General features: G+C 31.7%; 4 protein-coding genes and 1 pseudogene across 6 annotated transcripts; 2 read left to right on the forward strand and 3 right to left on the reverse strand.

Annotated features, from left to right (window-relative positions):
• The first annotated feature begins 7,063 nt into the window (after positions 1-7,063).
• On the forward strand, positions 7,064-8,067 carry LOC125422412 (uncharacterized). 2 transcript variants are annotated; one of them, XM_048473974.2, is made up of 3 exons: positions 7,064-7,290; positions 7,376-7,443; positions 7,537-8,067. In XM_048473974.2, exons 1-3 carry the CDS (start codon positions 7,203-7,205, stop codon positions 7,669-7,671), a joined length of 291 nt encoding a protein of 96 aa, XP_048329931.2. In that variant the 5' UTR covers positions 7,064-7,202; the 3' UTR covers positions 7,672-8,067. The 2 variants fall into 2 exon arrangements, with proteins under 2 accessions (XP_048329931.2, XP_048329930.2); XM_048473973.2 differs by having other exon boundaries at positions 7,065-7,290; positions 7,376-7,440; positions 7,534-8,067.
• Positions 8,068-10,684: 2,617 nt separating this feature from the next.
• LOC107409735 (GDSL esterase/lipase At1g74460) lies at positions 10,685-13,195 on the reverse strand. The gene is made up of 5 exons (XM_048474155.2): positions 12,800-13,195; positions 12,450-12,580; positions 11,621-11,860; positions 11,229-11,478; positions 10,685-11,089 (listed from the first exon to the last, which is right to left on the reverse strand). The coding sequence occupies exons 1-5, from the start codon at positions 13,035-13,037 to the stop codon at positions 10,845-10,847; spliced, it is 1,104 nt and encodes a 367-aa protein (XP_048330112.2). The 5' UTR covers positions 13,038-13,195; the 3' UTR covers positions 10,685-10,844.
• Positions 13,196-29,926: 16,731 nt separating this feature from the next.
• On the forward strand, positions 29,927-34,705 carry LOC107405781 (ABC transporter B family member 26, chloroplastic). 2 transcript variants are annotated; one of them, XM_016012867.4, is made up of 18 exons: positions 29,927-30,570; positions 30,697-30,824; positions 31,095-31,137; positions 31,445-31,489; positions 31,622-31,744; positions 31,828-31,931; positions 32,046-32,100; positions 32,194-32,264; positions 32,374-32,476; positions 32,616-32,826; positions 32,913-32,986; positions 33,126-33,182; positions 33,255-33,329; positions 33,533-33,613; positions 33,688-33,969; positions 34,112-34,176; positions 34,260-34,320; positions 34,455-34,705. In XM_016012867.4, the coding sequence occupies exons 1-18, from the start codon at positions 30,136-30,138 to the stop codon at positions 34,533-34,535; spliced, it is 2,094 nt and encodes a 697-aa protein (XP_015868353.3). In that variant the 5' UTR covers positions 29,927-30,135; the 3' UTR covers positions 34,536-34,705. The 2 variants fall into 2 exon arrangements, with proteins under 2 accessions (XP_015868353.3, XP_015868352.4); XM_016012866.4 differs by having other exon boundaries at positions 33,539-33,613.
• A 1,431-nt stretch (positions 34,706-36,136) lies between these two features.
• On the reverse strand, positions 36,137-37,054 carry LOC107405780 (uncharacterized; annotated as a pseudogene).
• A 28,411-nt stretch (positions 37,055-65,465) lies between these two features.
• On the reverse strand, positions 65,466-66,392 carry LOC125422670 (uncharacterized). Its single transcript, XM_048474764.1, has 2 exons — positions 66,157-66,392; positions 65,466-65,988 (listed from the first exon to the last, which is right to left on the reverse strand). Exons 1-2 carry the CDS (start codon positions 66,390-66,392, stop codon positions 65,466-65,468), a joined length of 759 nt encoding a protein of 252 aa, XP_048330721.1.
• Positions 66,393-72,089: the final 5,697 nt, after the last annotated feature.

Here is a 72,089-nt window from a genome sequence, read left to right on the forward strand (position 1 = left end):
CTCCATCAGAGAGTGACACCTGTCCCATCCCATTCAAATATTAATATCTGAAAATATTATTTATTGGTACACGTAGGGATAAAAAAGGTCCCTAAACATATCTTTTTATCTTTCGGTGTGAAAAGTCACACCAAGTTTTGTTTTAATTTAATCGCATAATTAGGTTGCTAATCAAAAAATTTATTTTTAATTGACAAAATCAATTCTATATGTACCCCTTTATTATTATTTTATTGTTTTTTATCAAAGCTAAATTTGTTTATACAAAAAGGTCGGTTGGACGGCTAAAGATTTCGGATAGATGGTTATAAAATTAAGCTCGTGCCAAATTATGATTTTGACAGGTTAATTTAATTGGATTAGTAAGAGATTGGTATTGGCAAAAAAAAAAAAAGGTCATAATTGTTGTGGAAATTTTTGAAGAACTTTTTCTAAGAGAAAATTATGTTGGAGCTAAGAGTTTGTGTGGTAAAAATACATGCCAATCGTAAAGTATATAAGGGACATGGTTTGGTTTTTCTTGGTGTAAATGTATTTTCTATTTTTTAATCTTAAAAATCATTTTTCTTGGTTAACCATAGTTGTAGGATTGCTTGAATCCTAAATTTTCTTTCTCCTCCACAGAAAAAAAGCATGAGTACGTGGTATACTATTTGAAAATAATATATCAATATTTATACTTGGTTTGTAAATTTTCTTTTTGTTTCATATTACAAATTTTTAATCAAATCCTATCTCACCCAAATGTTTGGCATAGTGGAAAAGCCACGGATAAAAAAGAAACTAGTCCTAGCATATTTTTTACAATTTTTTTTTTTTTTTGCCTTTACTTGATAAATTGGGTATGGATTTTATTATCAAACTTCACTAATTTCAAAATTTAAGAGTTCTTATTAATAATCATTTGTCATCTAAACTATTTTAAAAAGATTAACTTTGCTTTTTTTTTTCTTTTTTTTTTGTGGCTAAATGAAGAATATAAAATGTTATGTTACGCATTCAGTCATATGAAATTATTAAAAATGATTTGATTAAAAGTTAGAGTTTGAAAGTTTGGTACATTTTAAAAACTTTGGTTTTGCATGATTAACAAGGTTAATGAATATTAAATTGAAGGAATATTTTGTACGCATGAAAGATATCTTTGTTTTATCAAAAATAAAAAATAAAAATGAAAGATATCTTTGCTAGAGAGACTTATTTTTGAATTAAGAAAAATGCTTCACTTCATAAGGCTTTTTCTTGAGGTCATCTTCATGCATAGAAAAGATTGAAACTTTAAAACGACAACCCGATGCCATTCACATGGCCTGTGAGCTTTCTCTACTTTTCCATCTCTGTCCATTACCATTGAGATTAAACGGGCTTATTCAAGTCCAAGCCCATTTATGCACTTGATTATTGCCATGGGCTTTTTTAGCCCGTTTGTTGAATGGGATAGATTTTTGATTTAACCATTTTAATCCATTCTAATTTAGTTAAGCCAGATTTAATTAATTGGATTTTCAGTTTTAAATCATCAATTGAAATGTCATCAATACCATATACCACATTAACATGATTTTTTTTTTTTTGAAAATATAGTAAAATTGAACAAGGTCAAGAAAAATGGCTTTTTAAATAGGTTAGTTTTTTCATCACAAAATATTCTTTTGAACAAAGAATGAGGTAGATGAGGAAGGCAAAACTGACCAACTTGCTATATGTTAATGAGATTGCTAATGTCAATAAAAAAGGAAAGAACAAAACAAATAAAATAAATAAACTTAAAAGAGGCCGAAGCTCCTACCACCACTATATTTAGAATCCGCATTAAGAAATTGGAGAAGAAAAACTTATAAACAAATATTATAATATGAGTGATATGATATGACAAATCACTCAAAATCAGATACACGACTATTATTTTTTAGGATCAGTAATGTTTTATTTAAAGTTGTATGTGATAATAAATGGTTTAGATTTATATTGCACCCGATAATTATCTATTATACAAAACATGTGTAAGATTTTTCCGATATTGCAGAGAGCATCCATTTATTTGCATATTGGCTCTACAAAGGAAAAAAACCTCCACTACAATAGCAATAGCCGCCATACCCCATATAAACCGAGATAAACAAACAGTGGAATATTTAATCAAAATCATAGTGGATAAGCATGTAACAAAGTCTCCTTGGTTTTTTCATTAAAGAAAATAAAAAAAGAAAGAAAGAAAGAAAGAAAGTCTGCTTGGTGTTTGTTTGTTTGTTTGTTTGTTTGTCTTTTCATTTTGCATATATAATTAGTGTTTTTTGTGACCTTTTCTTCACATCCTTTCCAACGCATGCAAAGTGTAAATTGGAGGAAAATTCAAAGAAAAAGTCTGGTAGCTACTTGCTAATGTGTCTCCACAGGGTCAATTACACTAATAAATAAAGTTGCTTCAAAAGCTATATATCTATATATCTATATATCTATCTATATATATATATATATATATATATGTGATGATGAAGCGCAAAAGAGAATCAATTATATATGTTGGAGTCTCCTTTTTAACATTTTACGGCATATTAGGCTTTTACTTTTCTCTGTATCTACGACATTTAAGGCTAGCTTTTACGTCTTTTAGTTGCAACTCAACGACAACCTTTTAGCAATGCGTGATGAGAAGCCACATTAAATAAATATAAAACCACAGTCATGGTTTGTTGAGAATATATTATTCAAAGTGGGAACATGCTAACACCTTATCTATATATATATATATACTATAGCATTCAATATAAGATGAAAGCAGCATTCTCAATAGATGAAAATCATATAAAGCAAAACAAAATATATATAGACACCCATCAATTTCTTATTTTGTTAAAAAAAAAAATCTCTTATTAGGTCAATGATAATGTTATACTAAAGTCCTATCAAATTAATTATTCAGATTTAATTTTAAAAAATAGTTTATCTCATTATACAAACTTAAGCAAATCATTTGGTTGTGATTAGAGCTTTTAACATAATATTAAAGTTAATTGCACTTTTGTACCTTTAATTTTCAGAGTTTTACAATTGAGGTTTTCAACTTTTTGATTCAGTAATTTAGATTTTCAATTTTTTAATTTATTAACAGTTTGAATCTTGCTGAGTTTTTACTATAAGGTTTAATTGTTGCTTTATATAATTGATATTAAAATGTATCAATTTTCCAAACTAGAGTATATTAAATGTGAAATATTAAAACTATTTTTAAAATTTTCATTTTGGTATTCTTTATTTTTTTTAAAAAGTTTGATGCTAGTCACTTGATTAATGTTAAGCTCTATTAAATTTTAAACTAAAAAAAAATCAAAATGCAAATTTTCTAATTAGTTTTATAATTTTGTATTTTAATATATTATAGTTTGAAATTTTTTATCATGTTAGATAGTTGATAAACTCTATCATTTAAAAATTAAAAGGATCTAAATTACAATGAATTATTAAAAGCGATGGCTTAAACTGTCGTATTGAAAAATTAAGTTTAAATTATAAAATTTTAAAGTTAAAAATATTAAAATATAATTAATCTATACTGTTATAATGTGGACTTGATAATGATTTGTTTTATATAATATATATATATATATATATATATATTAATGTGTTTTTAATATTGATAAAGTGCTTTTATTCGTGCGAAAACAAATTGGCCACCAAATATATTTTTTTACTCTTTTGACTTCCAGAATGTACTATTGCCCTGAAATTTTAGTCACCAATATAGTTGAGTTGAAAGCAAATCACCTAAGAAAAATCGTGTTGTGATTATCGTGTAAAATCTTTTTCTCCTTATGTTTGAGAGCTAATAGAGCTAAATGTTGACTAAACTCTTATTGCTTTTCCAGATTTCAAAGTTTAATTAAAGAAAATCAGTGTTAATTAAGAAATTATTCTAATCAATTCACTTGGCAGGCGCAGCTAAATAAGAGGGAGAACCTCGGGATTTTTAACAAGCTATAAATGTTTTAGAATTTAGACACTTTCATCTGTCATTTAATATACATGTCCATTTTTTGTAGCGTGACTTTTGAGGAAGATGGTATCTTTCTATTGCTAATTAGTCTAATTACTAAACAAGACAAGTTGCAATGGAAAAATGGGGAAAAGTTGCTAATTTTCTCCAAGTCAAAGGATTAATTAATAAGTAATTAAAATGTGAAACAAGCACTGAGTAATATGTACAGAAATTTCTGGTTGAATAGGCAATACCCATAAAGCAAAATGTGTGGTGCATTTTGAAAAACATATGGTTTTACCAAAGTCACCAAGAAAAATCTTGGATTTATGCCTTATTGGGTGGAATGTGTAGGCTACACTGTAGACCCCACCTTCACATACATTGACAATACATACATGTTCACTTTTGGCTCATGAATTGAAATGCAAGATCTGGTGGACTTTCCTCTAACTAATGCCTTTTTATCTCTGTAAGCTCCATGATTTGCACAGGTGTTAGTAGATTGGTTGGTAAGGGATTTGGATTTTAATTAAGAGGATAGAGACATCATTGTCTAAGTCAAAAGTAGGATTGCCAATTTATCTGATCTGCCTTGTTCCCATGATGATGGTGTGGGGAAAGTAGGGTGGGGGTGGAGTAGGGTCAGAGGATATAGATCCCGACCCCTTTACATATATATAAAAATTTTTAAAAATAAAATTAAATAATAATTTAAACATGGAAACAGAGCGAGGAATTGGAATTTAGGAATTTCTGTTCTGATTTGGAAAATCCCTAACCCTTTTCATGTGGAGAAGGGTTGAGGACGGGAATGGAAATTCCCATTGAGTAGGGATTGGGAGAGGCCAATGGAACTGTGAATGGTTGTACAAATTATTACTCTTAAACTTGGAACTATATAGAGATGGTAATGCTAAGAAACAAGTATGAATAAGATGTTTATTCCAAAAAAAAAAAAAAAAAGTATGAATTAGATGTTGGCATGTTGCATATGCAAGGGAAAGAAAATAATAGTGAATTTATATTATAAAATGAACATAAAATCTAATGGCTAGGGTTTTGGGTTAAATTGGACTTTTGATAAAGCCAAAAAAAATTTAAAAAAGAAGAAGATATCGTCTATAATATTCAGAGTGATGAATTTGCACTACAAAAAAGCCCTTTATGTCCTAGATATTTTTCATTATTTTATGTCCTAGATATGTTTCATTATTTTATGTCCTAGATATGTTTCATTATATTATATTTTCATACTTAACAAAAATTAAGGAACCAAATAACATAGCATAATACAAATTAAAGAACATATCATAAAATAGAATAATGCTCGATGTACCAAATAAGTCTATCAAGATACATATACAATGTCCCATGTCAATATTTAAATGATTTATATTCAGTTGTACATATTCTTTTATTTATAATTAAGTTATATTAATATTTTAATCAATAAAATATTAATATATGATATTTAGTATATAACTATATATCTCCCTAAGAGAAGTTAACATATGGCATTTAGTATATGATTTTAGGTATAAAGAAGCTTCTGGTTGGATTGGCAATACCCAAAAAGCAAATGCGTAGTGCATTTTGCAAAAACATATGGTTTTATAGTCACCAATAAAAATATCAGATTTATGACCTTAATGGATGGAATGTTAGCTACTCTGTAGGCCCCACCTTCACATACATAGACAATACAGGTTCATTTTAGGGTCATGCATGACAGCGCAAGATCTGGTGGAGGACTTTCCTCTTGTTAATGGCTTTTATCTCTGTAATAGCCTGGCTATGATGTAATCAAGTGGTAATAGATTAGTTGGTAAGGTCTGGATTTTAAAAGTCAGAAGATTCAAGTGTCTTCATTGTTGGGATCAAAGACTCAATTATAATTGTGGAACTTTAAACCAGCAGTATGCATAATTACTTTTAAACTAGGGGCTATATTGAGATGATAACGCTAAGAAACCAGTATAGATTGTATGTCGCATATGGTAGAGAAAGAAAATAATCGTGAATTTATATCATAAAATGGAAATAAAAATGTAATGGCTTAGGGTTTTGGATCAAGTTGGACTTCTAACAAACCAGAAGCAAAAAAGAAAATATATTGTCTATAACATTCAGAGTGATGAATTTGCAGAGCGAGAAAGCCTTTTATGTCCTAGATAAGTTTCATTATATTTCCATATATAACAAGGAATTAAGAAGCCAAATAATACACCATGATAAAAATTAAAGACCGCATCATAATAATGTAATGTGCAAATATTTGATTAATTTACTTATATTTATTTTTTCAAAAATTAACTTAACCGTAATTAAATTATTTTAATATTTTAATAAAAAAATATTAATATATGATATTTAATATATATCTTGATAAATTGATTTGTTACATATGGCATTACTCCATAAAATATAATTTTGTATACAATTTTTATTCAATCGTTGAAAACACATTCATATCTAATGGGAAAATTGGTACCACATTTGGTGGACATACTTTGTTTCTGCTCCCAACTTTCCTTTGTCTATATTTACCACTAAAAAGTTTAAGTCACGCAAGAAATAAGTGCCTTCTCTCTGCTTTTAACAAGAATGTGAGCCTTTCATGACTATAAGTTAAAATTCAATTAATTTGAATATATATACATATATTTTAAGCTGCAATGATGATTCCCACTAGCGTTTCACCTTATTAGTGCATGAAGCTCAAAAATTTGCCACAAAATCATCTATTGTGTCATCACCCACTTGCACAGGATGTGTCCCATATTGACTTTAAATATCATTTTCCATGATATTCCTCCACTTAGCATTTTCCTCTCCTCTCCATTTGGACCTCTAAAAGTTTTTATTTTTATTTTTGATATTATATTCTTACTTTTTTTTTTTTTTTCCTAAAATTTTTTTGGGGTTTCTCAAGATCTATGGTTCACACCAAATGAGAGCAAAACAAGGAAGATTGCAAACGCGTTTAAAGCTCCCACTGAATGTGGTGTACGTTCCAATCAACTTTTGACTTTAAACAAATAGGATTGCTTTTTTTCCATATAAACATTCACAAACTTCAAGGGGAAAAAAAAAAAAAAAAAGAAAGAAAAAAAAAAAAATCTTTCATGTAAATGTATAAATTGAGGAGTGGCTAATTCTGTGAAAAAGCACAAAACATTCTTACACTATTTGTCTCCTAAGAAAGAAGATTTTTGCTACATCAATGGCTGCTTCAGACACTCTTCTTCGTCTACTTGTTATTCTCTTGGGCTTCTCTCATCTAATAAGCTTGAATGCTATCCCAGCTACAAGTATATTTTCTAAAACCCTTTTTCAATTTCTTCTTCTTCTTTCTTGCTCTGATTCAGATCATGATGATATTTTGTGTTTGTGCAGGGATTGGAAGCCTAATGCATGGACCTTCAGTTCATGATCAAGTTACAGAGAAGACTAATCAAATGGTACGTACAGACTCATCCAAAATCTACTAATTGCTTTTCTTATTTTTATGCCTACATAATTTATATACATTTTTCATGTGCCATCAAATACAGGCCGCTAAAGAGAGTTTCTGGGATGAACAAGCTACTATCAATGGAAGAATGGATGTGGAGCTCCATGATTACCCGGGTTCAGGGGCAAATAACCGCCACACTCCGAAGCCGCAAAATGCAAAATGTGCTGATTGTTAGGTTTGTGTAGGTAGAGAGGGGTTGGGGGTGATATGATAGTGTTCTATGTGTAGTGTATATTATAATGTTTTTATGGTAATTTGGGATAAGATTTTTGTTAATTTCCTCGTCAATAAATTAAGTTGATTAGGAAGTGGGAGGTTTTAGAGTATCTTGACTTAGAAGGTATATGATATTTGTATGTAAAAGAGAGAAGCGAAAAACTTATGGGAGATCTGAACTATGAGAGCTAAGTTGTTGATTCTATAAGTTAGCTATTTTGTATCAACTTTGATTGTCAATTAAGTATGAATATGTTAATATACTATGTATTATTATCAATCACAGCATGCCATTGTTGTGTTGTGATGTGATGGAAATTTAAAATCTTTGTGCTCTTTGTTTATCCTATTATAATTCATGGCCTCAATTAGAGCCAATAAGGTTTAATCCTTGTGATTTAACAGGCAGTTTACCTATATATGATTTAGTTCTTCTTCTATTTTAGATTGTCTTTGTAATCTGAGTAAAACTGATGCAAATTTTCAAAGCGGCATGATCATTTATCCAAGAAAGAAGGAAAAGATAGCCTGATCAATTAAACGTTACAAGGAAGGCAGAGGATAATAATGATGTCCTGTTCTTGAGTTTGCTTCCTCTTGAATTTTCCTTTTTTTTTTTTTTTTTTGGTGCTTGGAAAGCTTCTATATATATATATATATATACACTGTTATAGTGTATTTGTGCTAATTTGACATATCACTTATTTATTTCCTATCAAAGGAGATGCATTACTTCTTATCAAATTAAGTTCAATTAATTTTATTTTTGGTCCTTAAACTTCTTGTTGGACAAAATCAAATGTTAACTTTCAGTTTTAATCATGAAGTGACAGGATTTCAAACTCAGAACTTTTGGTTAAGTAAGGTATTAAATGTTGGCCTTGTAATTTATATATGAATGTAAACACTTAGAGGCTTTTGTTAACAAAATTTTAACATGTATTTCCCAAGTATAACATGTAATTGAATTTTAAAAATAAAGATAGCATTAAGTTTTTCAAAAGAACATATTTTACATATAACTTATTACATTCAAATAAAAGCTTAAAAATGAAATCATATACAATTATAAATAACTTCACAATATATTTTCATCCCAATTATATTATTTAGATAACTTATATTATTAATAATTGGAATTTCTATGGTGCGGACGCTTATTTTTTTTTTTATCATGCCGATATTTTCAAATGATAATAATTTTTGAAGAAATCATTATCTTTATATAATGGTATTAATGACAGATTTTTAAAAAAACTATCATTTTTTTTAGAATATACATATGATAAAGAAATGTGGATGTTCGTACTATAGAATTATCTATTAATAATAATTATATTTCAAATTATATTTTGTTAAATTTACCAAAATTTGAAAACACTTTAACAAAGTTTTAACACTAACATATTGTGCAAGAAAATAGTCATGACCACATTAAAATTTACACCAAAGTTTAAGTTTTATAATTAACCGTATTTAAATATTCATCCATATATATGAATATTATAACTAATGACGACACGTGATAAAGATGTAGATAGCCTTGAAGGGGTCCTTCCCTTACCGTTTTGAAGGGCTACCCACAAATTTTTTTTCTTTCTTTCTTTTTTTTTAACATAGGAAATAAATAATAAATATATATATATATATATATATATATATATATATATATATATATATATATATATATATATATATATATGTTTTGAAACAAATTAATGAAGACATACAATGCTAGCCTAGTTGCTTACATGAAATAGGCAAACAAGTGGCACTGTATACCACCATTACTACCCCTAAAAGCCCTTTATTTTGGCAACAAAAGGATGAGGATGCAAATTAAAAAATTTAAAGATCAACATGGCTTGGTGTGGGACAACCAAAGAAACTCAAGGAAAAGTCAATATTAATTAAGAAATGTTTTAATTAGCTTAAATAAGCATGTTAGGTAAACAACGTGAAAGGTCCTTGTAAATATCCAAAACCAATTAATATTTCTATATGTCTATGTAATGCACTTTGTATTGAGTGGAGAGACAGTGGGGTTGTTTTTTGGGTAGACATCCACTTTTCCATTTTCCCTCAAGACTTGGGAACCTTTTGGTGGCTTCACTTAGAAAATGGGGCATCAACAAATTATTCATCATGACATTTGCAAAGTACAATCTAAGCACAAAAAAAAAAAAAAAAAAAAAAAAAAATAATAATGAAGAAGAAGACATTTGCAAAGTTACAAAAGTACTACTCTCATTGGGCTACATTATTGTATATTTGTATGTATGTATAGTTTAAAATTCATTGGGGCACGTAATCTTATTAGTATATCCAAGGGTATCTATTTGTAAATCAAAAAGATTTATATAGCATTCTAGATTATGCTTCCAAATATATCATTATGCAGAGAAATCTATATCCATATCATAAAACTTATCTCATGGTTGGGACAATTCAGATAATTATTATGTCGTCTTGTTTTTATTTATGACTATGTTTGTTCTATTTCTGTATGGGGAACATATACTCCTTTAAATTAACGACAAACTATGTAATAGATTAATGCTTTTTTTGTTTTTATTTTTTTAAGGGATTGAAATGTCTGATTTATTATTCAACCAATCCTTTATTTTTGTAGTTTTTGCTCTCTTAGATACTAAGTTTATTAGCCACTTCATCTAATTGTTGAAGAGAATGTATATTTCCATGGTTGATTGCAAGAGAGAATATTAAATTGAAATAGAGGCTTTTTTTTTTCCTCCTAAAATTTAGGATACATATGAAATAGAAAGAAAAAAAAAATGTTACTTTCCAACATGTTCAGATGGAATTTAGTTCTAAAACATATATATTAAATTGAGATGTTATTTCCCAACATAAACTTTTTTTTTTTTTTTTTAAGATAAAAAAAAATGTTTTTTTTGCCACTAGGAAAATGACTCTTTGGCCACTAGGAAAATGACTCTTTGGCAAGAAAATTGCAACAAAGTTGAATCCCCATTAGTACTCATCAAACATATTCCATCAAGAAAATTTCTTTTCTTGCACAATGTATATATAAAACAACTTATTCATAATCCATTAGACATTTAAAAATGTAAATATATAGTTGGGTCGAAAAATCAAGATGTAGTATCATTAATCCTCAAAAGATGGGGCAATGGCAGGTGATGGAGATGGTGCATCTGTTTGATCAACTCTTTCAAATCCAAGTTTCTTGATGATCTCATTAGCAATGATCTCATTAGCACTGTCTGATGGATGATACTCATCCCAAAACACATACTTGCTTCTGTCCGTACACAGAGATGAGGCAGGCACACATGTCAGCGCCGGTCGAATTCTCCCAAATGAGCAGCACGGCGAGTCTGCGTTACTGAATCCTACACGCATTAACATATATACAAACGCTACGCGGTCAATTTCTTCAAACTCTTAACAAAAAAGAAACCAACATGGTGACCAAATTTGAAAAATTATGTAATTGTTTGAAACCAAACAAAAAAATAAATAAGGACTTACCGTAATTGGAAGGATTGGAAATCACATCATTAACCACATCATAAGCATCTCCAAACTGGAAGCTTGCATTAGGAAGACTGTTAGACAAATCGTTTAACACTTTGCTTGCTGCTTTATTGAAACTCAGAGCAAGTTTATTTGCTCTATCTTGGCACTCCCCAGAAGTACTTAGCACCCTTTGGAGTGGTATACAACCCATTGGTCCTAGCCCAAATACCATCAATTTCCTTGCTCCTAATTTATGCAAAAGCTACATACACACAAATATCATACATTATTAATTACCAATCCGAAAAATATTAAACCTTTAATATATAATCAAAGAAAAATTTAATAAAAGATTATTAAATAATTATAATGATAATCCACTTTGAAACTTTTTTATGATTAACCTTGAGTTGTGATCTTAGAGTTTCGGTTAAGTAGTCCACAAAAGTTTGGTCATTGTAACTCCATGAGTCTCTGTAGACTGGCATCAAGTAATTGTTAATGAAGTCATTGCTTCCTAAAGCTGCTACATATCTAGCTCCTTGGAAGAACTTATCTGCTGCTTCTTTCCCAATTTTGCTTCTTATCATTTCTTGTACCCCTTGAAACAGCTCAATTTGCTTATACAATGAAAGCCTTTGAATCTGCCCAAAAAAAAAACAACAGAATTTAGAATACCACACAGAGTTATATGTTACTAATCATAAATATCGTGGGGAGGGGCTCTATATATGTAGTATTTATACTTATGTTGATAATTATATTTTGTACCCCATGCATTGTTCCTGAAACTATAATCCTATAATCCTGATGGCATCTATGAACCCGAATTGGAATCTTCGTATCTCCAATATCTAAATCTATATAGATATTTGCTTCAGCCGTGGTGGACATGGGTGTCCTACCATAATATAGAGCAAATTTTCCTACTCCCGAAAGTTGTAATTCTTTCACAAATTGGTAGGATCCACACACACAGATCCTACATAGGTTCTTTTTGTTTATGAGAGAAAATAACACAATTTCAGGAATAGAATAGCCTTTTTATATTATATGGTCGACAACTAATTTTGTTCATCTCATTAATATTGGCGGGATATAAAGAAGAAATTAATAATATATGTTAGTTCTAACAAAGTTAATGAGATGTGTGTCCATAGCATAACATGGGCAATGTCATCTGCCATAGAAAATATATATATATAATAGTTATGGTTGAAAAATTAGACTTACAAAGTAGCCTCCAGTTTCATTCAAGATCCCACCACCTCCAGATGCAAAATTCACCCCATTTTCCAGTATAATGTCCTCTGTTAAGGATGGGTCCAGAAAAGCAGGTGGCCTTGGGAGACCCAATCTATCACCTGAATAATAATTAAAAAAAAAAAAAAAAAGGTATAGTAAACGTTAAAACTAATGAGATTACAACATAAATTAAATTGTCAATTTGTCATTATAATTTCCAACTAGACTTTTCTCATTATATATTGCATACTAGAATGTTAAATATGGATTGTCAATTTTCATGTACTTGATCCTGAAAACCATTTTCCATTCAAAAACACACACACAATATTTGTTACCTATTATGTCTGAGACGGTTCGGCCATTGCAGAACCTTCCATTAGGGAGTCCATTGCCAAAGTCAATACCATACCAAGGCAGGTTGGCCTGAGCAAGGCTTCTACTAAGGTGCATGTTGTTTCCAACATCGGAGAGTGAGTCTCCGAATATGAACTGAACCACCTTGCAATTGTATCCATCAATGGCAATTCCAAAGAAAGTCACCACCAAAATTGTTATTGCCACAATGAACTTCATGATGTTGAAATTTCAAGCACTCCAAGTTATTCTAATTCTCCTAAATACTGAAGTATGAATATGCAACAAAGTTTGGGGTGGAATTGGATTTTAAACGCATAGGAAAGTTTGTGTGCCCCATTGAAGAATTGGAAAGATGGTGGGTGAAAATATGAGCAGCAAAAATTGGCAACCGAGGAAGACATTTCTGGTAAAGCGAGAGAGATAGAGGGTAGTTTGTTTGATAAACCAACTGTGTTAGTGTGTTTTATTAGATTCTCACCTACTGCATCTACCTAGACTTTGTTCCAAGAATATATTTGTCCAAAAATTAACACATTTCCTAATTAAAAATATATAATATGGTTTTCAGTTCGAAAATTTTGATGAATTTCCAAGCTGCAAAGAACTCTTAAAGGGTTTTTATTTAATTTTTAATTTGGATGGTAAGCGTGTGGGGGTTATATACATATATATATATATAATAATAATAAATTATATATATATATGTGTACTGTTGTGAAATGTGGAGGAATGGTGAGGTTGCCTACTTTTTGGGTTAGTTACTTAAATTACATGCATCAAAATGGGGGAATCTTCTTTTCAAGATTCAATAAATTGTCTGCTTTGTAGGTTTGAATTTGAAATGAAAATCTAAGTTTACAGTTGGACAACGTTCTATTTTCTTGAGGGAACAAAAATTTGAACCTAATTTGAATATCGTATACAAATGACAATTGACCAAGTCAAGGTTTGCAACTTGGAAATTAGATGTTTACCCAAAAAAATAATTAATAAATGAAAGAAAGTTTTTTTTTTTTTTTTTTTTTGTTTTTTTGATAAATGAAAGAAAGATTGTGAAAAAGATTTACGGAACTCTATTCAAATTGATTGATTTAAGAGGATCTTAGATCAGTAAGTCATGATAACCCCACCGAACGTTGTACTACAGCAATATTTACAACAAAAGGGCATATATATATATATATATATATATGTACAAGTATATTATATATAATGAATAAATTAGTAAAATACAATTTGCCACGAAGGTGACCCAAGCGCAAAATTTTTTGGGCCTGAACTGATTGAAAAGTAGACAGATAGATGTTGGTCGGGCCAAACTGGACATGGACTTGTAGTCCGGCACAAAAGGCATCGGATTTGGACTACAGACTAGACTTTTGAACCTAAACTTCATGTTTTAATTGGGCCACTACTAAGTTTGTTTTTAAAAAAATTAAAAATAAATATTAATGAAATTTTGTAAAGTATATTATAGGAAAACTATGAAAGATGGTTTTATTTTTACTTTCAGTAGCAAACTATGTAAATACTTTTTGTCCCCAAAAAAGAAAAAAAAAAAAAAAAAACTACGCAAATAATTTGTACCCTTTATGCCTCGTAGTATACAATAAACTAAGAGATCATAATTCTTCTTTTCTTTCTATCTATCTATATCTATTTTATATTCTATAAACTCTGAAAAAAGAATAAACTTCTATATATCTTTCTATATTCAAATGCTTTACATAGAAGTCCTCTTATAGAGGGGACTATCAAACAAATAGAAAAAAAAAAAAAATTCCTATAATAGCTTATTGATTATTAACTTTCATATTTTACATTATTAATCAAATCACTCTATTTATATCTAATCAAATCTCCTAACATTCTATGTATTACAACTAAATATTTTATTTTCTAGCACTCCCCTTTAAGTTAGTTTGAAGATATCTTCCATAGTTAGCTTGTCAATTAAGTTATCAAACTACTTCTTTGGTAATCCCTTAGTAAGCACATCAGCTGTTTGTTTAGCTGTAGGAATTTATGGCATACAAACCAGTCCAGCTTCTAGCTTTTCTTTGATAAAGTGCTTATCCACTTCCACATATTTAGTTCTATTGTGAAAGACAGGATCATAGGCAATGGAGATAACTGCTTTGTTATCACAAAAAATCTTTAGAGGCATAGGATTGGAGATTTTCAAATCTCTTAATAATCTCTTAATCCATAAAACTTCACAAATTCTACGTACACCTGCTTTAAATTCTGCTTCAACACTGCTCTTAGCAACAATACTTCGTTTCTTACTTCTCCAAGTAACAAGGTTGCCTCCAACAAATGTACAATATCCTAAAGTTGATCGTTTGTCAATAACACTCCCTATCCAATCTACACCAGTGAATGCTTCAACTTGTAGATAACCATGTTTCTTAAATAGCAAACCATTTCCAAGAGTTTCTTTTAAGTTTCTTAGAATCCTATAGACTGCATCAAAGTGTTCTGGTCCTAGTAAATGCATAAAGTGGCTAACTATACTAACAACAAATGCTATGTCAGAATGTGTATGAGATAATTATATTAGTCTCCCAACTAGCCTTTGGAACTGCTCCCTGTTTTGTACTTCATTGGCCTTTGCAATCTTTAACTTCAAGTTAGGTTCAATAGGAGTTTCAGCCAGTTTGCATCCTAGTAAGCCAATCTCATCAAGTAAATTGAGAACATATTTCCGTTGGTTGACAAATATACCTTCTTTAGACTTAGTAAATTCCATTCCAAGAAAGTATTTCAATGTTCCCAAATTTTTGATCTCGAAAGCATTTGCCAACTTCTTTTTTAGTCTCTTTGGTTCTTCAATATCATTACATGTTAAAATTATATCATCTATAGAAACAATTAAAATTGCAACCTTGCCTTCTTTGCTGTGCTTATAGAATATTGTATGATCAGCCTGACTTTGATAGTAGCTACAATTTTTTACAGCTTTTCCAAATCACCCAAATTAAGCTCTAGGAAATTGTTTCATGCCATATATGGATTTTCTCAATTTACAAACCTTATTAGGACCAAATTTCCTCTCAAACCCAAGTGGTTGGCTCATAAAGACCTCCTCTTTAAGGTCTCAATTGAGGAAGGCATTCTTCGTAGGAGTGACAATTCATGTTATCTTGTCGTGTTTGTGTCTACCCGTTTATTAATCGTATTGAAATTGCTCAACTCGTTTATTAATCGTGCCAAAAATCTTTAAGCTGAACACAACCCATTTAATAAACAGGTTGATAAGACCTGTCCCGGGAACCCTCCCAGGATCTCCTGTGGGGTCCCACTTGGTGAAGTTTTGCTAGACAATCCTTAAAGGATATCCAACGAAACCTCACTTCAAACGTGGACAATGAACATAAGCAATATCAATAACACCTCAATATATAAATATAAAATAAATCCACAATAGCACAAGTCCACAACCGGTCTATTGTATCACATACCATAATTACACACATAAGTAATATGATCTCTATTGAGTTCAAAACATAGAGCATTCTAAGAGTATTAACAAAGTTTAGAAGTACAAATAAGTATTGAATGAGTCCAGAAAGATAAAGGTAAGATAAGAAAAGATAAATATTGTTGCTGTCGCAGAAGAATGAAGTAACAACTGAGTGCAAGGTCGACTGTTACTAACTGCCTAGACCTAGGGGAATGAATTTAAAACAAATAAAATGTGAGATAAAGAAATTTCAGTGAATGACATAATATAATAGAAAAATAACAATTTATTTTTTGAAAAACTTTCTCTCAAGACCTTTTGTTCCACTCGTTTGAAAAGTTCCTCATTTAAAAATCATTTCGTAAAGCCTAACTTGTACCCCATTTTAATCTCATAAAAATCCATGCTCAAAAGTGTAATGTGAACAATCAATATAATATTATAAAATATCTTAATTAAGATGTAATTATTGAGCATAAATGATTATAAACACAGTTTCATGAAATAAATATGAAAGTGCAGTAATAACCACAATATTTGAAAACCAACACTATACTCAAATGTAAACAATGTATAATATGATATACCAATCTATAAACCGTGGGATACATCCACCTCACGACCCTCAATATATGAGATGTGTCGTGGAAATAATAAACTGTCGGGATGTACCCAACCTCACGGCTCGTAATAATAATAAACTGTTGGGTGAAACCAATCTTACAGCAGCGTAATAATAATAAACCATCGGATAAACTTGATTTCACGGTCTGTAGCAATAATAAACCGTTGAGTGAAACTAACCTCATGGCACTGTGACGATAATAAACTGTCAGATAAACCCGATTTCATGATCCATGGCAATAATAAATCTTCAGGTGAAACCAATCTCACGACACCGTGGCAATATTAAATCGTCGGATAAACCCGACCTCATGATCCGTGGCAATAATAAACCGTTGGGTGAAACCAACCTCACAGTACCGTAGTAATCCGCGCATGTTATAATATAATATCGATCTAAGAAACTGGTACTATATGGTACATCAATTAAAAATAACCAATACAGTATCCTTAAAATAATCTTGTCAGATCATATATACTTTTTCAAACGATACTGTATCATAATTTAATATTTAAATTCGACCGCTTATTTAAATACTTCAAAATATTTCAAATCATCATTTCATGCTAAAACCAAGAATACTATAGTGAAATATATTAATCATAACCAATTTTAAGCACATAAAAATTATAAAATATTTGAGCATACTTAAAATCATATAATTTTCAATCTACTTTCTCAAATAAATCATTTTCCAAATGATTTAAAATTTCGATTTAAATACCAAGATATTTAAATAACATGATCCACAAGTTCACTCTGAACTTATCAGGATTAGAAACCATTAAAATCTTATCAAAATCCACATAAGATAATAACATATATATATATATATATATATATATATATATATATATATATATATATGTAAATGCTGATATTCATATATGCATAAAGTAATCATTCAAATGATATATACGTAAAATAACCAAACCATATATATTATACTACATGCCCAAAATATTTTATAAAAATATAACCACTCACAATACTGTAGATGTTCACTCCTACTTCCCTACAGGACCGCCGATGGACTCAACACGAGTGTCTATAATATAATAGTAATTTTTTTCAAACTCCAATAACTAAATCAAAGACATTTTTAAACACCAAATGTCTTAAATTAATTTTTACAATTATAAAATTATGCAAATTGAACACTAATCAGTCTAATTATACTGCGTTCCTTAGGACCTAGTATCCAAAATTGGGGCTTTTCATCCAAAGGCTAATCTTTCAAATTTGAACCTTCTAATGGATCCTAATAATATCTAATTTCATTAATCTAACTTTAATTTTATCCAATTTGACCAATTTTGTCCAAACACGATCCCAATTTATCCGGTATTTAACTAATTGACCAAAAAATGAAAAAATTATCAAACGAACTCCAAAATTCACAAACTTTATATTAACGGAAAGCCCAAGAGACAAGGAACCCAGTAGTATGCTCACCTCAGTCCAAAAGTTCCTTCGGTGGTCGGAAAACTTGGTTGAAACTTTGGCCAAATTTTCCATTGTCGTATCTCTCAAACAGTGCAGAATCTGGGCAAAAAAACCACAGAAATGAGTTCAAAGGGTCAAAAAATGGTTGGATAGGTGTACGGGCTGGCTTGAAATGGCTGAAAAATGTGAGAATCCTGTGACCCACCTCACCGGCTGCCGCCAACTTCGTCGGCCAGATCCAGGCGCATCCTGATGCTATTTGCCTTGAAATTTCACAGCAGAGCTAACCGTTACGTGGGCTTCCTCCCAGCCTGGCTCGTGTAAGAGATTAGTGGCCAGAATGAGCAAAAACGGAGTGATCCGGTTCAATATTAAATGGGTCGAAATGATCCAGTTCGGACCCATGGATCTGGGGAGAATTTCTCGGATTTTGGGGATGAAATGGATAGTTTAGGATTTTTTTCCTGTTTGAAATGCTTATCGAGGCTTATATAGAGCCTTAGATCACTAACAGATAAAAAATTGGGGACTGGTTTGGATGATATAAAATATGCTTAAAATTTTTCAAAACTATAACTTTTTATTCGTAACGCGGAATTTGATGTGCAGCCAATCTATGAACTCGTATCGAAGAGACCTACACAATGGTATCCAGTCAAACTAAAAATATTGACCATTGATAAAGTCAACTTGAACCCACATATTGTTCACTTGGTCAAACTTGTTTAAACATGTGTATTTTGGTACGGGTTGTTACAACTTCTATTACTCTGTATTCTGTTTTGCAAGTAGATCTTATAAATCAATGGTTATGTTTAAAATGTTAGTAATTTAATTAAATATAGTTTTACAATATATATGTGTGAAGACCTTGAGATTATAGTGCTATAGTTGATGCATATTCAATTATTTAAATTATGATGGCACTAACAAATAATGCATATCCATTTACTCAAGTCTTCATGGCAATTCTCTTCTAAATTATATCAATATGTTGTCACCTTGTATGTATTTAACACAAGTTAAAAGCTAGTTTTCAAAATATCAAAATCTATATATTTATATATATATATATATATTATATTACTAATTGCTTAATCTTGATTTCATACTTTGATAATTGTGGCCGCATAAATCAAAATTAATCCATTTCTGAATATATAGTGATTATCCCAATTTTAATTTTGAGATTTGCACCCGAAAAAAAAAAAATATGCATAATAATGTACATCAAAGAAAACTATAGCACTCCATTATTTTACAAGTCAACTACTTGTAAAATACTTTTTGAGATCTGCACCGAAAAAAAATATATACATAATAATTGAGTACAACAAAGAAAATTATGGCACTCCATTCTTTTACAAGTCAACTACTTTTTCAATATTTGTTTAATCAGTCCAATGATTGAGTATGTAGAACATTTCCTATTGCATATATAATTGATAGTATGAAAGAAACTTTTATAAATAACTACATTATTTTACGAATCGTTTATTATTGATATTTGTTTAGTTCACAGTTGCGTGTAGAACATTTTCTACTGCAAAACTGCAAAAGAAGAAGAAGAAGAAGAAGAAGAAGAAGAAGAAGAAGAAGAAGAAGAAGAAGAAGAAAAATAGTTTAAGCTAAAAAAAGTAGGGAGTGCCAAGAAAGTGAATGAAGGGCCAAAACAAGAAGCAGATAAAGCGAAGGAAGAAACTCATTCCTCTTGCCATTTCAACCCACATTTGGAGAATCCTTTTGAGGAAGTAAACGTTTCCCAAATCGATGATAATGATTTCCAGGTGACAATTTCCTTGAAGGAATACGAATCCTTAATAAGAAAGGCCAAGAAAGAAGATTCAAAACCAGTTACTTGCGTTCCAAGAAAAGGATGATGATTTGGAGATTCTGAAAGAGTTGGAAGCTGCCAATAGATAGCTGAGAAAGCGAAAATAGGAGTCGAGAAAGAAGATTCAAACTAGTTGCTTGCATAGCAAGAAAAGGATGATGAAATGGAGATTCTGAAGGAGGAGTTGGAAGCTGCAAATACACAACTGAAAAAGTGAAAGTGGGAATCGAGGATCATCTAAGGAAGCGGAGAGAACATAAGCAGAAGAGAAAAGCTGCTCTTGCTGCACTTAGGGAGGTCTCTCTGCCCCCGAAGAATGTGACAGTATTCCCACATATTCAACAAGAACACGTTGCCCACTGGGTTAGGTACTCAACATAAAATTCTAATTTCTTCATGTAATATTGGAAGAATTTGTGATGAATATGTTCAACAAATACTGTTTCAAATATTATTTGATTTTCTTAAATTATTTGTATCAAGACCTTCTGATTGATAGCAAAATATGTTATAAACATAATATGTGAATATATGTAAATACATGTGGACAATTTAATACAAAATAAATAAAATTAAATACAAAATAATTAAAACATTATAGAACATGTAGGTCCTTGAAATCGATCTGCTTTCTAGAAAGGTTGATTGAGGCCTGTGTGATACCACAGTGTCCTTAAGACGTTTTACACCCACCGGCGCAGGAGTTTGTAGCGAACGTCTACTAGGATACAACGGCTGCAAAAACTTTCAGATTCAGCACCTCTGAAGCTTTTCTCTTCGAACTATCTGAGTACCTTCCCTTTACCACTGTTTTTTGTTTTCTCTCGTTCAACTTCAAAAAAAAAAAAAAAAAAGAAAAAACTCTTTTTTTTTTTTTCATCTTTTCTGTAAAAAAAAAACAAACTGTAGAAACGTTATCAAAAAACGTGTAAGTAACCAACTCTAAACAACAAAGAGTTATAAAGCCTTCAAACTCTCAACTTCCCACGTTCAAAAATCTTTTTATTTTACTCAAAAATAATATTTTTCCAAAACAGAAACAAACAAAAGCCCAAAACCTTTTGAGGCCCAAATCATTCACATATACATGGGCCCAAACTCTAACAATCCCCCACATGAATGATTTGACTTCTAAAACAACCATGACTCTGGTGGTAAAGCTTTACAGTCGGAACCTGCATAAGATAGGTAGATGTTACTCTTTGAACCTTCCCTTGTGAGACTACATTTTTTTTACTGACTTATGGTAGAAGCGATATCTTTGAACCATTTCGTCTTTTGTGTAAATGACAACCTAGCCCACACATGATTCCTTCCTAGTACACTTTAGTTCTCACTGTTGTGTTCATTTTGACCCTGAACACCTTCCTGGTTCTGCGAGAGTTTCTAAAGAATTGTGCCCTAAACAATTCTCTTTTGAAGCGGCCATTCTTCTCTCTTACATAGATGATTCCTCTTTCTTATGTAATCAGCATACCTATGCATAGATTACTAAACACACACTTATAGGAATCATTAAAAGCATACTTTTATGCTTAATCTCTTTCTATCACTGTTTCATTATAGGAATGGGCAGAGGATTAACCCCCCACAGTGATCCATACTAGTCTTTATAATTGAGTTGTCCCATTGAACCCAAATATTGGGATCTTCAGTCAACTAGGTTGGGTTTCCATCGTATTGACTTTATTCACGGGCTTCAATCCCATTCCCCTTGATGACTTCTCAACTAGTTCTCTATTTAACCCTTTGGTTAGCGTATCCACAATGTTATCTTTTGACTTCACATAGTCTATTGAGATAACTCCAGTTGAGATTAATTGTCTAATGGAATTGTGTTTACGACGAATGTGTCTAGACTTTCCATTATACATAATATTCTGTGTCCTGCCAATCGCAGATTGACTATCATAATGTAAACTTATTGCTGGCATAGGTTTTGGCCGCCTCGGAATGTCCTCTAAAAATTGGCGTAGCCATTTTGCCTCTTCACCACATTTATCCAAAGTAATAAACTCGGATTCCATAGTGGATCGAGCTATCACAGTTTGTTTTGAGGACTTCCATGTCACAGCTGCACCTGTTAATGTGAACACATATCCACTAGTGGATTTTGAATCCTTTATATCTGATATCTAATTTGCATCACTGTATCCTTCTAATACAGTAGGATATCTTGTATAGTGCAGTCCGTATTCACGAGTGTATCGTAGATATCTTAGTACTTTAACGATTCCTTTCCAATGATCTTCATTTGGATTACTCGCGTATCTACTTAGTCTACTTATTGTGTAGGCTAAGTCTGGTCTGGTACAACTCATCAAGTACATCAGACTTCCAATCACCCTAGCATATTCCATTTGAGATACACCTTCTCCTTTATTTTTGGATAAGTGTAAACTCATATCTATGGGTGTTCTGGCTATACTAGTATCATCATTACTAAACTTAACCAGTATTTTATCTACATAATGAGTTTGACTAAGAATGATTCCATTCGAAGTTCTCATGATTTTCATACCTAAAATCACATCTGCAAGCCCCATATCTTTCATGTCAACTTTAGAATTTAACATGGCTTTTGTAGTTCGGACTATATTGTCGTCACTACCTACTATGAGTATGTCATCTACATACAAACATAGAATGACATATCCATTCTCTGTATCTTTTACATAGATACACTTGTCACATTCATTTATTTTGAACCTATCTTTTAGCATGGCATTATCAAATTTTTGATGCCATTTCTTTGGAGCTTGTTTAAGTCCATATAAGGACTTTACCAATCTACAGACTTTCTTTTCTTGTCCTGGAGCACTGAAACCCTCAGGTTGCTCCATGTAGATCTCTTCTTCTAGATCTCCATTAAGAAAAGCTGTTTTCACATCCATTTGATGTACTGCAAGATCCCGCAATGCTGCGATTGCCAGTACCATCCTTATGGAATTTATCCTTGTTACTGGAGAATAAGTGTCAAAATAATCAAGGCCTTCTTTTTGCTTGTATCCCTTAATTACAAGCATTGCCTTGTATTTATCTATTGTTCCATCTGCTTTCATCTTCCTTTTAAAAATTCATTTGTAACCCAAAGGTTTACAACCTGGAGGAAGATCTACCAACTCCCAAGTGTGATTCTGCAGGATGGAATCAATTTCACTTTTAACCGCTTCTTTCCATAAATTCCCTTCAGGAGAATTTATGGCCTCTTGGAAGCTTTGAGGTTCACTTTCTAGCATATAAGTAAGAAAATCCGGACCATAGGAATTTTCAGTTCTTACTCTCTTGCTACATCTAAGCTCAACTTCAGTTTCTTGTTTTTGATCACTATCATGATTATCATCATAAATAGTATTATAAGTTCGTTTAGACGTACACGGTCCTTCTTCCACTTTATATGGAAAAATGTATTCAAAAAATGATGCTTGTTCGATTCCATTATTGTGTTCTTGTGTATATCAGAAATTTCTGACCTATACAAGAGAAACCGATATGCACTACTATTCTGTGCATATCCTATGAAGATGCAATCAATAGTTTTGGAACCTATCTTCACCTTCTTAGGTGTAGGTACTACTACTTTAGCTAGACACCCCCACGCTCATAAATATTTGTAGGAGGGCTGTCTTCCCTTCCATACCTCATAAGGTGTCTTTACCTTATCTTTCCGGGACACCTTATTTAAAAGGTCATTTCCCAACAAAATGGATTCCTCCCACAAGTTCTGAGGTATTCCAGAACTTATCAACATTGTATTCATCATTTCTTTCAAGGTTCTATTTTTCCCGCTCAAGCACACCATTTGATTATGGCGAATATGGTGGAGTAACTTCATGCATTATGCCATGTTGAGCACAATACTCTTCGAAAGGAGTTACATACTCTCCAACACGATCACTTCTGATCACTTTAACTTTCCTGTGAAGTTGATTCTTAACTTCCGTTTTATAGAGAATAAATTTCTCTATAGCCTCATCCTTGGTTTTAAGCAAATATACATAGCAATACTTCGTGCTATCATCAATAAAGGTGATAAAATACTTATTACCACCTCTAGTCGGTGCGAATTTTAAATCACATATATCACTATGTATTAAATCCAAAGGTTCGTTATTTCTATCAATTGTTTGATATGATGACCTCGTTAATTTTGCTTCCACACAAGTTTCACACTTATGATTGGAATCAATTTCAAATGTGGCAATATGATTTAAGTTAATTAATCTCTGCAGAGAATTAAAATTAACATATCCTAGTCTACCATGCCACAAAATGGAAGACTCAAGCAAGTAAACAGAAGAACTACTAGCTTTATTAATTTATTTAGACTTTACAGTCATTACATTCAGTTTAAATAAACCATTGACTACATAGCATTTTCCCACAAACATCCCAAATTTGGACAAAATAACCTTATCTGACTCAAACACTAAACGAAAACCATGTTTGCTCAGCAGTGATCCAGATACCAAATTCTTGCGAATGTCTGGAACATACAGTACATTATTCAGAGTCAGCTCTTTCCCCGAGGTCATCTTCAGGATTACTTTGCCCTCACCTTGGATTTCTAAGGTAGCGGAGTTACCCATAAACAGCTTCTCCCCATTCTTCTTTGGTTCGAAGGAAGTGAACATACTCCTATCTGAACACACGTGGCGGGTCGCACCAGTATGTATCCATCACTCTTTAGGATTAGATCCCACCAAGTTCACCTCAGATATCATAGCACTTAGGTAAATATCGTCAACCTCTTTAGTGACGTCCTCCATCATCTGTGCCTGGTTCCTCTTTCTCTTTGGCAGCCTACATTCAGTAGCTCTGTGACCCATCTTGTCACAGTTGAAGCACCTGCCTTGAAATTTGGCCTTCTTGGAGATTCCTCCTTTTGGCCCCAGCTTAGAAGCTTTTCCAATTTGCTTCTTATTCTTGGAGCCCTGACCATGCTCTACAACATTAGCCTTCAACACGGCCTTCGAAGTTCTCTTATCAGATTTCCTGTTGTCATCTTCTATGCGAAGCTTGCTAATAAGAGCCTCCATATCCATCTCCTTTCTCTTGTGCTTCAGATAATTCCTGAAGTCACTCCAGCTCGGAGGTAGCTTCTCAATCATACAAGCCACTTGTAATTCTTCATTCATTATCATCCTTTCAGCAAGCATTTCCTGAATCAGCACTTGCAACTCATGTACTTGATTCATTATTGGCTTCGCATCCACCATCATGTAGTCTAAGAATCGACCTGTAATAAACTTTCCTGAACCCACATTCTCGGTCTTGTACTTCTGGTCCAGTGTTTCCCACAGCTCCTTAGCTGATTTCGTGCCACAGTATACACCATACAGGGCATCAGACAGGCCATTCAGGACATAATTCTGACATAAGTAATCGAAATTATTCCATGCATCCACCGCCATGAGAGTCTCCTTATCACTCTCTTCATTACTGGGTGGCGCATATTCAGTCAAGTACCACGCAAGTCCCAGGGTGGTCAAGTAAAATAGCATCTTCTGCTACCACCTTTTGAAGTTTGCTCCATTAAACTTCTCAGGTTTTTCTGCATGACTAGCAGAAGGAGGCATCTGAATTCCAGAAGTCTGAGTGAGCACAGTCCTGTTGTCTCCACTTGCCATTTCTGTAATATCACAAAACAGAAATCAATTAGTTGTTATTTTCTATATTAACAAACTAATTATAAGCAATTTCCATAAGGAAAACACACAAAAAAGTGATTTTTAGGATTTCTGAATACACCACAAAAATTACTTTATACACCCAAAAATACTATTCATAATCACTATTCAACCTACTGTTCATGCCACGTGTCGCTATGCTGACGTGGCAGATCAGCCACGTGCCATCATAGGCTGATGTGGCAACGCCACGTGGCAGCTAGGACTGACGTGGCACTATACCACGTCATCACTCTACTGACGTGGACATGCCACGTGGCGATCCTGTTGGCACTATTTTCGACACGTGTCACTATTAGAGACAGACATGTGTCACCTGTAGCAGGTCGACACATGGAGTGTCCAGAGTGTGACACATGGCCGTCCGAGAAGGAGACACATGTCACCTGTATCAAGTCGACACGTGTTCCACCCGTTGGTCGACACGTGGCCTCGCCTCGGTGCGCTATTTGTCTGCACCTAGTTTCGACACGTGGCGCTCTCCTTGCGACACGTGGCTAGCCCATTTGCCATTGGGCCGTTTCTCTTGGCCTTGATGAACAGTAGCCTATTTTAACCTGGTCTGGGCTTTAGAACTGGGCCTGACCCAATAAAATTTAAAAAAAAAACCGGCCCAGTCTTTGAGATACAGGCGAAACCCTAATTTCCTTTCTTCTTCAACCTTCAACCGGGTTGTTTTGACCCGATTTCTCCGGTAAACGGGTCATACGACCAAGAATCAAATTTTCTTCTCTTTTCACTCTTCCAGTGGCCAAAAAATTGCTAAAAATAGACCAAAAGGTTTAGAAATTTATAGGCAATTCGATTTTAGAAAGAATTTTTCATTAAAAACATAAAAATTAATAATTACCCATAATTTTTTTTTTTATACCCACGGGTTTAATACAAATATATATATATATATATATATTTTTTTTTTTTTCATTCTTTGTTTCAACAGTGAAACATACATGGAAATATATAATCAATATATATATATACACATAAAAATGCAATATATACATAGCAATCAATAACATAATAAACAACTTAAATTTCCATATTATATTTACATATATAAAATTTGTAAAACATCTTAAGATTGTTACAAACATAATATGTGAATATATGTAAATACATGTGGACAATTTAATACAAAATAAATAAAATTAAATACAAAATAATTAAAACATTATAGAACCTGTAGGTCGTTAAAATTGATCTGCTTTCTAGAAAGGTTAACCGAGGCCTATGTGATACCATAGTGTCCTTAAGATGTTTTACGCCCACCGATATAGGAGTTTTGTAGCGAACGTCTTCCAGGATACAACAGCTGCAGAAGCTTTCAGATTCAGCACCTCTGAAGCTTTTCTCTTCGAACTATCTGAGTACCTTCCCTTTACCACTGTTTTTTGTTCTCTCTCGTTCAACTCCAAAAAAAAAAAAAAAAACGAAAAAAAAAGCCCTTTTTTTTTCATCTTTTCTATAAAAAAAAAAAAAAAAAAACTGTAGAAACGTTATCAAAGAACGTGTAAGTAACCAACTCTAAACAACAAAGAGTTGTAAAGCCTTCAAACTCACAACTTCCCACGTTCAAAAATCTTTTTATTTTATTCAAAAATAATGTTTTTCCAAAACAGAAACAAACAAAAGCCCAAAACCTTTTGAGGCTCAAATCATTCACATATACATGGGCCCAAATTCTAACAAAATATTCGAGTGTCTTAAGTGCTAAACACAAAACACAGCAAACTACTCAAGATCATGCTAATAGATTATCAAATCACCACCATCTACCACAGAATATCCGAGATTTAAGCTTCTGATTCAGATAAAGCTACAAGATTTCATTTCCCAAATAGTAATTTTTTCAACTTAAAATTTCAGCAATAGTAGAAAATCCCTAAAATCATCCAAAAACTTTATCAAACCCAAAATTAACGGGTCACTGAAACTAACACCGCAGAGAGAGAATGGAAAAGAAAAACGCACATAGGAGGACTTGAAGAAAATCCCCAGAAAAAAAGTTTCTAAGAAAAACAGATCACTATTTTTAGTTTACTTTGGTTGAAATTTATTATTGATTTATCTGGTACCATAAAATGTTGGGATTGAATTTGTAATTATGGTATGGCTTTAATTTTAGATTTTTTATTTATTTATTGTATTACTTCTTTTGCTCTGTTGCTTTTCCTGAACCTGGTTTGTGTATGTCTTTGGTTCTTCTTGAAATTTTGATTTTCAATTTCCATTGCATTTGTGGCCTTGTTTGTACATTTGGCTTTTGACTTAATTGTGCTCTATTTTTTCTATGTTTTCCTTTTTTCTTTTTCAATTTTATTTTCAATATTCTAATTATGTTTTTATGTTTGGTTGTTTCTTTACAATCTACTTTCTTCTTCTTCTTTTTTTGGATTACTCATAGATAGAGAAAGTAAAATTTGGCATTTGACCGAATTTGGGTTTATTTATTTATTTATTTTTATGTTTTCTATCACTTTCTTTTCTTTTTTCTTACCATTTTAGTTTTCTTTTGTTATTTTATCTTTGCCTTTCTGATGTTTGATTGTTCCTTTACATTCTTTTTTTTTTTTTGGGGCAATTATAGATAGAAAGTAAGTTAGACTCTTTGAAGGATTCTAAAAAAGATGACCTAACCATCAAATACAAAAAGAAAAAAAAAAGTTAAAAAAATGTAGAGATTGTTTGCTAGTTTTAGACAAGCAAAACCATACAAAAATGAATAAATAAAAAACCAAGAAAGCGGCATGTTTTGAATTTACTGGGGCTTGATAGTAGGTTTGGACAAATAAAATTAGGTTGATATGGAACTTTGTTTTTGGCATTCTTTTTATTTATTATTTTGAGCAATTAATGAATAAATGATAAATTTGATTCCATTTAGAAAAAGCTAACTGAGTGTACATTTTTTTTTTTGTTGGGTTAGTTTAGAATAGTCAAAATTGATCTTCATAATAAATTACCATAGAAAGATAATTTTCATACTTTTGTTATGTTTTATGTTATAATAAAAAGAATAAGTATATAAACACTATAAATGAATTTAATATTATTTTACTTCCGATTTAGTCACCGTTATCAATTTAGTCCATGTAACTTTAGTTTAGATTTAAAAAAAAAAAAAAAAAAAACACACACACACACACACATAAACAAGTTAACCATACATAACTCATATTGCAATTACTTTGTTTATATATTATTCTCTTCCCTTTTCTTTTACTTTATGTTTTTTTTGTTAGTCACATCTTTTATTTTATGTTAAATATGCATATTTTTAAGTAAATTTGATAAGAAGAATAGAAGTTATTGAAACAAGCATAAAATAGAATGTAGATTTTCTTATCAATATTGAATCTTAACTATATAATATTTTTATATTCCTTTTAGATTTTCATATGATGTATTTAAGATAAGAATTAACAAGTCCAAAAAAGCTAATATCTAAAATATTAATTTTTATGATGAAATCAAATAAGCTTTCCATACAACAAAAAAATTGAAAAATTGTAGCTTCATTGAGGTTATGATGACCATCTTCATTCTTATATAAATATCATAATTATATTAACTTTTAAATTGTATATATTCATAATTATATATATATATATATATATATAAAATAACATTTTCATTACCATGAGGATATTCTCTTTTAAGTTATTCCATATACTTTTTGGAATAATAATTATGACATAATTTCAATAAAATTCAAAATTCAAAATTAACATAATAAATTAAAATTATATTTTAAATAAAAAAAGTATATCTAACACTATTAAACCATGGTCCACGTGCAATGCACGTGGTCTATACATGGTATATATATATATATAGTTCGTTTATGGTGCGGATCATAGTATTGGTGATAATTTTTTATAGTATTGGTGATGATTTTTTAAAAAACTGTCGTTAATACTATAAAAAACCATCATTAATACTGCGGTGATCATGCAAACCGTCTTTACCATAAAATTCAAGTATATAAATATATATATATATATATATATATATATTAAAAAACAGATAGAGTAAAAAGAAAAAAATAAAATAAAAGAAGAATAAACAGGCCAGAGTGGGGCTGCTAAAAGCTTCGGTATTTATGCAGTTTGCGTTTATGGATTGGAGGAGGCCGAGGCTCTAAAAGTCGCCGTTGCAGAAAATCGTTCCCTGCGTCGAAGTTACTGAAACAACCTTCTCCAGGTCCCTAATTTACTCTCTATTCCGATGAGAACAACTTCACTCTCACTTCCATGGCCGTCTCCCTCTCGAACCTTCGCTCTCTCTGCACCCCATATCTACCACACGGAAAAACTCCTACCACCTACAGCTCCAGAGGATCAGTGTTCAATCCTAGAACCAAAACCCAGTTTCCAGCTCTACGCGTCGCATTCAAACGCCATCCTTTCCAGTTCGGAAATCATGCTCTCATGGGTGGACTATTTGCGCCGGGAGCAGAAGAAGAAGACCAAGATAAAACTATTCGGTTATGGGGGATTATTCAGAAATGGGTTGAATTTGTTGGGTCGGTAATGCCGGGAGGTAGTTGGTGGAGTTTATGCGAGAGTGAGGAAGAGCAAGTAGCGAAACCCGTTACGCTTCTGTTCGCTCTTCGTCGATTGTGGAACTTGGTTGAAGATGATAGATGGGTTATCTTCGTTGCGTTTGGTGCTTTAATCATCGCTGCAGTGCGTTGTTCTTCAATCGTTTGACGCTAATTTTGAGTGCTTTTTTAGATTAGTAACGACTGGATTAAATGCAATTCTAGTTCAATGTTATTTCTCTTTTTTAATACATGGTCTTTCATGCCTCAGCTTTCGGAGATTTCTATGCCAAGTATATTGACAGAGTCTATATTTTCCGCACAGAGCGGGCAGACCACCGTGTTCACTAGGAAATCGCAGTTATTAGTTATTTTGTGTTTAACGTCGGGGATATGCAGGTTGAATCTTATAATTCAATTTCTAATAGCAATAGGAGTAATAATTTATTTAGAACCATTAAATATCAATATATCTACCATTTTATTAATGAGTTTAAATTTTAATTTCAGTCTTTTGTGTTTTTGATTTTTAAAAAATAATATGCGCATTATCTTTGTAACTATCGGGAATGGTTAATTCATTAAATGCATTATAATTTATAAGTCTTCTTAAAAATATTTAGCTACTTAATATGGTTTTTTTATTATTATTTGTCATTTGAATCTTAGTGGCCTTCGGAGTGGCTGTTTTGCTGTTGCAAATACCATCTTGGTGAGTGCCTTCCCCAATCCCTTCTTTGAAAAGTAAATAATAATAATAAATCAATCTCCCGATGCTACAGAGGCTTCCAAAACATTTAATTAATGATTACTAATAATCTGATAAGTGGAAAACTATATCTTTAGAATACACATAATGAATAGCATATAATAATTGTTATTCCAACTTGCTTTAAGCAGTTTTAGTTTGTTGAATCTGTATTTATGTCGTGTGATATATAGTTAACTTGTTATGGGTCTATCATCCATGTGTTATGTCCTCTTATTGTTGCCAAATTTCTTCATTATCATACTTGCAGGTCAGGCGCCTCAGAGAAACTGTATATTCTACTATTATCTCTCAGGTTTGTGCTTTGTGTGACTACTCCAACATTTGAAGCGTCTAGTGCATTTCTCAAGCTGAGTTACGTTTAGAATAATTTTGATGTATCTTATTTTACTTTGACACTTTATTTTGGGTGATTCCTTTGATGTAGGATATCAACTTTTTCGACAGAGAAGGAGTTGGTGACTTGACAAGCAGGCTCGGGGCAGATTGTCAACGGCTGTCTGATATTATTGGAAATAACATTAATTTAATCTTAAGGAATGTTCTTCAGGTTGTTATTCTTATTGATAGTTTATGTTTACTAAAATGCCCTCAATGGAGATAGTTTAAGTTATGGTTGAACTTTATGGTTAGGGAACTGGGGCGTTGATCAATCTATTGATGCTATCTTGGCCTCTTGCATTATCTGCATTGTTGATATGCTCTCTCTTATCTGCAATTTTTGTTGTTTATGGCAAGTAAGCATCTGTATCATATTTGAACTTCGTGCATTTATTTGATAGTTTTGATTATTTTGAACTCTTGTTCTAGTTTGTATTTCTCAAGTCTTTTGATCTTGCTTTGTTTGGTAGGTACCAGAAGAAAGCTGCAAAGGTGACCCAAGATTTCACTGCCGGTGCCAACGAAGTATAGGCTAGAATTCTGTTCCAAATTGGTCTGTAGCTTTTATCATTAAAAAAATTTTGTGTTGTCATTTTATTTCTACTTTTTTAAATGTAGGTTGCACAAGAAGCACTTTCTTTGATGAGAATTGTTCGGGTTTATGGAGCAGAAAGCAAGGAACTTGGAAGGCACTGATTTTTCTTTACTTTTAATTTCCCATTGAAGTTTGTCTTAGTGAGCATGATCCACAGGCAGTCATCTACTGTGACAGTGTAACCCAACACATATGATGTTTAGGTTCAAGCAGTGGCTGGACAAATTAGCTTCCGTAAACATGCGAGAAAGTGTAGCTTATGGAATCTGGAATCTGAGTTTTAATTCCCTTTACCGTTCAATGCAGGTACGGCTTCTTTTTAGTTGATACAATGCAATTTAAAGGTTACTATAGAAAAACCCTTCATTTGTCTGATTTGGATCCACTGTTTCAATCATTCACTTTTGTGATTTGCGTTCTACCATGTCAAATTTATATTTTACAGGTTCTTGCAGTTCTTTTTGGGGGAATGTCAATGCTGAGTGGTCATATCTCTGTTGAGCAACTAACTAAGTATATCTTGTACTGTGAGTGGCTAATTTATGCAACTTGGAGGGTGACAGACAATGTATCATCATTACTACAGTCGGTCGGAGCGAGTGAAAAGTTTCTCCAGTTAATGGATCTTCTGCCCAGTGACCAGTTCTCTTCAAAAGGTAGACTCATATCTCATGATAGCGAAGCATAATGGTTTTTCTGTTCTGATGTAGTTATCAATAATGGTGCATCCTGCTTTCTACAGGTGTCAAATTGCAGATTTTAATGGGACAAGTCCAATTTGTGAATATATCATTTCACTATCTTACAAGGATAAAAGTACGTCTCTTTTATTGTGCTTTAAAAATGTTTTGTAATAATTTTTATCTTAAAAACATTTCGCTTGGTCCTTTCAAGTGACTTAGCTTTTTTCTTTGTGGAACTTGTTAAGGACTTGTTTTTTTGCTCATTTAAACAGGTTCCTGTTCTAGATCGTGTAAACCTTTCTATATATCCAAATGAAGTGGTTGCGATTGTAAGTATCTTTGCTTTCCCTTATCATTATTCAAAAATTCAAGGATTGACTGTGCATGTAAATTTTGGCAAGGTTGGTCCGAGTGGTGGTGGAAAAAGCACTTTAGCCCATCTTTTGCTTCGTCTATATGAGCCAATTAATGGACAGGTAAGATACATTTAATCTTATTCAGCTCTTTTAAATAAAATGAAATATACATGGAATGGAAGGAAAAGTTTGCATATCTTGCGCTGTAGAACTTTTCCTAAGCTCATGTGCTTGTAAGTATAGAGAAAAATTATGCTCCATTTGGAGATTTCAATGGCTTATACATGAATTATGGGGATCTTAAGCAAAAACTGACTACGAAGTTGCAGATTTACGTTGATGGTTTTCCTCTTAGAGAATTGGATATCCGATGGCTGAGAGAAAAAATTGGTTTTGTTGAACAGGTTAGACTATGTGCCCTGGAAAATATACTTGAAACTCTCTATCCAATCACTATTTATATTCTCATGTTAGACAGGAAGCTCATCTGTTTCATATGGATATCAAGTCGAATATTAAATATGGATGCAGAGGAGACATTAAACAAGAAGATATAGAATGGGCTGCAAAGCTGGCCTATGCTCATGACTTCATCTTGTCTCTTCCTAATGGCTACGAAACCCTTGTTGATGACAATTTACTTAGTGGGGGACAAAAGCAACGGATTGCCATTGCTAGGGCAATTCTTAGAAACCCTTCAATCTTGATCCTTGATGAAGTCACCAGTGCCCTTGATTCCCAAAGTGAAGATTATGTCAAGGCAAGTTATAATTTTTAAGTTTTCACATATTCGTTAAACTTTTTTGACCTTAAAAACAAAAAAGAAAAGGAAAGAAAGAAAGAAAAAAGTAGAAAAACCATGTAGTGCAATGAGTGCTCATTATTTCTGACGCTATCTTTAGGGGGTCCTTCATGAATTCAAAAATGATATTAAAGCAAAACGAACAGTCATTATCATAGCACATAGGTAAGTTTCTCGTTTCTGGCAGCTTCAGTTCTTTATCATGATGCTGTGATGATTTACATTCACGGTGCATTAATCTTTTTTAGGCTCTCAACTATAAGAAATGCTGACAGAATTGTTGTAATGGACAGTGGCCGAGTTATAGAGGTTACTCTGTATTCAAAACTAGTTTTTCTTTTTTTTTTTTTTTTTAGCTGAGAATCTATTGAATAGTAGTTACCATGCAAGGGTTTGACATTAACTAACTCATATAAATTATGGGTTTTATTATGATTGTGCAGATAGGTGACCATGCAGAGCTCATTCGAAAAGACGGGTTGTATTCAAAGTTGGTGAGAGCTCAAGCAGAGGGTTTGGTTTGATTCACGACCAGGTTACTGTACGTGGCTTCATTAATATCACACTTTTGTATTAAAATCAAAACGAGCTTATTTGTGGGGTTATTTGTATTTGATTCTAAAAGCGGCAACGAAAAATCTGAAATTTCATTAGATATGATCTATACAAGGACCTGCCATGTTTATAGTTGCTTTGAATTTAACATCCTAAATAGACCCAACTCAAAAAAGACCTGTGTATCTATGTATAGAGTAATTTACAGGCCATTTGCATATGGATTGGCATCAAAGCCGACCTAGTTTTAAAAAAAAGTGTCGACTTTGCTATGTACTGTACACATCAAAGTCATATTTTTTTTTTTAAAAAGCATCGGTTTTGGTGATGGTTTGCATGTGGACGGCCCACCACCTAAAAACACTATATATATATATATGTGGCTTCATGATTGAAAGATTTAAGAGATTTTAGGACTTGTTTAGCATATGTTGGATTGAGGATTGAGATTGGATTGGATTAAAATATTCTTAAGTAGTTTAGCATATGTTGGATTGAGGATTGAGATTGGATTGGATTAAAATATTCTTAAGTATGTATTACGTTTTGGAGACACAAAAAAAAAATAAAAATAAAATAAAATAAAATAAAATCCTACAGAATACGAATAAGATTAAGAATTATGATTTTATAAAACAATCCACATAGTAATTTGACTATTTTAATCCAATTTCAATCCCATTATCTTATGTACTAAATGAAGTTCTAGTGAAAAATTTCATAAACTTCCTTACGTTTTAATAAAATATCATTAACTCTTTTTAGGTTTTCAAATATATTATGCATTCGCCAATCAATCGTAAATTTCTTCGTTTAAATTTAACGATTAAGTTTGGTAAATATATTTATATTTGGTATAAAAAAATGTAAAAAAAAATTCTTGGATCACAAAAATATTTGAAATGTGTTTATTTTTGAACAGAAATTATATGAAATTTAAATTGCTGTGCATTTTTAGTGAATATTTTATGTGTTACTTCGTTTAATGTTCATACTTAATAATATACATATGAAAATCAGAATTTTCTAAATTGGTAGAATTGTATTTAATTTTTATGTTTAATTAGGTATATTACTAATTGCAACACTTGGGTATCAAATACTGAGGTATACAGAAATTTTAATATGAATTGATGTCTGAAAAAATATGGACATAATTTGGAGATAGAATTGCGTAACGCTTGCCGAACAAAGAGGAAAAAACAGTACTCTGAATTTAGATAATTATGTACTTATACTTTAAAAACGTAAGAAAATTCTCTAATAGATTATTATCCAAAAAGAGCTTGAACATGAAATTGAAATGCATCTAAACTACTCCAAAAATTATGATAATCATGATTATATTTTATTTTTTTCATTTAATTTATTTTTTGGATCGTTGTCAGTTTGACATTGATAAACTAATATTAACTTGGTTTAACCGAGGCTGGTGTAGGTAAATTAACTTTACTGTTGTCTTTTTTTTTTTTAAATGTATAATATATATATTATAAATAATTTGTGAATTAACCATGTAATATAGTTTAGTTTCCATGATCAAAACCACTTCACCAATATGTATCTCCGAACAACTTAGTGCATATACAAGTATCAAGTATCATCGTTAAGATCTAATTTCTAATAGAAAATTAGAAACTTATCATAATAACAAATTTCCATACAAACAATTCAAAAAAAAAACCCTGCTATACAATATGAAAAGGCCTCAATTGGAACATGCAACAAACACTCTATATCAACTGTAGTTACCTTTTATTTCTCTTTTCCATATTTCCTTCCTCATCATCATCATCAAGAATCCTTCCAACATAGTTTTTTGACTTACAGAAAACGATGGATTTGATGAATTTTTCATCCTCTTCCTCTTCCAATTTCTTCTTCTCAGCCGCTGAGCACTGTAAAGCCTGCAGCATTGAATCAACAGAGACAGAAGCATGTCTCGATTTGATGGACTTGATTTCATCCAAAGCAGCCATAGATTCCATCTTTCTTTTAGAATCCAAGCTTCTTTTTTTTTTTTTTTTTTTTTCCAAAGATTTCACTGAATCTAAATGATACTCATCATCATCATCGACCGCCGTGGTTCGAAATTCCTGGTGACACCAGATTCAACAACATAGTCCGAATTTTGTGGATCTGACTTGATGGTGAGCTTGGCATAGCAATTGGTGCAGTTGAAGTAGAATCTAAATTATCGAATGCCCAAATATAAGTCTCCGATTGCTTCCTCCATTCGGGAATTGAATTTGGTACCTTTGTTTATATAATTTCCACACATTTTGCACCGAATGCTCATTGGAAGCATCATTCGAACCTTATTCTGCGTAGTTTTTCATTCGAACCTTATTCTGCGTAGTTTTTCTCCTCTGACCTAACTTGGACGGATCAAAACCTAACGGATAGTACTTGTTAACTACCTTGCTTTCTCCCATTTGAAACGACGACCTAAATTTTTCTTATAGCTTAAGCTTGAGAACCATGAAAGAATGTGAAAAATTTTACTTGTAGATTGCCCAATTTATAAAGTGAGTAAACCAACCTCAACAAGGGGAAGGAAAAGTTTCTTTTCGCTTTTTCTTTTTTTTAGATATTTTAATTTCCTAAACTAATCAACAAGGAGAAGGAGATGTTTCCTTTTTAGGTGCATTTGGTACGCAGGATAAGTTCGAATCGGATAGAATTGGACAGGACAAGTTCGAATCGGATAGGATCGGACAGGATAGAATAGTACAGTCCTGTGTTTGGTATAGTTTCGGATTGAATGATGGATTAGCTGTTCCATGTTTAGTACAGGATTAGACTGGATTGGATTATTTTATAATTTTATAATTTTTTTAAAAAGAAAAATATAAAATTCTATTTATAATTACAATAAAAAAATAATGTACTTAATTACAATAAAAAATAATGTACTTAATTAATATTGAAAATTGATATATTTGTATTTACATATTTCATTTACCATTTTTATTACATCCACAAACTATATTAATTTATAGTTTTAAATTAAATGAAAATTAAATTATAACATAATATTTTATAAATAAAAATTAATGAGAAATAAAGTTAATTAATGAAATTTTGTAATGGTAATTTTGTTTTTACATTTAATTAAATTGTAATTTTTTTTACACCCATAAATTACGTTAATATATGGTTTTCAAAATAAATTAAAATGATATTATAATATGTTAAATCATATATACAAATAAATAAAGTTAACATCATATTTAATTAAGAACTTGTTGATAAGTACGATTTCACATACTTGTCTCCATACAAATGTATATATTTGATTTTACACCAATAATCTACTTATATGCCAAATAAGTAAATACACTTATTGATAGTAATCCAAATAAATAGCCGATTATAAAACTATTACGCCACTCATTGTTCAAGTTGGCACATGTATGTGCGGTGATATGTTGTATTGGATTTGCCTCATTTAGATTCCTCATCATTCATTCTACATACTCAGCATATGCTATTTCAGCTTCTTCAGTTGTATTATAGGCTTGATATAAATTATTCTTAAATCCTTGCACTTGTTGATGACATTCAGACCAATAATTATATATCCCTGGTTGTCTACCTTCAAATACAACATAAACTCTTCTCCTTGCCATTCAATATTCCTGCATATTATAATAACTTATAACATAATATAATAAGATAATAATAAAATTAAACAAAATAATAATTAACTAAATCAATCAGGTGCATTTTAATACACTAAAACATAACACATGCTTCATATAAGTGTCTTTACATGCATAATTAGATATCAACATCCATTACCATACCACATATGTCCATAAACAGCCATACAACATATGTCCATAAAGTTCAAATCCAAGTGTTCATAGTTATCATCCCCTCATCCATAGTCTTAAATATATGATACACAACGAAACTTAGTAATTTAAAAATTTTCTAGCAAATTCAATCTTGCCCGCATCCGTTCTAATAATCTTAAAAACCTCAACGTTCGATAGATCCAATCTCATTGCCTTAGAGATTTCGAGATTGTCATTAACAGAGAAACCTAACCTGTCAAGCTCCATAGCTAAGTATTGTGGATAATTGGCTTCAGATTTATCTAACTTTGTAGCCAATTTATCAAACAATTTCTCTACTACATTGCCAAACCCGCTCACAATGTCATCATCCTTCAATCCAGATTTTCTCTTACCTCTTGATTTGGGTCGGGTAGACGGTTCACTATGGATTTCATTCACAGACATTGGAGAACACACATCATTAAATTGTTCATTTCCACTCTCCAAATTCAAATCATGGACCATATCAATTGGAGTTTGTGCTCCATGTCCTGTTGTCGATCCTTTCCAAAAATATTAGCAAGCCTCTCATATAACGGAAACGATTTACTTCTCCATGCCTTTGCACTTGGATTACTCTAAAATAAAAACACAAAATTTTAATTGTAAACAATAGAAAAACATAACTTCATATATCAAGTGAAAAAATTCAATGAAAGAAGATGTCCAAAGTTTCAAAACGTGCACATATGCTTTCCAAACTTTGTCACTATCAACTTCCACACATTTAAGAGAGTCATTCTATTCGAAGCCACTTTTGTTTAGCATATCATATATTATACCATATTGCTTCTTCCACTTTTTCAGCTTTGACTCAATGTGTGGATTTGCTCGCAAGTCCGAATTAGGACATATCTCAGCCAATCGCCTTTCAATCATAGTAATTGTGCCAGGCTTGAACGATCCTATATCACACCGTTGCCCACTAGCTACAACCTCATCTAAAATAAGCAGCAAAGCATCTTCCTCCCCTTTACTCCATGTACGTCTAGATTCAACCCCTCGGATATCGTGACTGCTACCTCCAACTTCCATTTCTATTGAAATACAAATTTTTATAATTTCAACAATACAATAACAGCAAGCAAATAAGAAAAAATCATTCACAGATGACAACAATGGCATATAATATAAATTGGTTTTCATACAAATGATCCAAGATGTTTAACAGTATAAAATAAAACAATTACAAGAGCATTAAAACACTCGACCACTAATGTCCATGACGACATCTCCACTCATCAAACATTTGCTTGGCTGAATCATCTCTCCAGTTAGTCCATTGGTTCGAGGAAGAAATCGATCCTATAATGTCATCATCGGTACTAACGTCAACATCTTCACTCCTATCAAACTCAACTTCCCCAGGATCAATTATCATTTCTCTTCTAATAAGATTATGTATAAGGCAACATGCGGTAATGATCTTGATTTGTGTTGCAATAGGATAGAAAGATGGACTTCTTAAAATTGCCCACCGCTTTTTAAGAATGCCAAAGCATCTTTCTATGACATTCCTGGCAGATGTATACTTCATGTTGAAATACTCTTCGTGATTTATGGGTGCACAACCATCTCTCCACTCAGAAAGGTGATATCTTATTCCTCTATATGGTGCAAGAAATTCTTCACCATTAGTGTAACCAGCATCCACTAAGTAATAACAACCTAAAAAGTAAAAACATATCTCCTATTAGTGTATGCAATATTGGCTACTACAATGTAAATTTTGAGAATTAGTCTTACTGGTTGGTACTCTTAACCCATTTGGCCTACTTAATGCATCTTGGAGTACTCTTGAATCCGAAGCGGAACCTTCCCAACCAGGTAATACAAATATAAATTCCATATTCGGATTACATACACCTAAAACATTTGTGGCTATCTCACCCTTTCTTGTTCGATATCTTGGCTTATCGATTTCTGGTACATTCACCTTAATGTAAGTTCCATCTAAAGCTCCCAAACGATTCTACGTCATTAACAAAGTTACTAACATCAGATAATGTTCCAACTCATTGAACTATAATATTAATAATGAAGCTATTTCACAAACGTACCTTAAATACTTTCCATCTATCATCCAAACAATTATCTGATACAGGTTCTGGATGGCTCAACAAAATCTTATGTAAGCACAGTACTCCATGCAACGCAGAATTGAAATATCGACTTATCGTCTCTCCTGATCTAAAAAATCTAGTGATAATTGTACGGTTCTTTTTATGGTGAGCAATTATATGCAGAAATATACACACTTACTCTTGCAATGTAACAATGCCATCACTTTTAAAATATCCGTCCTCGTCTAATAATTGACATAAAGTATCAAATGTTCTCCTATCCATCCTAAGTTGACTAATATAATTAACATCATTGTCTAGCAGACTATTTAGAAAAGATATATGCAATTCTGCATTCCTAGGTAATTGATTTCTGTAACCTCTAACGTTTTGCCTTATATATGCCTAGTACATATACATAAGCAAAAGTAACATAAAAACCGTACAAAAAGACTCTAATTGTGAATCATTTGGAAGTAAAAAGAATGCAGCGACTTTTTTTCGATCCATATGTACTACAAAAATAAAAATAATAATAAAAAACAAAAAAATGCTTCAAGATAAATAAATAAATAAATAAATAGTATATTAAATTTGAGATACATAAACTACTTTGGACGAAACAACGCAAATCAATTCCAAGATACATCTATTTGTGTGAAACAACGCAAATCAATTCCTTCCATTTGCCAGAGGATGAGTATGACTAATCAAAATTTAATTCCACTTGTCATATATCAACTATGAAGCAAACCAGGATTTTCATTCACCATTTTTCAAGTATGAGCAAGCATATACATGTGTCATTTAACAAGCTGACTAATCCAATAAATCATGTTTGTGTCAAGGATTTTTCAACTTACAAAGCATTTCTCATTCCATTTGTCATCAACCAAAGCACATATCGTGTTTAAGAAATTGTAACTTAATAAATTTTATGTCTAAAACACTAAAACAAATGTAGGGTTAAAACACATATTTTATAACTAGGATATCACATGTAATAATGCTCCAAAACTGATCCGATATTTATGGTTGAAAGACCAATATGCTTATAATTTTTTAAAACCAGATCATCTAATAGAGAACAACCTGGTTGCCCTTAAAACCTGTGTCTTAAATGTTTCCATCTCACAAGGTTTTAAAAAAAAAAAAAAGGAGGAATATTAAAAGAACAATGAATTATCTATTTTTTATTTAGTTTAGAGGACATGTAAATTTAGTTGATTAGGCATGTTGCAATAATTTGTAATGACATTCACAAATAATCCTTATAGATTAAATCTATTAATTTTTCAATCTTAAGCAAAAATTTATATTCAATAATGTAATTTAAAAGCCTTTATTGTTAAAAAAACAAAATTAGTTGAATAAATCTCAAAATAAAGTTTGAAAGCTTGTTCCATGTTTTTAAGTGCGTACTTAATATAATATAAAGTTGATTTTTTTTTTTTTGGTTTTTGAACGGATGGTTATTGGCATGCCGATGGAAAACACCAAATGAGCAAACATGAGAGATTTTCCAAACATCATTCCCAAATTTCAACTTTTGCCACACATCATCAATAAAATGCTTCAAGATGGATTTTAAGATTTTCTTCAATGAAATACATAGAAAAACTACTTAGCTAGAAAACCAACAAACAAAATCTAAAACATTTTATCAACACCATTATTAAGAAGCACTATTCATCTAACCAAGCTTTTTTGGCTGTCAGGGACTGAAGTTTCTCAATCACAAATTGTACTGCCTTTTTGTCCGATCGATCCAAATCACAAGATAATCTCTGAACTGCACGAAAAGAAAGGCACTATGAATAAAAGATAAGCTATAAACTACACAAAAAAGAAAGGTATTATGCATAACAAATAAGCATATGCAGAACAACTGGATTATAATTATCTTTTCCTTCCATCTTACTTTCCACCCCTCTTATCTAATCAATCATGAGAAGAATAGTACATGAACTTTCAAGGATACAAGTTATAATTAAAAATCTTCAAGAAGACATTCTAAAGTAAAACAACATGCATCCACTTTTTGATAAATACATCACAATTTGCCGAAGTAGAGTAGAGAAAAGGTTTATACATACAACTTATCAGCTGATTACCATTTCAGTTAACAAAAATACTTATTTTCAAGTCATTAGAGCGAAAGGCAATATGGACAACATTAGTGCAACAGAAAACCAATTGATTATGAAACCAAAAACAACCATTTATACCATCAATGATAAAGATCCTTACCTACCAGTTCTACACAGTATACCTAGCTTTTTCTCCTTAATTTATTACCTAAAGATAAGCAAGCAAGTAAAAAGGAGAGCAAACTATATGGCAAAGCTGCATAAGCAATCACAATTCAATCAAACTCACATAAATTGTAACACCCTGTCCCAAATCGCACCGGAATCCGTGCACGTTGACCGAGGTTGACCGTTGACCAAGGGGGTCAAAAGTTGACTTTTTGACCCGGTTGGAATTTTAGGCTGACTGAGGTACCGTTACGAAGTACACGTTGGCACGAGTTCGTAGATTGGTAGCACGTTGAAAATGGAGCTACGGTTTGAAAGTTATGGGCGAAACAAGTTGCGGTCCAAACTGTCCAGGGGGTGCCGGAGTTGACTTTTTATTTAGGAGGAATTGAGCTTTGACTCGTACATGGTTGTGAAGTGCTTGTCGATACGAGTACACAGACTAGCGGCACGCTCAAAACGGACATCCGGTTAAAAAGTTATGGACGTTTGAAGTTTACCGGATACCCTAATATTTTAATGTTTTTGGGTCGGTGAACAGTGAAACACCACGTGTCAGCTTCTGATTGGTCCATGTGGCATGAACAGTGTCACACAGGGGTTTTTATTTGATAAAATTCTCGGGAAAGAGAGAGAAAGAGAGAGAGGAGAGAGAAAGAGAGAGAGAGTCCGCCGACCGCCGGACTTTTTCAACTTTTCCGGCCGATCTACAGTACATGCACCGGCCAGCAAGGTTGCCCTCCTCATTTCTGGCAAAACCTCCAAATTTCACGGCGAACGGCCGCCGGACGAGCCCGGATCGGACGTCCGAAGATCGGCGGCGAGTTTTTCCCCTCCACCGCCGGCCACTGCAAATCGACCCACTTCTGGCCATTTTTCGACCACACGCGCCATACACCCTTGATCCTCTCCTCAAGTCTGGCCGACCCACCAAAAATCACGGCCATCGGACCACCGACGCGCCGGGATCGGAGCGTTTTTCGGCGAGGGGCCGGAAATCTTCAAACTGTGATTTCTCCACCGTCCGGCCTCCGTTTTGCTCACCGCCGGTCCCGTTGGATTGGTCTCCTCACGATCTACAAGTCTACAAAATTTCACGACCAACGGCCACTGCACGCGCCGCCACCCGAATTTCCGACCGGCTCCAGTTCGCTGTGTTCGACCTCTTGAATCCGAATCCAGCATCCGTTTCCGCCAATTCGTGACGGTTTGGGAGAATTACAAAGCCGAAACTCGAAAAGCTTTCCGGCGAGATTCCGACCCCATCGGATCCGATCACCGGAAAGTAAGACCGAATCCGTGATCCTCATCACGCGAGCTTCGATTCGGTATATAACTCATAACCCTTAGATATCGTTTGGTGTTCGCTCCCCGGGTACCCATTTGGGAATTACCCGAATAAAATATTAATATTTTTGGTTTGTGCACTGTGGTTGTTTAGGTGCACGCGCGAGTAGTGGAGTTGATCCCGAGAGGATCTTAGTTGATTTACGGGCTCAAGGTGAGTGACCCACCTTCAAAAATTATTTTGGGCAATTAATTATGTTTAAATATATTTAAATTGGTATTTAAATTATGCTCATGTGGTGTGATTTATTTAGGAATTATATTGTGGTTTAATTTATTATGCATGAGCAAGGTGTATTTTGGTAGTATTTGTACGTGGTTTTTAAAATTGATTTTCTGGGCATAATTGGGTTAAATATTTTACGAAAATATTTGTTTAAATTTTATAAATTATGCCTGCGGTATTTTTATGGTTGCATCTCGTACTTCGAGAAAATTGTGGTTTGTTGGTTATCGCTGTTTCGTACCGGTCTGGTTAAATAAAAATGTGTGGGATGGTAAGTGTGGTAATTTAATGTATTTCCCACGGTGGTTTTTGGAAAACGGTACGGTTGGTTAATATTGTTTATTTTTAGACGCACTCATACAGTATTGGTGTTCTGGTGTATGGTGTATGGACACGTGGTAGCACGCGGTTATTATGTGGTTTAGCGTGCGGTTATTACTTCACCCGTGAGTTGCCATTGGACCGTGGGCAGGCAAGTTGTTATTGGCCATAGCCGCCCCCTCCTTGGCCGAGTTGATGGTTTTAGCAGCGGTACTGTCGGGACGCCAAAGTGACCGTTGCAGGTTTCTCTCTTTAACCCCCCCGCCAGTCGGTGCTCGGGACGCTGGGTATCGGAGGGCATCACCGGTATATGGTGTGGTGCGTCGGTGTAAATTGCAAATAATGGTTTAAACCCCAAAGGTGTTCAAAATTATTTACTATAATTTATTATATTTTTATTATATATATTGGGGTATGTCTTTATTTATTTATTGTGTATCAAATGGTTTAATCCCTTGGTTTTTGGGAGGTATGTACATTGGGTTTTGCGAAAAGGTTTTAAAAAGGGAACATTTCAAACGGAGCGATTGGTGAGAGTTTTGAGGGAAATTATTATTTTCCAGCAGTTATTATTATTTATTTATTAATTGTTGGTATTTGTTCTATTCCTTAATTGCTATTAATATTATTTTATTATCATTAAAGGTGTTCAGTAGTTAGGGTCACTCACGGAGATGATTAGCATCTCACACTCTTAAATTCCGTTCCCTTAGGTGCAAGTGGTGGTAGACGTTCTTCCGGAGCGAACCAAGTTTTCCGCTGCTGTTGTGTTTCGAGAAGTACTTCTGTACTCTTTCATTTCAGTGTATTATTTCTTTCAGCCTTGTTGTATTTCTGTTGTTTAGCACTTCTTAAAGCTCTGTATACTATTGGGATACTTCTGTTTATTTATGCACTGGACTGTTGTTGTTTTTTAGAAGTGCTGAAATTTGTGGAATCAATTTGTAGTTCGTGGGAAGAATAAGGGGATGTTTTTTAGAAGTGTGTTTTCAATGCAGGTAATTTGTGGTAAGTAAATCCCTTAGGGGAGGCTCTGTCGGATTTTCCATTGGAGGGTCCGGTAGGGTTTCCCTAGGATCAAGGCTTGTTTAGGGTTTCGGAGGAGGAATTCTGGACGGGTCCTGACATAAATATTCTTCAATATTCAACAGAAAGTAATAAAGCCTTCACAGTTGATGTTCAGATCAATTACAAAGTGTGCATCGAAGAAAATTCAAGCAAAGCATAAGCATACATAATTAAAAGCTAGCAAGTGTAGACCAGGTGAACTTGGTTGGCTATGGGTTGAGGACAAAGTACTGGGGCGAAGGGATTGCAACACAGGCAATCCTAAAATTGGTGTGTGATGCTATTTGAAAAGACTGGCCACATTTTGGAAGATTTGAAGCTCTTGTAGATGTTAAAAATGTTAGTCTAAGAGGGTGCTAAGGAAGCTGGTTTTCAATGAGAAGGTGTTCTAAGGAAGTACTTTACACTATAGGAGAAAACTTGATTAAAAGCTAATTTTTTAGTCGTCTTTTCCACTGATATTCCTCAAGCGTGGTTAAAAGATTATATCAAATAAAATATGGACCATCATATACATCAATCAAAGTCACTCTGTAATTTTCTTCATTTTATTGACTAATATATATATGTATGGCTTTTGCTTTATCAAAATGTGGTCATCAAATCGAAAATGTTTGTTTCATTTTACAAGAAATGTAATGGAAACTTGTTAGTGTCCAACATGCAACACTTTATTGAATGCACTTAGCTTTTAGTTTGTAGACTCATTATGATGCATAATTTTGTATAGTACCAAGAACAGAAGGTTAAATGCAAAAGCAAGCAACACCAATCGCAGATTTTATATCATACCCATATTACAAGCCACCAAATCTAGGTAATTTGTCACTATTTTTATGCTAAAAAGAGTGACAATGTAAAAATTATATGTAGAGATATTGCAAAGGAAATAGGAATTTAAGTTTAAACTATGTCATTGAGTTACCACACTAACCACAGGTTAAATCAACACCAAATGAGAACAATCAATCAAACCGACCCAAATCAAGATACCACAAAGAAGACCACAACTAAGTTAGATCGAGTAACTTAAGCTAGTTTTCCTTGCCTAATTCCAGATCGAGTAAGATTGGCACATGAAGAAAAATCATGACATAGAAGGAAGAAGAAGAAACCATTATACAGAGTTGCAGAGATGGAAGGTAAGAACCATACTCACCAACCGTGTTTCTTTGTCCAAGTGATGCAGGTGTCTGGCGAGCTCCTTCGATCTTTTGCAATGAAAACCCTTGTCTGCAATGAAATGAGAAGAAGAAGAACAATGCCTAAGCCAAACGGATATAAACCCAACCCGAAAGAAAACACAATTTGTAGAACAAAAAATTTCCCAAAAGCAGAACAACAAATATCGAGTTTTGGTAAAACTTCTCTAAGGATTTTTTTTTCTTTTTAGATATGTCGGCGAGGGATGGAAAGTGGGTTTCAAATCCACACCCACGATGACATACAGAGAGGAAGAAAATTGACTTGCAAATGGAAGCCCTTCCCCAACCCAAGAGAAAACAGAAATTGAGAAAAAAAATTTCCCAAACGCAGCGAAAAAGGTAAAAATTCTAAGGATTTTTTTTTCTTTTTAGATATGTCGGCGAGAAATGAAAAGTGGGTTTCAAATCCACACCCACAACAACATAAAACAGAGAGGAAGATGGAAACCCTTCCCAACTCGAAAGAAAACACAAATTGAGGAAAAAAAAAATTTCCCAAATGCAGAGAAAAAAATAATGAATTTTGGGTAAAAATTTTAAGAATTTTTTTTTTTTTTTAAGATATGTCGACGAGATATGATATTTTCAAATCCACACCCACAACGACAAAACAAAGAGGAGAGGAAGATGACACTTGCCTGGGTTATTTTTGGAGTTTGGGGTTTACTTGCAAATGGAAGCCCTTTCCAGATCGAGTAAAATGGCCTTTTTATTTCAAAAGATATGAAGAAATGTCACAATACAGGAAGAAGAAAACAGATAGAGATGCAGAGAAGAAAACATACTCACCGACCATGTTTCTTTCTCTAAGAGTTGCAGTTGTGATTTTTCCTTCGATCTTCCATGAGAGGCAACGATACACTTCGGCGAGAGAACAGATTAGGGCTTTTTTAAGTTTGAGACAAAAATGACCAGGGGGGGAGATGGGTCAGATGTATCCCGATCGTTTGGGATTAATTCACTGTTTAGGTTAAACCTGTCCCAAACTCAAAATGATCAACCAAACAGCAGACTGGGACTGTGTCCCGTCCAATCCTGGCTAATCCGACGTACCAAACACACCCTTACAGGTTTTCCTTTTTCTTAATATTTTTATTTCCTAAACCAGGCCCATCTGTATTTGGGTTATCTTCTCTAATCAAGTTTAAATGGGCTTTTATAACAGTAAAGCCAGTGCAAATAAAAATAACTATCCAATTAATAAAAACTATTATTAAATCAAGCCCCAAGCGTGTAGCATGTAGATAATAAAATAATAATAATAATAATAATAAAAACATCATAACAGAAAATAGTCGTCTCACCTAAGAATGCTAACGATCATCTCTAAGCATTAATCGAAATCTCATCCAATTCTTAATTGTCCAAAAAATGAAAAAATAAAAAACAAAACAAAACAAAACAAAACAAAAACAGGGTGAGTGACGTGGCAACGTTGCGCGAAGGAGGCGCCACTCTTTTCTCAGATTGCATGAGGCCACATTGCATAATTTTCCCCTTCATATTCTCTCTTCCCTTCCCAATTCTCCGATCCAAGCCCAAAGCTTCTACGGTTGAGCCGGCAGCTGTTATGGACTGCCACATTTCATTATGGTACCCATATGTCCGTGTTGATCCTGCCGGCACGGCCTTGAAAACTTTTCCTACCACACAAACAAAACCCAAACCGGCCACCTGATTAGGTATAGGATCTTTCTTACCAATTTTTATTTTATTTTATTTAGTGATTTATTTTTTTATTTTCAGTGGTGCAATTAAATGGTATTAAAATAGAGAGTGTTCCAAAATCTGTTTTAACTTTCTTTTTATATCTTTACTTGTATTGATTTTATGTAATATATGGCATATATAACTATAATTTCAAAAATAATCTAAAATAATTAATTATATTTAAATTTAACAATGATATGTGGAAAACCTTTTACTAATCATCTCACTTTTATACATAATATAGATTATATATATATATAATATCATAAGTAATAATATTTAAGTTTTGATATTATTATATATTATGTGCATCTTTACATACAAAATTTTAAATTATATTATATGTATTATTTATTGTAAAAATAATTTAAAATAATTTGAAATAATAAATTAAAAATAAATAGAGATTAGATATACTAAAACGACAACAACAATAATATCATATATTATGTGCATCTTTACATACAAAATTTTAAATTATATTATATTTATTACTTATTGTAAAAATAATTTGAAATAATAAATTAAAAATAAATAGAGATTAGATATATGGAAACGATACCAGCAATAATAATAATATTATGTAGCAAAAATTTAAAAAAATAAAATAAAATATGTTTATCCGTTAAAATCATTTCAACACTATTAATTTTCGATTTATCATCAAAGCTTAAAACATTTTAAAATTTTAAGACTTGAATTTTAAACATCTACTACGTCTTGTAAATATTGATCCGGTTGATAAAATCAATCTATCCAGTTATATTTGAAAACTTATTTAAAATTTTATTATTACTAAGTATATTTGAATTTTAATTTTTTTTTAATCTATATCATAAAAATGTGTTAAGAACTAAAATTTCAACCTCTAAATATAGTACTATTCAATTATGGAATTCAAATTTAAAAGTATTTACTTATCTAATTTTTCTAGTTTATGGAATTCAAATTTAAATATATTTATATAATATTTTTCATCTATAGAAACCAAATTTAAATTCAAATATATTTTTTGATTAATTGCAATAATTAATCTTCTTACATTAAATCTTCAAAATATAATTTAATTATTATTATATAATATATTTTTATTTTATAATAAAATAAATATAGCAATCCAATAAAAATATTAATACATAGATTATAAATTTTTTTAATGTTTTTTATTCTGACTATCCTTTTTTTTTTATTCCTTACAAATAATTAATTTTTCTGTATTAATAAAAAGTAAAATGTATTTGACTTATTTAGTAAATAAAATAAAATTAAAAAATTATTTTTAATATAAATTCTACTTTGTCATATTTAACAATTATATTTTGAAAAGAATATCTCAAAGTTTTTTCACTAATTAAATAAAATTATATTATTTATATAATTTTTTACATATCCAAATAACGATATATCTTTATTATTTTCCATATAAACACATTTGCATATTAAAAATATTTAAAATATGTTATATATAAAGATATATTTTAATTTATTATTTTACAAATATTTACATTATATTTTTGTCATAATTATACACTTTGTCATTTTATCCTAATTAAGGTTCCCTTAATCAAACATCATATATAATTTTATAATAATAAAATATATATTTTTTGGCACAATCAATAAAAAGATATATAAAATAAAATGAAATAAAATAATTATTTTTTAATATAAATCCTACTTTACCATGTTTACAAAAGGATATCCCAAAATTTTTATACAAATAAAATAATATTATACTATTTATCTAAATTTTAATCCGAAACCATATATATGGAAATGCACTTTATGTTATATATAATATTATAATAATAAAAATATATATTTTTGGATACAAATAATAAAAGATAAAAAAATTTCATACTTTTAAATAGCTACTCCATTTGGTATTGATTAATCTTTTGATAGAACTATAAATAATAAAAAGAAGAGATGATTTTTTTTATTGATGATTTTGGAGGGTTAAAAGAATATAATGATGATACATAATATTGACTATTTTACTTTTATATATTACTAGCATCAATCCTAGTGCGATGTATGGCATGTGTAAGCATAATAGATAATTTTAAAAATAATCAATTATATTCAAGTTTAATGATGACATGTGGAAATTTTTTTTATTATTTTACTTTTATATATAATATAGATAATATATATATAATAACATAAATCATAATAAGAAAAATGTTATATGTTATGTTATATTATATTATATATATATATATATATATATATAGAGGCCGGCTACAATGAGGACCGACCGCATAGGAGCCATCAGGACAGAAAATGTGCTGAAAATTGATTACTGAAACTAGAGAGCCTTGGATTTTAACATCTGTCATGAACGGCCCAGATTCAAGATTCCTTACGTGTGGATTTTTGCCCAAAGCTGCTTCCTGCTCACACCTTTCTTGCATTCCCGCTTGCACCAACCTTTGCCAAAATTCCAAATCACAGCAACTCACATCACCATTTCCAAAATTTCCTCTTCTCCTCCCAACCTACATTCCTCTTCCAGCTTGCTTCCACATTTCCCAACCCACCGTTCCAACCATTATTCGGGGATCTAGCCACCGTTCGGGCCATTTCGGAAAAGGGAAAGAGAAAATGTAGTCTGACTTCACTTGAGAAAATAATCCACATTCTTTGGTATAAATAGAGATTCCCTTAAAAGCAAGAATAAATTATCAACTTTGCACTTAAGATAACATGGCATACTTGTTTCTTTCTTATATTCTATATGTTTGCTTACTACAAAATTTATATATGAAATCCATAATGTGGCCATGCCTTTATTGTGTCTGTTGCTTCTTTCCAACTGATAGAATATTTACAAATATAAATGGAACACTAATTGTGAAGTCCCACATCGGTTGGAAAGGGAAACGAAGCATGCCATATAAGTGCGTGTGGATACATTTCCTGTACGACGCGTTTTGACAAAACCTTAAGGCCTAGGTTGTAAGAAAATTTCCCAGGCCCAAAGAGGACAATATTGGATGCGGGTGGTCTGGGCTATCACAGATGGTATCAAAGTCAGTACCTGGATCGGTGTGCCAGCAAGGATGCTAGACCCCAAGGGGGGAGGATTGTGAAGTCCCACATCGGTTGGAAAGGAGAACGAAGCATGCCACATAAGTGGGTGTGGATACCTTTCCCGTACGACTCTTTTTGACAAATCCTTAAGGGTTGGGTTGTAAGAGGATTCCCCAGGCCCAAATAGAATAATATCGGACATGGGTGGTCTGGGCTGTTACACTAATGGCATTACTCAACTATATTAAGAATTGCTAAAGAATGCAATATACTGATTCCTTATCTGTCTCTTGGGAAACTTTAGATTGTTGCTCAAGTTTATCTTCGGTTCCCAACTTTCTGGCTTAACTTTGCATTTATAAGCTACTTTCTATTCATGTGAGAATGTGAAATCACGTATTACAGTGATGTTCCTATCATGGGAATTGGAATAATATGTGTGTTTGGGGAAATAAAATAAGTATTTCTATATGGATTAAATTGTCTTGCAAAAGATTGGGGAAGCTTGTAATGCATGACTGTGGTGCATGTGTTATCTATTTATTTACAATATATTTCAATTTTTTGTTGCAAAACTACCTCTGTACCTGATATTGGGCATGCTATGTGGTGCTGTAAATGTAGCGTTCACTCGCTTAGTTGCTTGGTTCACAAAATTATTTGAGATTATCAAGGAAAATTTTGGCCTTTCTGCTCTTGTGTGCTCTATTTTAGGTGGTTTTGGAGCTGGGATAATTGCTCTTAAGTATCCTGGAATACTACTGGGGTTTCACAAATGTTGAAGAAATCCTTGATGCTAGGAAGATTGCTTCAGCTCGACAAATCTGGCTCTTAACTCAACTAGCAGCTACAAAAGTTGTTGCCACAGCTCTATGCAAGGGTTTTGGGCTTGTAGGTGGCCTGTATGCCCCAAGTTTGATGATTGGTGCTGCTGTTGGTGCTGTATTTGGGGGCTCAGCTACAAAACTTATCAACTCAGAAATTCCAAGAAATGCTGTTGTTGCTGAGCCAGAGGCATATGCATTTGTATGGTTTTCCTTTTATCAGGCTTGCTTTGACCTTATACGCATTTGTTACTTTTTTTCTCAAAGTACTAATTAAAATATATTTTGAGCCATTTTTTCTGATTTAGGTACTTTCAAACTTATGCAGTGTCAGAGTATTAATTTTTATCCTGACTTGAATTCTTTCCTAATAGGTTGCTGCCATATACCTTAGCTTAAAAAGTTTACTTATAATTTGTTTTGCAGTATGAATTCCACTATGTTCTTTATGATGCATTCTAAAACTCCATACAACTTTTTCTTCAATATGATCAGACTACTGATGTTTTGTAGCTATTATATATATATATATATATTTTTTTTCTTTTTCTTTTTTTTTTCCGATGAGCATTGGGCTTTAAGAAACAACAAGAATTGAGTAGATGTACCCACTCCTAGGATTTTGAGAATAATGAGTGGAAATACTATTGTCGAGAGAAATTGTAAAAATTGTATTTAGGATAATATAACAAAACTTTTTCCACTTAATTTATGTCATCAGTAAGGCAAAATAGTGGGATAGTGGGATGTGTCTGGAACAGTGAGGATGTGTCTAGATAGTGGGATGTGTCTGGAACAGTGGAATCAGCGGATAATGGCTGGAACGATGAGGAAAAGTTCCAGATTTAACCCAATCCCTAAATGGTGGAAGCAGCGGAGAATCTAGGGCAGGGTTGGCCAGTGGAAGCAGCGGAGAATGGTGGTGGCTCAACGTCACGTGCGAGCTAGAGATGATGGTGGCTCAACTTTGCTGGCACGGTGGGTGGAAGTGTGGAAGCACAAGAAAAGAGAAGAAAAGACCAGAAATGTGTGAATGGGAAGGGGAGCTTTAGGCAAAAATCCACACGTGAGGAAGCTTGAATCTAGATCGTTCATAACAGATGTTAAAATCCAAAGGCTCCCATTTGCCGCACATTTTTGGTCCTGATGGCTCCCATACGATCAATCCTCATTGTAGCCGACCTCTATATATATATATATATATATGTATTTAAACATAATCACAAACATGCGTTATAACTCAAAGGATTGGGGAGGTGCCAAGGGATAGGATGGTTTATCAGGTACTAATGAAATTTCATTTCATTAGGCTATAATATTGTAATTTATAATAACTAAAATAAAACTATTTTTTTATTTCAATCTAAATCTATATACTCTATAAAAATAGAATAGTTAATATCATGTGCTATCATAATATTCTTCCAAATTTCTTCGAAAATCATTAATAAAAAAAACATCTTCTCTTTTTTTTATTATTTAAATCCTATAAAAACATTAATCAATATCAAATGGAGTAGCTATTTAAAAATATGACATTTTCTATCTTTTATGACTGTACCTAAAAATATATAAAATCTATTATTATAAAATAATAATAAATATATATTTATTATTATAATATTAGATTTTTATAATATTATTATTATAATATTATATATAACATTAGTTGTATTTGCATATATATGGTTCTCTTAATTAAAGGTATTTTAAATATTTTTACATACACAAATGTGATTATACAGAAATTAAGTAAGATATCTCTTTATTTCAATATAAAATATATATAAAATCATAAATAATAATTATTAAATATGGCAAAATAATATATATATTCAAAACAAATTATTTAATTTTATTTTATTTACCAAATAAATGAAATACATTTAATTATAAATTAGTGAGTGATACCTTTCCATTATTTAAAATTCTGTTGTTCAATATTTTGTTGGTTTTTATTTTCTCATATTTTTGTTTTAGTAATTAATTTTGTTTTTTGTTTTTATTGTTTAATTTCAATTTATTATTATTTTTTATATGAATCCTAAGCATGATCAATCATAAGCATGAACGTGAACCATATTATGGATTTTTAGTTGAAGTTGATGATGTTGAATCAAGATATGCTGTGAAACTAATCGAAAAGGAGAAAATGTTTTTGACAAAGATTCCTTATTGATTATTAATTCACCTTTATGTATCAATTTTTTTAGGATGATGGAGGACAAAAATATCAAAAAGAGAATACGTAAAAGATTATTCAGGCAGAGGGCATGTAAGAAAGAATAATATGATCGTTTTGGCAATCAGGTGGTACTGAAATTCTTGGATTTTACTACAACTTCATTGAATAAGAAGTAACTAAAGGGATTAAGCGTTCATCTTAAACAATATAATTGCTTTTTTTTTTCTTATAATGTTTCATTTTTTATATTGGAATTTATTGTGTTCGAAAAATAATATATCATCTTTCAATCCAAATAAAAATTAAAATATTATTTTTTAAACACAATAGATTCTAATTAAAAAAATAAAACATAATAAGAAAAAAAAAAAAAAAAGCTATGTTGTCAAGGATAATTGCTTAATCTTCCTAAGTTGTTTCTTGTTTAATGAAATTGTCACAAAGTTAAGGAATTCCACTACCACCTAATTGCCAAAACGATCATATTGTTCTTTCTTATATGTCCTCAGGCTGAATAATCTCTTACGTCTTTTTCTTTTGATATTTTTGTTCTCTATCATCCTGAAAAGTTGATACATAAAAGTGAATTACTAATCAATGAGGAATCTTCGTCGGAAATATTTTCTTCTTTTCGATCAGTTTCATAGCATATCTTGATTTAGCATCGTCAACTTTGACAAAAAATTCATAACATGGTTTACGTCTATACTCATGATTAAAATGATCATGATTAGGATCCATGCAAAAAAAATAAATTGAAATTAAACAAAAAAAAAAAGCTTTAATAACTAAAATAGAAATACGAGAGCATAAAAACAAACAAAATATTGGACAACAAAATTTTAAATAACCGGAAGGTATCACTTACTAATTTATAATCAAATATATTTGACTTATTTGGTAAATAAAATAAAATCAAATAATTTATTTTAAACATAAATCTTATTTTGCCACATTTACTAATTATTATTTATGATATTATATTTTTTATGTCCAAATAAAGAGATATCTTTATTAATTTCCATATAATCATATTTGAATGTGTAAAAATATTTAAAATACATTTGATTAAGGAAACCATATATATGCAAATACAATTTATGTCATATATAATATTATAATAAAAAATATATTTTATTCTTTCATTTCCCGTCCAAATCTATTATATATATAAAAAATATATATATATAATATTATTATACTATAATAATATTATAAAAATCTAATATTACATATAATATTATAATAATAAATATATATTTATTATTATTAATAAATAATAATATATATTTATTACAAAAAAAATAAAAAATCTTATATTCCTTCAATCAATCATATAATAATATGATAATAAAAATATATATTTTTAAATACAATCAATAAAAGAAAAAAATATTATGTTTTTAAATAGCTGTTCAATTTGATAGTAATTAATATTTTGATAGGATATTAAATAATAAAATTAATAGAAGATGATTTTTTTTATTAATAATTTTGGAAAGAATGTAGAAGAATATTATGATGAAATATGGTATTGACTATTCTATTTTTATATATTATATAGATATATAAATAGATTCATTTTTTATATAATAAAATTTGATTAAAAAAAGCAAAAAAAAATTACCTTTTTTTAGCTCTAATTATTTTGATTTTCATAATATTCTAGCCATATTTTTTATTTTAAATTCACTCTTTTAGGTAGGAAAAAAAAAAAAAAAAAAGGGAAAAAAGTCCAACCCGCAGGCAAGCCCAAGTTCACGGGTCCAAAGTTGGAAATCCATCTATACCTTTTTAAGAATAATATTTTAAAAAGTACAACATAATAAATATTATATATATAGTAAAGGCATTTTGTCTTAATAATGATAATAATGTAACCTTTGTTATATATAATAATAATAATGTAAACTTACTTATAGTGAATTCTTACTATATACTGATTATTTGTTATGTATAACAATGTAACCTTTTTTTTTTTTTTCTCTTTTTTGCCAAAAGAAGAAATTTCATTAAGATGAAGAAATACATTATCAGCAAGAAAAGTTATTCAAAGCTAATGAAAGCAGACACTACTTTGAGGTTGAAGTAACAGCTAAGAGAATGTTTTGCTATTCAATTTAGCAATTATATATATATTATTACCATTCAAAGAGAAGATTTTCACCTAGTCAAAATTTAAAGTCAATATCTATAGGTAACTTTTCAATGGATAAGCATCCTCTCAATTTCTTTATAAATGGAAAATCTCAATATAAATATAATATTTCCCCAACAGTCATGAATAAGTAATATTAAAAATTAAATAATAAAATAAGACGAAAGGGATGAGAAAAGAAAAAAACATAATTTAAAGGCAAATTATGAACAATTTGCAATTAAGAATCAGAGAACTTCGTTTCAATATTTATAAATTATATGCAATATTTCATGTATACTTTTATTTTTTTGGCAAGTACGTATGCTTTTATTTTTGTATATAGGTATACCTTTCTTATTACATGAAAAAAGTCCGTAAAACCTCAACTTACATAATTGAAAAAGTAACTTGTTTTTAATATTTACAGTTTTTTTAAAATCAACACTTAGCAACTTAATTTTATCTGATTATTTTATTTTAAATTTTAAGCCATAAAATGATATTAACACTAATTAATGATTACTACAAATGTTGCCTATTTAACAATGGTGACATTATACTATTCTAACTATTATATCTAATTTTGTTAACATGTTAGAATTTGGCAAACTCAAGTTGAGATCCTCCACTTTTAAAAAATGAAGGGAATCATTCTCTATTCAATCATTTTACCATAACATAAATCTTTCTCATTTCTATGGAATTGAAAGATCTCAAGTTGAGGAATTGATTTTTTCCCTTAAAATTTTCCCGTTTTGAGTTTCAAAAAAAGAGTCACACAATGGGAAAAAAAAAAAGAAAAAAGAAAAGAAAAGAAATTAGAACAAATTTAATTTCTTTACCTTTTTTCTATGGTGGTTGATTTTGATTAGAAACCCTGAGAATGAACAAATAGATTGGATCCCTAAGTTGCCCAGCCAACATTTTGGCCCAAATCCTCACAGAGGAAAATGAAGCATGTATTCCATGGTTCCCCTTCCTTTTGTGCTTAATGCAAGTTAAGTTACCAAAAACAAAACAAAACAAAACAAAACAAAACAAAACAAAAAAAAAAGAGAGATTGAATCCCTGAGTTATTTCAACCTTTTTTCAAATGACATAAAATTTTGCCTGTAACTTATGTTTTAAAGGAATGTGAGAATATGTGAAACCTTATTTGTGGGTCTCTCTATTTATAACATGAGCAAATGGAGCACAACAACTCGGAAAAGAAGAGAGGCTTCATTTTCATTTTCTGTCTTTTTCTTTTTCCTAATTTTAAATTTTTTTAATTTACAAATATGGTCTCTCCCTTTTATTTTAGATCCCTTGAGTTCAAATATGACATTCTTATAACTCAATTCTCCACCTTTTAAGAGATTTATCAACTTAAAATTTGGTTGAATCTTTGAGTAGATTTTTTGATCATGGGTGTCATTGTTTTGGTAAGATGAGCATATCATCAGTTACCCATCTCATGGATTTTCCATTAATATATGGTTTATAAATTATCATTGAGTTTTGAGTAATCAACCCCCATCAGTTAATTTAGTATAATATCCAATAAAATTAAATTGAAATTGGACAATCTAGGACCGAATTTTTGCTGGTATTGGTATTATGTTAAAAAAATCTCGATCTTGAATGCAGGGTCCAAAGGATTCATAGTGTAACTGAACTATTTTGTGTCCAATTTTCATAATCATGAAGTATAATTAATTTTAAAACTGTTGGCATGCACCACTCCTCTAAATAAATTTCTGGAATCTTAAATAATATTTCATATGTTTTAGGCTCCCATACTGAACTTAGAAGTGACCTTTAATGTGTAAAATCAACTCGCACATATATAAATTGTTTTCAAATAATAAAGTGAAAAAATAGAATTGTCGTATCCGAAAAATTAAAAGTTAAATACTAAAGATAATTTAGTTTTTGATTATTTGAATTAGCAATTTAGATAGCAATTGAAAACTAATTAAATTAACATTAAATAAAAACAATCAATTAAAATTAAACTTATATATCCTCTTTCAATAAGGTGGGGGCTATATATAGGACCTTAGAAATTTTTTTCTCTCTTTGTTTTTAATGTTGAACTTTTACAAGACACATTTTGTAAGTCATTAAATGGGTTGGATGAATTTTATATGTAAAAAAAACTTCCTAATATTACTTGCTCCCCACAACTTTCATTTTTTCTAATTCCTTGTAAAAAAAATTGTTGATTAGTTTAATTTATCGTTAATGAAGCATGTGACATGGCATATATCTTATTAATGATAAATTAACTAGTTATCACTATTTGTCCTTATGCAATTATTCCCTCTCTTTATTAATGGTAGAGATTTAATTAGAATATTCTTTTTATAAATTTCAAACTTCAAATGATGATATCTTTTTGCTTGTACTTTGTAATTCGAAAATAATATGATATTTGAAATCATTAAATCGTGAAAATTCATATTATATCCACTTCATTTATAAAATTTCTGACAGAAATTTTGTGAAATTTTCAAAGAATCTTTTTAAAATATTCTCGATGTTTAATATGTTTGAGCTCAAATTTTGATTTCCACCATAACTCGACATAAGGAATCTATTTTTATGATTGTTTTTTTTTTTAATTCTTCCTTCTTCACCTAGATTCAAAAAAAAAAAAAAAATATATATATATATATATATATATATATATATATATATATATATATATTTAAGTATCTTTCCATATCAAATTAATATAAACTAGCAAATATTAAGTTATAAATATGATATAAAATCATTAATAATTTAAGCCTAACAATCCTATAGCTAAATAGAAGTGTCATCGTTGTACTGTGAGTGAAAATTATTTTCAAATATATTTTTGGGTATGTTAGATTGATGATTTTCATGGTTTTGAATTTTTATAGGAATCTTGAATAATTATGATTATATATGAGTATATATATATATATATAAAAATGTTCTCATCTTATGTGATTTTTGATAAAATTCTAAATATTTTTAAATTTTAATATCCTCATAGTGAAATTATAAATCTTAGTATCTAAAAGGTTTTGAAAATTGATGTTTTAATCCAATTATTATCAACTTGGTTTTATGAAATGGAAATCATTGGTTTTGGAAAAGTGAAATTGGAGAGTATTGTTCAATAAATCCAATAAGTAAGAAAATAAGGATTTAGGAAGGTTAATCGACATGGAACTGTTTGAAGAAATTGAAAATTGAGATTATGGAATAAATAAATTTGGGATGGATATCGGATCGGTTTAGTTGGTTTTTTGTATTCTTTTTTGTAAACCAAACTAAACTGAATTATAAAAGAAAACCAAATCAAACGGATTGACGATTTTCGATTCAATTCGATTGGATTTCATCAGTTTTCATATTCTATTATTTTTAAATTTTTAAATATTTTTAATTATTTAACATTTTTTAAAAAATATTATTTTTTTTTAGGGCACATTTCATTCTCCTCTTTTAAAGTTCGGGGAAATTAAAAATTTCTCTCTAAGGTTTACGAAATTGCAAACACCTTCCCTATCGTTAGACATCAGTCCACAATTCTCTCTCTCGCTCTCTTTCCCACGCGGCACTAACAAAATTATTCTTCAATTCCTACATGATATATTCATATAATAATATTTAATATATGATAAAATCATATAATAATATTTATTAATAGAATAATATTTTAAAATCTATTGCTCTCTTTTTCTCTCTTCCTTTTTTATTTATTTATTTTTTTTTATCTCTTTCATCTTATTTTCTTCAGACACTACAACCATCTTTACCTTCTCCTTTTCTTCATGAGGCAGATAAATCTAGGTATTTATCCAAGCATTGTATCGATAAATTATAAGTTAAGCAAAACCAACAACAAAGGCACATAATTCTTGGGAAATTATGATTTTTTTTTTTTTTTTTAACTCCAACTACAAAAAAATGAACTAATCAAATTTAGCTTACAAACATCGTCCAAAAAAAAGTTAGCTTAGAAACTCTTTTTGATGCTTTCATTTTCAAATTATAATTAAAAACAAAAATAGATGCATAAAAAAAAAAATCTCTTTCTCTGTTTCTTCTTATTCCACTCTGCATTGACAAAACTCGATGCAGTAAATCCTCTTTCCCCCCCCCCCCCCCCCCCCCCTATATAACCCTATATCATATACTTGGTAAATAAATAAATAAATAAATATATATATATATATATATATATATATATGTATATATGTGTGTGTACACCCATATTTATATCAAAACAATCTAATATTTTTAATATCAGGTTTTCTTTCATTATAGAATTTAAAATTTAAAAATTATAAAAGATAAAATACACTTTACCACCCCAAATATTATCATATTTTTTTCACTTTACCAACTGAACTAATAATTTTGACACATTACCACCTAAACTATTATTTTATTAACATTTCACTACAATGTCAAACGGCGTTAAAGGAGGACGCCTAACAGAATGGGCACATATGCAGCTCTTCTAACCAAAACAATGGGCATTTGATAGAAGAAAAACTTATCCCCATAAATCATGTCTGAGAAGCAAATAAAGAGCCAAGTGGAATGAAACCATTTTCCTTCCCTTGATCATCGTTCCTATAACAGAGGATTTTAAATCCTTTAGTTTAAAATAATTTGCAGTTACTTTATTAATACAAAGGTCTCAAGATAAGGAGCATGGCAAAGCACAGCTTCAATTAATTCTATGTAATTGCTACCAACGATTCATTTATCTTTTACCTTCAGATGCTCCAAACTTGGCATATCGAACACTGCATCTTCCTTATGTTTTTAGGAATAATATGAACCTATAAAAAGTTAAATACAAAATGAAGAACAAAAAAAAAAAAAAAAAAAAAAAGGCAGTTTAGCCAATTCAACCGTTGATTAACTAATGGAGCATATATGTATGGTTACCCCTTAAAAAGGTCTTTGATGATCAGATTCTACAAGAATTCTCATTGTAGGAAACAAACACCACGATTGCTGGGATACTCGACTTCTTCTTCTTCCGCCCAACAGCATATATAGAAAGAGCACACCCCATTTTCTTCTTATTCTTCTTACTGGGTGCGTTACTTAGATGTTCATTCAAACATAACATCATACACAAAAACCAGTCATCCAACTCTACATTTTAAATAGAATCCCCAATCAAAGATAATAATAAAAAAAAAAATGAAAGAATTATAATTAATCCAAAATTTTCAGGTGGGATATTGAATTTGAGTAATGAATCAAATCCAAAATGGTAATGATTTTGAACAAAAACCCAATTATGTATAAAATTAAAGGGACAATAGAAACAGGTAAAGGAAAGAAAGTAAAGGATTTGAAAAATCCTCTACTACGGAAAACATGAGCAAGGAAGGAAAACGAAAGGATTTCATTCTTTTTTTTAGAACATATTATCTAATATACAATCTATCGAAAATTCCTCTGCATCCTATTAGTTGCTCAATTACAGAAACTAACCTGTTTCTGTCTTTTATTTTGCACCTCTTATGTGAATATGGGAACCAATTTTTCTTTCCACTAAATGCCTTTAATTTTGGTCACATGAAATGCACGTGTCCCCTAACAAATGTTTGACATTGTAATGAAATGCCAGCAAAATAAAAGTTTAGGTGGCAATATATTAAAATCATTAATTCAGGTGGTAAATTATAGAATGAATTAAAAGTTTAAGATGTTAAAGTGTATTTTATCCAATTATAAATTATAGATTTAATAACTTATTAAAATTTTATTTAAGAAAAATAAATTCTGTTGACATCCAGTGATTAATAAATACAATTTTAAATTTCACCCTTTAGCATGATCTAAAAATTAAAAATTAAAAGAGAAAATTCTAATATTAATTTGGATATTAAAGATTTTATTTGAATATGATTATATTTATGTATATTATTATACATTCAATTGAAAACAAGCAATCTGAGCGTGGTGAAGAAAATAAAAAATAAAATTAAAATAGTAAAAATGAGAATCATCTTCATAAATTTTGGGAAAATGACAATCATGTTAAGCCAAGTATAGCCAAGTATGCCACACAGTGGATTAGAACATATGCATGCCACCAAGGGCTGCTTCAAGAGATCTGATGGAGAAGTAAAGAAAACATAACAAAAAGATTGTTGATGGGTCCTCGAAATCTAGGGTGCTTAAATCAACAGAATTGGAGAGAAGAGAAAAATTGATTGTTAAAGAAATCTGGGTGATGAAGAACAAAAGAAAGAGAAGAATAGAGGAAGAAGAAGAAGAGGAGTGAGGAAAAAAAAAATTTTTTTTGCTAATAATAAGAAAATTGTATAAAAAAATTTTAAAAATGTTGATACTTGTCTTAATTATTTAATACAACTAATTAAAAACAAAAGCAAATCTAATTAAAAAATTCCTATTTATGTTCATTTTTGTTTTAATTTTAGGTTAAGCTACATTTTTTTATCTGTTATTTACTTAAACTTTTTTCTAGTTTTAATTACACTTATTTTTAACTCAAAACTTTTAAAAATTAACAAAATCAATTATTTTTTTATTTTTTTATTTTTGCCTCAAAGATTTTAGAAAGAAAAAAAATACCTTATATGTGTATATATATGCAATAAATTTATAATTTTTTTATTTTTTGTTTAGTTACACTTTTATTTTTAATTAAAAAATTAATTTTCAATATATTTATTTTTGTTTTTAATTAATTGTATTAAATAATTATGCTGGTTTGCAATTATACATAAAAGTTAAAAGAAGAATAAAAATATGTATAGATATAAAAATAAATAAATAAAAGGAAAAAAAATCTAACATAAAGATAAATAAAAATAAAATATTAAACTTACAAAAAGTAAGACATATTACAATGATACCCTAAGACATATTACAATGGTACCCCTGCGGTACATCCCTGGGATGTATTTTAAAAAGGGATATTAGCAGCCAAGCACCTCGAATTTTATGCAGGTTGACACATTGCACTCTAAACTTTTTTTCCTGGCATTTGGCACCCCAAACCTCCTTTTTGCTTGTAACGTTAATTCTCTGTTAAAAATTTATAATGGAATGATAAGATGCTTTGCATGTGCTCATCAAACGAGGTTAAATCATGTAATTTTACAACTTTGAGGCTCTGTTTGGAACTTAGGAAATATAAAGAAAAAAATTGAGGGGAAAAAAGGGAAAAGAAAAGAAAAAAAGAAAGACGCAGGAAATGTTGTTTGATGGAAAAAAAAAGATAGATCTGAAGTTATTTGGAAAAAATCGATAGAAAGAAGCTCCTCCATTGCTAAAATAGAGTTTTGCTTTCCTAAAATATCAGTTAGATAGAGCGGAGATAAACAGAGAGAGTTATAAAGAAAGAGAGAATACACAAAAAAAGGAGGATAGAGAGAGAGGAGATAGACAAAGAGATTTACAGAGAAAGAGAGAGTACACCCAAAAAAAAAAAAGGACAGAGACAGAGAAAAATGAGAGAGAGATAAAGACCGAGAGAGTTACAGAGAAAAAGAGAATATATTGAAGAAAAAAAGAAAAAAAGAAAAAAAAGAGGATAGATACAAAGAAAAGGGAAAGATCGAGAGAGTTACAGTGAAAGAAAGAGTACACAAAATAAAATAAAAAAGAAGATGACAGAGACAAAGAAAGAGGAGAGAGAGAGAGAGAGAAAACTTCATTCCGAAAATCACTTCTTCTTCTTCTTCTTCTTCTTCGTCTTTCCACATCCATGTCTGTTCTCTTTCATTCCTCATCTTTTTCATTCCCCCGTGCTCTTTCAAACCCAAAATCCTTTCTCTTTTTTTTTCCTCCCTTCTTCTTCTTCTTCTTCTTCTTCCAAACCACCACTCTCAGTAACATCAGACAATCCCAAACTCGAATGGAACTCTAATTTCTAAATTGAGAACAGTAAAATTACATGATTTACCCTCGTTTAATGAGCACATGCAAGGCACCTGATCATTCCATTATGCATTTTTAACAGACGAACCAATGGTGCAAGCAAAAAAAAAAAAAAGTTTGGGGTGCAAAATGCCAGAAAAAAAGTTTAGCGTCTAATATGTCCACCTCAATAAGATTTGGAGTGCTTGGCTGCCCATATCTCTTCTAAAAACGTCAATAGCTTTTAAATATTGAATAAGTTATTATGCCTTTGTATCTTTATATTTAACAGTAAAAAATTAATGATAGAAAAAAATTCTTGTAATTTAGTAAAATCTTAAAAATTACAGTGCAACTAACTTAAATTTTCGGGAGATGGATGAAATATACTCTATTTTTTAATAATTAAAATTTAATATTTTTAAAATATAATTAATCATAATAAAATAATAAAAAAATGATATATAATATACTGGTTAGTTCCATATACGGACCTAAGCGATGCCCAGTGCCCCCCCTCAATTTTTTTTCTTTTTCTTTTTTATTTTTTTAGTATTTTTTGCTATTTACTATTTTATCCTTAAAAATTTAATAAAGCGTCCTCCGAGCGTCCTATCTATCCACCCATCTTCTCACTTTTTGCTAAAACTTGAGTTTCATTGAAACCAAAAGAAGAAAACAGGAACAAAAGCCTCTACTCAGGAAGTGTCCTTAGGATCACTTTCCCGAGTCATACAAAGAAACCAATTTTGCAGGATCCAATTTGGATCAATAGGTCCATATAAATCTTAACTCACTACCCATTGGCTAATAAGGTGGGCCAAAAAGAAAAGTTGCTAAAAAAATCCAAATACAAAGAGATAGTGTGAAAGAAAGGTTCAGCAGTCCAGTGAAGGTTTGTAATGTCTTTATCCTGAAGAGCTCTGATCACATTTAAAGTATCTGATTCAAACTGGACGCTGCTCCAACTGAAATTCTTCGCTACTTGCATGGCCTTCAAAATAGCTTCCAACTCAGCTGTCTCTGGAATGTTCACAGCCGAATTGAAAGCTTGAATGTGGAGGACCTTACCTCTGGAATTTCTGGCAACCACCGCCAGGTGGCTACCTTCATTTCTAATAGCTACATCTATATTAAGCTTGATGACATCTTCCAAAGGCCTTCTCCAAACATGGGATAGTAGAGCAAAGTCGCTTGTCCGAGGGATGTGGACTGGTTCCTCTCTACTAATTGCCTCTTTAAGCTCTTGGAATCTCTTCATCACTACCGTAGATGCTACCTCAATATTGTCCACACTACCTTTATGAACAATTTGGTTCCTAATTCACCAAATATGTTCCAGGTTAATAGCACTGTACATAAAGAAAATTTCCTTATCTTCCGGATTAATTGGAAGGTATCCCTCCGGGTTGGAAAGGAACTTAAGAAAGGCAAAAATATCATTGTGTCCAAACTCCTCCCACCGAATTCCCCAAGGGCTCGCAAACCACAATCTCTTGGCAATCTCGTAATGGAAAAAAAGATGGATTTCTATTTCTGAACTCTGACATCCGTGACCGCACTCCAAATTCTCCAGACTCATACCTCTGGCAATAAGATTATTAAGAACTGGTAGACCTTCATTGGCCAAGTTCCAAAGGAAGAATTTGGTTCTTTCATGGATCTTGCTTCTCCACAAGTGTTTCCACCAGTTTTCATTACTAAGATCACCTTCCACGTCCATATTGTAAGCCGATTTTACCTTGAAGGAGCCGGATTTAGTCCCTATCCATATTAGCTTGTCATCTTGTTCATTGCTGGCCCAAAAAATCTCCTTTATACACTTGGCCGATTTTTGATTAAAAAGGCACTCCAGGCAATCGAGGTGCTACTTTCCATTTGAGCACTTTAAGGAACTAACCATTTCGATATTAGGAGCAAAGGAGGGCCTAGGCTTCGGCAGGAAATTTAGAAGGTTTGGAACCTAAGGGTCTCCCCAGTAGTTCACTTTGTCACCCTTCCCTACTATAAAACACAACCCTTTAGCCTGTAAAGGTTTGGTTTTCGTAATCCCACTCCAAAACCACGAACAATCTTTTTTCTTTTTGCACTTCATAAAAGATGTATGAGGATAGTACTTTGCTTTTAAATCCCGCACCCACAAAAGATTCTCCTTGGTGGCTAGAGTCCATCCTATCTTGGTTATTAAAGCTTTGTTGAAAGACCAGAATCTCTTGATGCATAGGCCTCCGTTCATTTTCAATTGGCAGACTCGTTTCCACGCTATAGGGTAGAAACCTCTACTGTTATTCAGATATTTCTTCCATAGGAAATCTCTAGCCGTCTTTTCCAAATTATCACACCACCCTTTAGGGAGGAGGACAAAAGATATGGTATAAACTGGGATCGACACGGCAACATGCTTCACTAGAATCGCTCTTCCAGCTTGAGATAAAAGATTAACCTTCCAACCGCGAAACTTGGTTTCCATCTTTAACCTAAGGTCTTCAAAAGTAAAGGACTTGTTTCTCCCTACCACCAACAGCAATCCTAGGTGTTTTGAATTCTTATCAATTTCTTTCATCCCCAAATAGCTTTTTATTAAAGCTTTAGTCTTTCTAGGAACATTAAGGGAAAAGATGCAACCTGATTTTTCCTTGTTAAACATTTGACCAGTCCACTTACAATAAAGATGAAGACACTGAAAAAAATTTCTGACCTCCTACAAATTTGCTCTACAGAAAAGGATCATGTCATTTGCAAACATCAGGTGAGAAATAGCTGGAGCAAGACGTCCAATTTTCGTACCATTAAATTTCTTTTCAAATTCCCAAGCATGGAGCATCTTGGAGAGAAGTTCTATCAGGATAATAAACAAAAATGGAGAAATAGAATCTCCTTGCCTAAGGCCTCTCTCCATGGGAATTGTACCAAAGATGCTACCGTTAAGAAGTAACTCCATCGAGACAGAAGAAATGCAATTTAGAATGAGTTTGACAATTCTGTCTGAAAAACCAAAAAGGATAAGGATCTGGTTAAAACTACCCAGTCGACCCTATCATATGCTTTCTACATATCTACTTTTATTCCTACAATTCCTTTTGCTCCTTTCTTACGCTTCATAGAGTGCAAGATTTCATTAGCTAATATGATTTTTTCCCCAATCCATCTTCCAAGGACGAAGGCCGACCAATTTGGCGAGATAATTTTGATCAGCAGCGGCTTAAGTCGGTCAGAAAGAATTTTCGAGATGATCTTGTATATCATGTTACACAAGCTGATCGGTCTGAGGTGCTTGAATTCAGTCACTCCAGTAACTTTAGAAATCAGAACCACAAAAAAGCGATTAATTTCCCTTGGAAGCCATCCTAACCTGAAAACATTCTGGATAAAATTCGTGACATCGCTTCCTACAATACTCCAGTATTTCTAGAAGAACACAGCCGACATTCCGTCGGGTTTAGAAGATTTAGTCAGATGCATTCCTTGCACCACGTTCCAGATTTCTACTTTAGAAGGGATTGCTTCCAATATCCGATTCTCCTCTATGAAAATGCAACTTTGAATAAAATCTCCTAACCTCTCATTCTCCGTAAGTTCTCCGCTTTAAACAAATTTGTGAACTCCCCTATCCGCAAATTTCCCACTTCCATTCGAATTGTTTTTCATACTCCATTACCATCTTCGAAGGCAAGGATGAAAATTTTTCTTCTATTTGCAATAGTCGAAGCATGAAAAAATTTGGTGTTTCTATCTCCAGCAGTGATCCATAGTTCCCTAGACTTTTGTCTCCACAAAAGCTCGACTCTTTTCTGCCATTCACCAAGCTCCCACTGCAACCTCTGTTCAACCAACAAATTATCCTCCGTCGGATGAAGGCCTTGAATCCATCGGAGTTGTATTCAAGTTCTGTCACTCTTGATTGACAAAAACCAAAAACATTTTTATTCCATCTTTTAAGGGCTAAAGCATACGAATAAGTTTCTGTCAAACTGAAGCTCTTCTGTCCGTTGAGTCAGCTCTTGTCCATGCTTCATCCACCACTTCTTTGCACCTGGAATCCCTCATCCAAATTTCTAAAAATCTGAAAGGTCTAGCACGACGAGTATGATCCAAAAGCTAGATGAAGCTGGAGAGGGATATGATCAAAGCCATCGCATGATAAATGGACAACACCTGCCTGCTCGAAATGAGTTCTCCAATCCACGCTTACTATCACCCTATCTAGTTGCTCTCTAATGTTAGCCTTCCTGCCCCTTCTATTGCACTTGGTAAAAGTGTTTCCTACAAAGCCAATATCCACCCCACCAACCTTAAATATGAAATTTCTCAAGAAGAAATTTGATTTAGCTAAGACATTTCTACCTCCTAACTTCTCTCCCTGCTCAATCACATCATTAAAATCTCTAAGAAAAAACCCAAGATTTTGGCCCTGATTTCACCATCTGATTTAACTCAGTCCAAAATTCTCTCCACAACGATCTTTCCACGGGACAATAACAGCACCACATCATCCATTGTTCTCCAATACCGAGTCCACAAGAACACCAATTACCCATTTTGAAACCAGAATAATTGTCCAGTTGGAATTCTTTACCCAAAGTAATGTCAGACCACCTTTGTTATTATCGGGTTCTATAACAAAAAAATTGTCAAAGTTCTCTTAATTCTTTCTAATTTCTCCTTACGAGCTTTAGTTACACACAAGAAAACACTCAAAGAGGAGTACTTCAGAACCAGGCCACGTAGGCCTCAGATTGTCGAGGTCCTCCCTAAACCTTGACAATTCCAAGAGATGATACTCATGAATGAGGAGGTGGCATGGAAAGGCCCGCCTCCTCGGCCATGCAGCAGTTAATTTGAGAGCTTTCCTTCATCTTTTGACTCTTCCTTTACAATCTGACTTTCTCCGATTTCATCTGTTTTGACTCTTCAAGCTTGTGCCTTAAATCTTTTTCGAGGGGAAATAAAAATCAAAGTTGAGGTTTGGATGTCCCCTTCTTCAGGAAAAGCAGGCTTTACATAATAATCCCTTGTTACTTTGGGCTCTGAAAGCTTTGGTTTGGATCACATTAACCTCATGGGTTTGCATCTCTTCTTTATCCCTGATGACACTTTTTTCCTTTCCACTTTAGGCTTCTTCAGTCCTAGTCACTTTAGCTTGGGTAATGAAATTGGTGTCTATGCCCGTAGGCCCCTTTTTCTCGGTCTCTTGTCCCAACTTTAGGCCCATTTTCGGAACTTACTATTGGGCTGGGATCTTGGAAAAAAGGCCTTTCGTTTTTGGCCCACCACTTTTCTTTCCTTCTCACCTAATTCTTTTGAAAAACCAGATTTGAAAACAGGGGGTTTCGAGATCTTTCGTCAAAAAATCTTTGCTCGATTCAGACTGAACAGATCCCTTCTGATTATCATGATTTTCTTCCCCCATCCTAGTAACCTCTCCTTTCTCTATGAAGTTGTCACAACCGAAATCTTTTCCTATGTCTTGATCAGAAGAGGAATGGGTTTTGCAGGGACTACCTTCACTGACAGGACTGTCAACCACTATAGACTCCTGTTCCTTAGGTTTAGGGTTTTGAGCATTGCATTCCCCACTCCAAGTCCTATTCATCACCGTCCGGTGAATGGTGGCTTCATGTGATGGATTGACTGCCACTGTTTCTGGCTTTGTCCCAAAGTCCACTGGTTGGACTGGACTTTTGGTTTTACCAGCTAAGTCATCTTCCTTCCTATGGTTGATCGATGGATCTCCCTCATCTAACTTGAGTTCTTCCTTTGATAGGGTGTCAAAAATACCTCGTCTGGGGTTTTCAAATCAGCGCAGAAAGCTTCCCTCCGATACTATCGAAAACATTCCTTTTTCGGCTCTCAGCCAGGTCCTATATTCATCCTCCTCCTATTTAGATAAGGGATTTCTTCTCTCCTTACATAATTTCTGGGTATGTCCCAGGATCCCACATTGGTAGCAGAAGTCACCGAGCAGCTCATAGCGAAATTGGATCCAGATCTACCCTTGACCAATTGTCTGAAAGAAACCAATGGGTAGAGGAGAGGAAATTTCTACTTCCACTTGGATTCTCATGAATGTCAAACCCAGCAAGCTTTTTCTTGTGGTGTCTTCACAACTAATCACTTGTTTAAAAAGACCTCCAATTTTGATTGCATTTTCTTTGTTCATAAATTGTAATGGTGAACCATGAATTTGGATCCAAAAGGTGGAGGAAAAGAAATCAAAATCTCTTACCGACATAGCTAGGTTCCATTGTTTGAGGGATAGATGAGCCCCATTGATGGTCCACGGTTGCCGGTTCCAAACTCTATCTTGATCAGCCACTTTCTTAAACGAAAATAGAAAGACATTAGTATCTAATTGATCCACCAGCACTGTTTCTTGCATGAACCATATTCTCTTAGTGAGCATCTAAACTGTAATTTTCTTGATAACACTCTCTGAAATAATCTTTCCTACCAAGGTGATACTCGACTTTCGTTCTGCTTTAGCAAAGTTTGCTGTTAGTTCTAAATGAGGTAAAGTTTGAACCTTAAAGTTCATTTTCTCCCCATTACTCTCTGCCATTGAGAAACACAAAACTAAACAAACACCTTTCTTAATCACACACCACTACATAGGATCTCAAAGGAAATCACCATGAGCGAAACATCTAAACTTGTTAGAACACTCTCACACGGAGAGAAAACAATACACTGTGGAGGGAAGCTTTGTGTTTTTATTTTTCATGATTTGATCATGTACCCCTCTTCTCACTTTTACCCTTTTTGCCTTTCCTCTTACGTTTATTTTTTTAATAGATATTTTTTCTCACTTATTTATATACTAGGCATGGACCATGTGCTGTTATGTATTATTTTATTAATTTTTTGTTATACATAAAATTAAACAATTCGACATTTGTAACAAAAAATTATTAGGTTAATGTATAATTTATATTTTAAGCATATAGGATTGTCAAAATATATATATATATATATAGATCTATTATCAATATAACATACTTATTATTAAAAAAAATTTAAATATATTTATGTGTATTAATATTATTATTATTTTGGATAATAACTTTTAAATATTTTTATTTGTTATTATATTTTAATCAGTCCAATGGGATAAAATATGTTAGTCTATTTTTATTATATCTAGTCTTTTTTTATTTCTTAATAATTATGTTATTTTTAAAAATATGTTTCTATTTTTTTAAGATTTATTACCATATTATCATTTCTTTAATTTTCATGCACAACCTTTTTTGAAGTTATTTTTAAAATATCATATAGTGCAACCAAATTAATTAAATATTAATTAAAATTATTGTATAAAGCATAGATGATAAAAGCATTTTATTTTCACATGTACTTTCAATTTAACACCGTATACTCAATTCTATGACAAATTGACAGTTGTTCATTTATTTCTAATTAA

This window comes from Ziziphus jujuba, chromosome 2, assembly GCF_031755915.1.
Source record: "Ziziphus jujuba cultivar Dongzao chromosome 2, ASM3175591v1".
In the NCBI taxonomy this organism is placed as follows: domain Eukaryota; kingdom Viridiplantae; phylum Streptophyta; class Magnoliopsida; order Rosales; family Rhamnaceae; genus Ziziphus; species Ziziphus jujuba.

What these genes read in the sequence shown, in the direction of transcription:
- LOC125422670 (XM_048474764.1), bottom strand. Translation starts at nt 66,392, where the DNA reads ATGGACGTGGAAGGTGATCTTAGTAATGAAAACTGGTGGAAACACTTG. An exon ending in GAGATTGCCAAGAGATTGTG is followed by an intron (nt 65,989 to 66,156) that starts GTTTGCGAGCCC and finishes TTGGTGAATTAG; the next exon opens with GAACCAAATTGTTCATAAAG.
- LOC107409735 (XM_048474155.2), bottom strand. Translation starts at nt 13,037, where the DNA reads ATGAAGTTCATTGTGGCAATAACAATTTTGGTGGTGACTTTCTTTGGA. An exon ending in AACCGTCTCAGACATAATAG is followed by an intron (nt 12,581 to 12,799) that starts GTAACAAATATT and finishes ATTATTATTCAG; the next exon opens with GTGATAGATTGGGTCTCCCA. An exon ending in TTCCAATCCTTCCAATTACG is followed by an intron (nt 11,090 to 11,228) that starts GTAAGTCCTTAT and finishes TAATGCGTGTAG; the next exon opens with GATTCAGTAACGCAGACTCG.
- LOC107405781 (XM_016012867.4), top strand. Translation starts at nt 30,136, where the DNA reads ATGGCCGTCTCCCTCTCGAACCTTCGCTCTCTCTGCACCCCATATCTA. An exon ending in TCACTGCCGGTGCCAACGAA is followed by an intron (nt 32,101 to 32,193) that starts GTATAGGCTAGA and finishes TTTTAAATGTAG; the next exon opens with GTTGCACAAGAAGCACTTTC. An exon ending in CCCTTTACCGTTCAATGCAG is followed by an intron (nt 32,477 to 32,615) that starts GTACGGCTTCTT and finishes TATATTTTACAG; the next exon opens with GTTCTTGCAGTTCTTTTTGG.
- LOC125422412 (XM_048473974.2), top strand. Translation starts at nt 7,203, where the DNA reads ATGGCTGCTTCAGACACTCTTCTTCGTCTACTTGTTATTCTCTTGGGC. An exon ending in GAATGCTATCCCAGCTACAA is followed by an intron (nt 7,291 to 7,375) that starts GTATATTTTCTA and finishes GTGTTTGTGCAG; the next exon opens with GGATTGGAAGCCTAATGCAT. An exon ending in AGAAGACTAATCAAATGGTA is followed by an intron (nt 7,444 to 7,536) that starts CGTACAGACTCA and finishes CAAATACAGGCC; the next exon opens with GCTAAAGAGAGTTTCTGGGA.